At 38.0% G+C, this 72,089-nt stretch overlaps 1 protein-coding gene across 1 annotated transcript; it reads left to right on the top strand.

Annotated features, from left to right (window-relative positions):
- The first annotated feature begins 18,863 nt into the window (after positions 1-18,863).
- cdh12a (cadherin 12a) lies at positions 18,864-66,557 on the top strand. Its single transcript, XM_026205969.1, has 12 exons — positions 18,864-19,358; positions 30,712-31,102; positions 41,189-41,483; positions 47,456-47,575; positions 47,888-48,055; positions 48,564-48,751; positions 54,261-54,514; positions 57,643-57,779; positions 58,360-58,481; positions 59,730-59,844; positions 63,366-63,617; positions 65,607-66,557. Exons 2-12 carry the CDS (start codon positions 30,752-30,754, stop codon positions 66,134-66,136), a joined length of 2,532 nt encoding a protein of 843 aa, XP_026061754.1. The 5' UTR covers positions 18,864-19,358; positions 30,712-30,751; the 3' UTR covers positions 66,137-66,557.
- The last annotated feature ends 5,532 nt before the right edge of the window (positions 66,558-72,089 follow it).

The following is a 72,089-nucleotide window of genomic DNA, read 5'->3' as shown; positions in this document are numbered from 1 at the left end:
TCTAATGGCCAATCAGATGCTTTCTAAAACAAGAGTGTCCTGCCCCTAATACTACCCGCTATCAAATAGATATAAAATAATTGTTTTTATTTTGAATTTGTATTATTGTTAATGAGCAGCAAAACAACTTACAAGAGTTATTTTATGAGGCTTTAATTAGTCAATTACGATGAAGGCAACATATTTTTTTGAGTAAACCACAGCAATTTTTGATTTGTGGTGTAGTAACCTCAGCATAATGATAGTGACACTAACTCCCATCAAGCTATGTTTTTCTCTCTAATATTACCCAGGCTTCAAAGAGAACTACCCGATAAATGGCACTGGCTCCCATAATCAAAACAATTTACTTCTAAAATTGCTTGCGGATTGACACGCAGAAGCAACCCGCCTGTGATGTGAGCGAAATATATCCAGTATTAGCATCTGAAAAGCGCTGTAGTTGCCAGCCACCAGCAACTGGGCATTTGAGAGAGATGAGAGCTAGATTCAGTTCCTCAGCAGCAAGCTGATGAGATGTCACATCTCCACATGAATATTTATGAGGCTCGTGGTCGTGGGCGGCCTGGGAATATCATAGGGTTTTTACACAAGAGTTGTGAGGCGCGTGACTTAGAAGAGCGCTTATTTGATGACATCACGTCTAATTCATTTTTCTAACAGCTGGAAGTGGTTTGTGGTGGGATGTCGAGATTGTCCAGTGGGAATAACAGTATACGAAATCCTGAAAGCCCTGCTTTTGCCATTAACTGGGAGTCCCTGGAGACTCAGTATAGAGTTAAAGTGAGACACTATTCTGCCTCATTAACACTTGATACTGAACTCTTACTCTTATGAATATTTACTACGAAGGAGAAAATGGCTCAGAATCAATTTTTATTCATTATAGTAGTAAATGTGCACATGAGTGAGAGTTTAGCTGTTAATTAGGAAGAATATATAAGAAAAGAGCTCAACTACTGCGGATAACTGTTCCAACCTACACCAAGACTCTGGCAGATTATTTTATACTTTTGTGCTAACATTATTCCAAATGAAAAGTATGCATTTTGCAACTGCCATTCCCACATCGAAATACCCTTACTAGATTATTATGTATAAGATAATTATTATATTTAATAAGATATTAAAAATTCCCTTTTTAGTGTGCACTTCTTGATATGCTGACTATGCAGTATAATGGTCTCACCGTGGGTAGAACAGCATTATGCTTAATAACTAAATAGATTTTGCCATTATATATATATATATATATATATATATATATATATATATATATATATATATATATATATATATATATATATATATATATATATATATATATATATACTGTATACACACACACACACAGTATATATTTATAATCATCTCCAAATACTTCTACTTTTACTACTGATAGTCATAATAACAGTAATATTAACCATGTCAATATTATAATCAATTAAATTTCTATAATATTTGTTTTAAATAAAAATTATATTGAGAAAGGTACAACAACATTTATAGTATTTTAATACCTAGTTTTTGTTGTTGTTGTTATTTAAGTGATACTATTACTACTAACATCATTATCATAATCATCATATTTTCTAGCATATTTTGCACAAATTACTAGAATAAAATAAAATAAAACTGTATAGCACTGATATTGAAAGGGATACTATTACTAATACTAATATTATAATCGTTATTAGTTTTATAGCATATTTTGCATAAAAAATAACATGGTCTCTATCATTAAAATACTACTACAGCTAATCTAAATTGTACTACAATTGAACTAAAATAAACTAACAATAATTATAATTTTTTAAGCATTTTCTAGAATATTTTACCCAAATACATAGGTCTACGGTCGCATTTCAATTTGAGTTTGCAGTGGCTTGAAATGAGACCACAGACAATCTCAGACTGAGACGAATTAAACACAGAATGTGATTTGTCTCAAGAAGCAAGGAGAATGTTTAAAGACAAGCATTAAATCTAAACCTCATGCTTGGCACTATTCTGCAATGCCCAGCCCGCAAATATATCCTTCTAGCCAGTAGAGAGATAAGCAGAAGCATTTGCTCATATGACGCAAATAGGTTTGTTGAGAAAATCAATACTGGATGCATTTGAATCTATCTATTCTGTGGCGGTGTTCTCATCAAGCCACTTCGATGAAAGCAAAAGAACCAAATAAGAAAGTGGCCCTTGATATATATTTTCCCCTCCTAAGAGGCAAATTCTAGTTCTACTAATTTCAACAAAATGTTTGCTGCTTCTTTTTTTTTTTTTTTTTCTAGTTGTGGCCATGCAAATATTAACTGTAATTATCATTAAAATAATAATAATAATAATAATAATAATAATAATAATAATAATAATAATAATAATAATAATAATAATTATTATTATTATTATTATTATTATTATTATTATTATTATTATTATTATTATTATTATTATTATTATTATTATAACAAAAAGCAAAAACAAAAGCAAACTACATCTAAAATTTATTTAATTGTCAAAATTAAAGTAATTAAATATTACATGATTAAGCAAGCACATATTCTGTGTCATATATAAGACAGATCAATGAATCACTCTTTATTACAATGGCCTGGGTAATAACAAGTAAAATAAATAAATAAATAAAACCATTACAACATTACATATGCATGACTGTGTTTGCAAATGAAGCATTCCTGATATAATGTTAGACCTCATGGGTGTATGAAAGACTGGCAAAGAAAATAAACACCCCAATATTATAATCCCATTTTAAATGCTAAGTAGATCCATTTAAACCATTTGCCCGCACTGACGAATCATATCCTTAACAAATTTCTATGTATAAATATTTTAAACACAGCAGCAGGAGATGATTACGGGTACAGATTTAATGCAGCGCAATTGCATTTGGTTGGAAAGCGGTCGCTCGTTGAAAATGTGGGGGTAGAATGAGAGGAGTTCCTGACCTTGAATGTGCTTTGTGTCCATCAGTATTCCATTATATTTGTGCTCCTATTTTTATGGTGATTGGAGCACATCAATCACATTTAAAATTCTAACAGTCTTGCCCACCACTGTGAGAACAAATGGAATGTCACAGGAATCTCGTAGCGATCTTCTCGGGGAACGTTGAGGCCAATAGATTCAGGGTAATGTGATGTACTATATGTATATGGCCTGATACTCTAATGGTTCAGGAGCCTTTATGAGGTATTTCCACCTTTACTGGTCAAATGTGAATGTGAAAAGCCCATCAAAAATCCTGCTTCTGTTGTACAGCAAATGTTATCAGTCTTTTGAATATATAAATGTATAATACGCCAACGTATTACACAGAGATCATTGCATATGCTTTAAAGTTCGAGTGCATATGCATGTACATACACGTATGATGCTGATGGATGAGATTACCCTATAAGCTGACATTTCATCATTTAGATGCCATCAGTTATTCAAAAAAAAAAGCCTTTTCCCAATGCATACAGAATATCAAAGGAGTAACAGTACGCAATGAGGTCACCTTGTGATTTGCCATTGATCAGTGCAAGTTCTGGTCTCTATTCCGGGTGAGACGCTGGTCTAAAGGGCACTTATCATTCCTGACGTGTGCAGTTAGGCTTTGAGAGATCCCTTGCTCATTCTGATTTTAGCTCCTTTGTTTAGCATGTACGAGGAAACATCTGCAATGCTGCTGTGACAGCTGGCGTGTTTGTCTTTCTGGGGGTTTTCATCAGCTCCTTATTTCTCCACATCGACTGGTGATGGCCAGCCGTAAGTGAATTGAATGTGCAGACGGCCCAGTTCCTGGGCAGCAGGGTGAAAGACAGTTGGATATGTTTTTAGAAGATGGACTACGACTCGTACATGGCAGGTGAGCTCATGCTTAGCAGCAGACATTTCCCAGTGCTGAATGGCTCACAGATCTGCCTCAGGCTACTTGAATACAAATGGCATCTGCATCCTCTCCTTTCCACAGTCCCATAGTGCACAATATAGGTTTTATCAAAATTTATACAGAATTAGCTGTCAACGAAAAGTGTTGGAGGAGCCTACTGAACTGTATCTTGACAAGCTTCAAACCACTTATAATTTCAAGTAGTCAAAATACTGTTTTGAAATGTGTAGTTAGCTTTAGTTCAGTGTAGCTGACAATGAGATATTTCAGGTAAACTTATTGTTTAAATATATAAAATAAAATTATACAATTGTTAAAAAAGAAACCGTGCAAGTACAGACAGATAGGGCAGTCGGCAATCCACCCTCAATACCATGTCAGAGGTGAAACCCTTGAGCAAGGCACCGAACCCCCAAACGCTCCCCGGGCACCGCAGCAACATGGCTGCCAACTGCTCCAGGTGTGTGTTCACCGTGTGTGTGTGTGCACTTGGATGGGTTACACTCGGATGCACTTGGATGGCACTTAATTATACTTTAGAGCTGGGCCGATAGACAACGCATCGTCCATCGCCGATGGCTGATAGACATTACAATGTTGAGCCAGAATGTGAAAAAAAAAAATAATAAAAACAATGTCCTTAAATGTTGTAAAACATATATATATAATCTATTTTGGCCTCATCTGGTACTTCAAATTTCCAGGAGTGGTTCCTCACCATCTTGCTGTGCATGGTGAATGAATCAGACTGTGTTGCTGGTCTTTGACTAAGGGAGACCTTTGAATCAGAATGTTTCTCTGGGCTGCGTCTCTAAGGTCTTATTAGATGGGCTTGTGAGAGATTTTGCTGTGCTGCAATACCCTGAATCCAATAGCATCAACTGTCCTACACATGTTTATGCGGATACAGTAACATTGCTTTAGGACAAGAGCCCATAAATTGGCCACAGTCAACCATTGTTGATACCGCTGAGAATCTAAAAAATCTGAATCTAAAGAAAAAAGAATAATAATACTTTTTCCATTAAATGTTGTATTATCAGTATAACAGTTAAGAGTGGAAAGTTTAAATGAAATGTGCATTTCAGAACTAATGATCATGTTCTTTGGCATGATTTGAGATCATCTAAAAACTTCTTGTCAGAAGCTAGAAATTCAGATTTCTTAACAGCGGAGTCACTAAATTTAGAAAGAACATATTTAACATAGAAATACTGCAGGATTTCTATTTCTTTCCAGGTTAAATTGTGATTAAAAATAAATAAATAAGTAAATACAATTACAGGATTCACAGTGTGTTGTCAAACACAGAGAAAATATTATAGATAGACAAAACACTACTATTTAAAATAAAATATACATTTTCTATGAATAGTTTATACAAAAATTACAATCAACACAACTGTTTCCAGCATTGATAATAATAAGGAATGTTTACTGAGCATTAAATCAGAATTTTAAAATGATTTCTGATGGATCATTTAAAGACTGGAGTAATGGCTGCTGAAAATTAAACATTGATACTGAAACTTATTTGTTGATTTTAAAAACTATTTCACAATATAACACAATATACAGTACTACAGGTATACATTAAAACCATAGCTTCTGTGAGCGCAAGTGATTTCTTTCAAACATGTGAAAACAGTCTCCAAACTTTTAAACATTAGTGTATGTGTATATATATATATATATATATATATATATATATATATATATATATATATATATATATATATATATATATATATATATACACATACATACATACATATATACATATATATATATATATATATATATATATATATATATATATATTATATATATATATACATATACATATACATATATAATGTGTGTGTGTGTGTATGCATACTTTATTAAATTTGCAAGTTTTGGAGACCTATAATCTCCTCAGCTGACATTCTGTTTGATCTTCCCTGCTTCATTACTAGTGCAATTTCTAACAGCATAGAATCAGGCCGGTCCAAATCTGAAGCTTATAATTGGGCCTCAACTACAGTTAACCAGATGCAATATTACCCCACTGAATGAACTGCTCCTAATACCTCGCTGCTCTCTGAGACACGCTCTTTGATGACACCATTAGAACAACCATCGTGCACAGATGCTTACAAAAAACGGGTTTCAGAGTAGTTTGATTTTCCACAACAATAAGTTTAATTTTTCTGTGGAGCGATAATGTAAAGATAGCACTAAACAAAAGTGGCACACTGCCCTGTATTTGTCCATCTATTGGCTGTTTATCAAAGTCAGCAGCCAGGACTGTGTTCCACAAAACCAAATCCCATTCCTATATACAGTGTGAGCTACACAATGTAAGTCCAGTAAACAGTGTAAGGTGATCTAACATGTGAAGCACTGAAGCAAAGGGGTGACAAGATGGCTGATTTAATTGTGTAGTCACTGTGATGTCCCCCGCGGTATCTGATGTGTCCTTATTTTGTAGCCAACAAGAGGCAATTATCTAAGCTTAGCATCACAATTTGCCCTCTTGGCAGGTGCTGTTGTTCCACTGTTTGCTTTCAATGTTCTCTAACTGTTGCAGAGAACGTGTCGTAAAAATATATTGACACAACATGCCGAGGATATTGTAAGTTGTTATATGCCATCTCATCTCTGGTGTGGCTGATTGTGATGCATGATGCATCAGCTAAATGCATCAACTGAAAGAGACGGTTTGTCTTTACTGTTTTCCTGGTCAGCCCTGATTGCTGTGCTCTGAGTAAGAAGCATTGTACCATCACCAACCTGCCACCTCATATACCTACCCCACTGCTACCAAATATTAATACACATGTAGCCATTTCTGCAGTTTCTTAAGTCTCTATTATAATTATGCCTAAATTATAGGGTTGAGTAAAATTATAAAAATCAGAACATTCCGAAAGAATCAGAAAAATAGGTTTGTCCTCGCAGGCTGCAGTGGAGTGAAGTCTGGTCTACAACCAGTGAAGTCCAATTTATAAACACATCAATATTTAAAACAGACAGCACAACCAGAGTAGCCCGATTCATGAACAAATTACTAGTATAATCTGTTTAATTTGAGTGAATTAAAAACATAATGTGTAACCAGTGTCTGGTTTAATATAAATTTTCCTTTAGATTATACTGTTCTGTAAAGATGCAGTTCAATCATTTATGGGAGAGATAATTCTACAACTGAATTACCAGAATTACGAAATCTGGTAGTGGCAACATGGAAACAAACTGAACAGCTTACTGTTAATGACATATTTCAATGTGAACCAGAGTTGTGTCACTTTCCTGTATACGCGGGTGCAAGAAATGACAGGGAACAAAGACGTCTGGACTCATTAGTTATGCCAAATCTTGCTAGAAAAAAGAAAATAAAAAAGATCCACAAGCACATAATAAACTTATAAACAAATGTTTTGTCTTGAAATTAAGCCACACAAATGTTGTGCCCAGGACCTGCATACTTAACTCCATAAACTAGATGAGCCAAGCCAAAACAACAGCCCAAAGATGTTTAATAAGCATCACTCATAATGAGTGGATATGGCAACCATTTAAGAGTATGTTCTGCAAAGCTCATGTCAATGGTAGTTTAGTTAAAACTACCAAACGTAAGTCTTTGGTTGCTGTAATGCCCATGGTTTTTATCAGCTCAATTTCAAGTGAATTCTGCTCTGTACAGACACACAAACAATAATTTAGAGGATTCTCTCCTGTATTTAAATACAGTTGTCACTACTCATATTTTACAGTGTTTAAATGGGCAAATACACACAGCTCAGCCAATCCAATTTGTGATCTAAGGCTCTTTTAATCTGGTTCTTTGTAGTGAATCAAAAACATAAAGTGCAACTAGTGTACTCTGTAATCACTCTTATATATATATATATATATATATATATATATATATATATATATATAAATATTTATATATATATATATATATATATATATATATATATATATATATATATATATATATATATATATATATATATATATATATATATATATATATATATATATATATATATATATATATATATATATATATATATATCAAGTGACAGCTCTTGTACCTGTTTTATATATCACAACTTTGTTACTCTTTTAAACTGGTCCTTCTTAAAGAAACAAAAACATCACATAAAAACCAGTGCATCCTGATTTACAATCAAATGCCTCTTATGATTGAGACTTTATTTAATATTATACTAAATTTTACCTTGAATTTGTCCAAATGTATCTGAATCTAATCAAATCAAAATATAATCAAATCTACAACTTGTGAATCAGAATATTGATTTATTTTCAATTTGATACAATACACTGTAACAGCCCTATTACTGTAGAATTCATAATAATTTGTTTATGCTACTCACTTCATAATGTCACGTATTGTGGATAGTTTTTTTTAAAGAAAAGAAAAGACATGCATGGTTACCCAACAATTCAGCCCTGCTGCGATTCTCCTGGAGGCAACATGTTTGCTGAAGTTTGTTTTTGTATTCACTCAACTGCATCCACCTGGGGGTCTGTCACAATCCTGAGTGGAAAGCAACAAATAAGAAGAAAATGTTGGAAATATTTTAATGTACATCTACATAGTAAAGTTCACAGACGAACTTTAAGTTGGCTTGAAAAAGCCTAGCCAGAACGAACCACTCGATGTAACCGGATCTTCTTGAACCAGTTCACCAGATCGAACTGAAACATTTGAAACGGTTCACGTCTCCAATAAGCATTAATCCACAAATGACTTAAGATATTAACTTTTTTAATGTGGCTGACACTCCCTCTGAGGTAAAACAAACCAATATCCTGGAGTATGGATATTGGAAGAGCTGATGATGCTGCGCATGTGTGATTCAGCAAGAACCTAACTGATTCTGTTGGTGATTGATTCTGAACTGATTCTGTGCTAATGTTATGAGCGCGGGTAAACCCCGCAAGGCTTGAATCAAGGACAATCATTGCCAATGATGTCATTACGTTGAGCGCAAAAGAACCAGTGAACTGTTTTCTTCAACCAGTTTATTGAATCGAATTGTCCGAAAGAACCGGTTCGCGGAAAAGAACAAAACTTCCCATCACTACTGGTGATCCGAAAACCGATTCAACCGAGAATGAGTCAATCGTTTGTTCATTATCCCTTACTGTTTCCATGGCAACGCGTCAAGCTTGTCACATGACACACCGCGTCTACAATTACACAGAATGAAAGATGGATTGTTTTTATTTTGTTTTTCCTTTTTTATTTAAAATATTCACAAACTTGCATACCATGTCGTGAAAAATCTGATATCCCGATTCATAAATATGTGTAAATTAGTGTGTTTTGTCATTTAAAATCCTTTCTAAATGATTTTGATCATGATCTGTAATGTGAGATGGAAGCCGCCATGTTTGCTCTCACTTCAGTGCAGAGATTATGTCAGTCGGATTTACAGCACGTGAATTCATCAATTTATCCTGAAATACAAGCAAAAAGTGGCGGGTGAACTGGGTCATGAATAGAGTGAACTTTATAGTTACTTACACTGTGTATATGATATGAATAAAGCAAATCTTCAAATTAAATTTGACTGGATTGCAATTGTTGCTTCCATAGATATATGTGTGTATTTTTCTATAACTATAAATGTATTGTTTTACTAGTATGTGTATTTAAATGTCTGAAACCTAAAATATGCACTATGTGGTTAATAACACTGCATAGTTTTAATAATATGAGAAGAGCAGCGCACGTCTGTCTCTGGCTCAGCACCAGCCACCGTGCGGAAACACAGTTTGAATTTGACAGTTACGTGACGTTACCGAACGTTCTAAATCCCATATGTGGGACCATACTCCCAGGGGCACGCAAATAAGAATCCCAAATGTGAGACCGTACCGCTCAAAAGGTTAATGCTTATTGGAGACGTGAACCGTTTCATTCAATTCAGTTCAATTTGGTGAACATGTTCAAGAAGATCCGGTTACATCGAGTGATTAGTTTGCATACCGGATATCACTACACTGCAGTGAATGCGCTCACAATAGACTCGGAAGAGAAGACAATGCTGAATAAAGTCGTATTTTTTGTTATTTTTGGACCAAAATGTATTTTCGATGCTTCAACAAATTCTAACGGACCCTCTGATGTCACATGGCCTACTTTGTTTTACTTATTTATTTTATCCAGTAGGGAGTTGTTAAGTTTTGCTACAGCAATAGACAGCTTAAATAAACAATAACTCTCATTGTATAAAAGTGTGCAACCCCTCAATTAAAGTCTAGGAGGTTTTAGGTGGTTTTGATAGTCTGGTTTACAAAAACCATAAGTTTTGTCATAATGTCACATTTTGTGCATTGTTTTTTTTTTTTTTTTTTTTTTTTTTTTTTTTTTTTTTTTTTTTTAGAAAAGAAAAGAAATGCATGGTCACCCAACAATTCAGCCCTGCTGTGATTCTTCTGGAAGCAACATGTTTGCTGAAGTTTGTTTTTTATTCACTCAACTGCATCCACCTGGGGGTCTGTCACAATCCTCAGTGGAAAGCAACAAATAAGAACATGTACAACTAGATAGTAAAGTTCACAGATGAACTTTAAGTTGGCTTGAAAAAGCCTAGCCAGAATGTTTGTAAAAGTTTTAAAAGCTTGAAGTTGGAATGTTTTCAATTTGGAGTAGTTTGAAATACTTAAAACTGTTTTAAAGATTAAAGTTTGAATGTTTTGAAGGCAATACAGTGTATCAGAAGAAAACATAAAAACAATTTGCTAGGGAACCTGGGGTGGCTTCGAGGGTAGTTTCTAGGGTACTCAAGGGGGTTGGTAGGATGTTTCTAGGGTACCTGGGGTAGTTGCTAAGGTATTGTTACGTGGTGGCATGTTGCTAGCATGATTCTACCATGATGATAATGTTACCATCATGTTTCTACCATGATTAGTATGTTACTAGCAGGGTGTTAACATTTTGATAGCATGATCAGTAAGTTACTAGCATGTTACTAGCATTATTAGCATGTTGCAAGCATGCTGTTAGCATTATTAGCAAGTTACTAGCATTTTGTTAACAGTTTTTTGTGCTAATTCAGCTACAATCAGTTGATTCAGTAAAAAAAAAAAAAAAACTTGTGGTCTATGGTCTGTGGAGGAAACATTTGCTCTTATTGATACCTGTCGTCACCTTCTGTTTATTTTATTTTTCACGTAAAGAGTTATGTCCTTTTTTTCTGTTATTGATCGAAGTAAATATCAGATAAAAAAGGAGTTCAAAAAACAAAAATATCTGATCTTCATCCATATCACTGTTTATTTTACACTTGGGTTACCAACGACTGACACATTTGTATAGCATTCCAAAGAGCTCCATTATCAGCATCACAGTGGACAATGAAACCACATCCATGCTTACCAGCCCGCATCCGCCAGAATGGAATGGTTAAGCAAAGAGAAGCATTCAGTTCTATTGTGGAAAAGTGGCGATAGCAACCCGGCCAGTCTGAAGGTCTGAAGGTCTGACCCGAGTTTGGGGGTTGTATATTCAAAAGTCTAGGAGGTGATACACTTTAAAGGTTCTGTATGTACTTTTTTGACTCCACTAAAGCATAAAAATACCATAATATGTTTGCAGATATTTAAGAAACATGCTAATTGAACATCCTCGTTTATCTGAAAAACAATGCTACAGTCAGTTATTCTCCTTTGAAAATGTGTGTTCTGGGCCAGAATTTCTGTCTTTGATTTGGTCTGTGTAACTCGCCCACTGCCAGTTTATCCAATTGTTTTTCAGCACCCTGATTCCCAGTTTGTGCAAAACCTACATGCACAGCCTACATGGCAGCCATATTGCGCCACAACGCCCTCCACACACCAGCTTACTGGTGGAGAGGAGACAGAGTGATGAAGCCAATCAGTTGATATGGGGATTGTTATGAGGCCATGATGGTCAGAGGGCAATCGGCAAATTTAGCCAGGAGGCCCAGGTCACACCTCTCCTCTTTTCGAAATATATCCTGGGATTTTTAATGACCACACAGAGTCAGGACCTCGGTTTAACGTCTCATCTGAAGGACGGTGCTTGTTGACAGTATAGTGCCCCCATCACTACACCGGGGCGCCAGGACTCACACAGACCACAGGGTGAGCACCCCCTGCTGGCCTCACTAGCACCTCTTCCAGCAGCAACCTAGTTTTCCCAGGAGGGAAACTTGAGTGGGAAACCAGTCTTGGGCTCCAGGGTGATATGGCTGCCGGCTAAGTACATATAACATCTGTAACAAGGACACCTTAAAATAAAGTGTTACCATGAATTGCAGTGTATGTAACAATTTGACTTCAGCTGTAGTTTAAAATTCTATATTTATTTAGTTTTATATCACAAAACAGCCGAGCTTCACTGTCCTACCCACAAACACAGGTTAACCCTCAGTAATTCTCTGCTTTATTGTCTTGCCGACTGCTGCAGGCGTTTCATATGTTTCAAAGAAAGATTATGTCATAAAGCTTTGCCTATGAGTGGCTGGCTTTCTATTCTTGGTGTAAATCAAGTCACATCCCAACAGTCGTAACCACCAGGGCTTGTCACTCTAACACCGACTATACTACAATATTGTGCAATCCATAAGTGAACACTACAAAGTTGCCTTTGGTGCACTATTTACATCTTTCAGAAGTGTTCTGTTAGTTCTGACTCAAAAAGGAAAGTGAGGCCGTATCCCATATGCTTGTCACAGTGAGTGGCACACATCAACACATTAACATTCTCATATGCTGACCGAATCTGTAAAAATAGTTCATTCTGACAACCGATGCCTGCGCTTCCACCTGCACTTGCCGCCATAAACACATATGAGTACATTTAATACATTTTCTTTCAAGTATCACAGAGTTTCCTCTCAGGTGAGTGTCATGTAAAATAAAAGTGAATGGAGCTCAGGGGATTTCAGCCCCCTGATCTAATCCCATAAGCCAGGTGTATGGCCAGAAATGAGGTCAGGTGGAATCTCTTCGTCTACAAAAACCAATTTACCGAGTGCGAGTGGAGAGAACGCACCAAGACTCATTGAGTTCCAGGAAATCAAGTTTGTGAGACTTAGCAGGTCCCTCACCTTACTCAAAAAGATGGTCAAGCAGCCACGGTCAAGTGCTGTGGTCGTGTATCTAATGAGAGTGAATGGATGTAGGCTGACTGTGTCTGAAGTGATGAGGCCGAAACAAATTAAAGGGCTCTCCATGTAAAGAGAGTGAAGGCAAATAGACTGGCAGAGAAAATAGACTTCTCTCATGCATTCCAATGATGGCACCTCAGCAGTCAAATTATCACACTAGAGGCAGGCCCTCTCCGCAAGCACGGCAGGGTTGATGGGGTCTGAAGGTGGTCTCCTTCACTCCTCCTGTGCCTCTCAGATACTGTGCTTGGACTCTGAGCCCTTTCTTCTCTCAAAGGAACTGAATCGCAGCAAGCTTCATATGGATCTACATTCAGCAGAGAAGTGAACCATCGCTGTCACATGCCATCTGATGGAAGGAGCACAGGGGAAATCATAAAATTACTGTGTTTTCCTTTCCTGCCTGATAAATTACATGTGGTTTTTCATCAGCAATGCAACGGATTGTCTTTCAAATACCCTTATTGAGATGATATCCCTACCCATCTGTCACAACTTTATGCTGAATCTCCCACGGCGGGTATGGTGAAACAATTTTGACATTGAAATCTTTGCTGCACAATAAAGCGTTTAATAGTGTTCATTAATACGTGAATGGACGAGGATAACTGCCAAACAACCTGTTATTGTGGTAGAGCTCAGGGCCCACACTGCTCCCTAAGCAAAACAATCACACATTTGTTTTCCTATCATGGTGGACAGTTTCAATGACTTCCTTTTATTCTCTCTATATATATAATGAAGTCTATAAAGGTCTCTTTTGCTCACCAAGTCTGCATTTATTTATTAAAATACATTAAAAAGCTGGAATTTTATTATATTTCAAAACTACCATTTTATATCATTCTAATATGCCTGATTTGGTGCTTAATTATTATTATTATTATTATTATTATCAGTGTTAAAGATTATTGATTTGCATAATATTTTTGATGGATAGAACATTCAAAAGAACAGCATTAATTTGAAATATAGATCATTTTTAACATTAAAAATGTCCACCACTTTTGATCAAATTAATGTGTCCTTACTGAAAAAAGTATCATCTTTAGTGAGTCTAAACCTTTGAATTGTAATGTATAAATTAAGTACAGAGTAGTTGTCATTTAAAACAGTCTGAATATTTGTCTGTACATAATAAATAAATAAATAAATAAAACAATGTTCTCTGCCTCATTTAAAAGTTGAAAATCATTTCTGAAATTTCATTAAAAAATAATTATAATCTTCTAACCCATTTTTTTTTTTTTTCTAACTTTACCTAATTATTTTTATCCCCATTTTACTAATATGAATGTCTCCAAAAGAAGGGTTTATAAGATTTAGCTCACTTCTGGGTAAAAATTTGTTCCCAAAATATGGTTATGTAGGCGCACACACACAAACACACACATTTCTCTGCTAATCTATATCACTCAAAATGACATGCAGCGCAGATGTTATTTGAGGTGAAAGCCCTGAGTTGTAGGAAACATCATGGCACAATATGACCACATCTAAACCTGGTCTTGATTTTATTACAGACAAAGCAACAAAAATAGTTTCTTTAAAAAACAAGCATACCTATACCTGTTCAAATTGTATCTCAACAGTAATCTTTTTGTTTCAGTTCAGCCACCTGTATTAACTTGTGGGTCTGACTTTCTCCAAATGTGGTTTCAGTGATCAGATCATACAACATTTTCGAACTCATTTTCTAACCTGCTGTAATTGGATCACTGAAAGTTAATACCAGGTGCAAACAGGGCAAATATGTTCACATCTGCCTCTTTCTATGCACTATGTGTGTGAGTAGTTAAGAGATCACAGACCGTATCCAGTAGAAGCTCGACTCACACCTGGAGGCCTGGATGATCTCAACGCCTTGATGGTTTGGCCTCCACTGAAGCTTGCAGGACTTTAGAGACTTTCCACCCCCACACTTGGAACCCCCCACCCCCCCCCACTCCAGAAAAAAAAAGAGTCTCTGTGTTATAGCCCACCATGTGCTGTGAGGATTATCTCTTAGTCTAACTCAGGATGGAAGCTTGCCATGCCATCTGCTCCAAGGATGATCAGACTCGGGGATTCACGCCAATGCCTGACCGGCAGTAAATTAAGGTAAAGTGTTTGTGATGAGGAAACCCAGAAACACAAATAACCGCACTCTGTATCACCCAGCATGTTTTTAGCCACACCATTACTGTGCTCAACGTCTTTGCATACGTTGGTTGTAAGTAAATGGAAGACCAGACCGGGATTAGAGTCACAGTTAATGGACCAATTACAGAAGATAATGGTGCCTTGTTTAACTGCTTACTAGGTTGTAGGTAGAGATATTTAGTGGTTGTACGTGCCGTTTGATTGGGTTGCATCTTGATTTAAACTGCCTACACTTTTAAACTGCCCACAGTCAGCACACTTTTACTCCATTAAGCATAGATGGCTTTAAAGCTCATTTTGTTGTTTACACACTGAATATTAAAGTTGCAGTAGGTAACTTTTTGTAAAAAATATTTTTTACATATTTGTTAAACCTGTCATTATGTCCTGACAGTAGAATATGAGACAGATAATCTGTGAAAAAATCAAGCTCCTCTGGCTCCTCCCAGTATTGCCATTTGCAGAAATACACTGCTCCAGGTAAGAAACAACCAATCAGAGCTGCAGTCTGTAACTTTTTTTGTGTTCAAAATTTACTAAATGTATATAATAAGCGAGAACACCATGAATCCATTTTCCAAACCGTGTTTTTAGCTTGTCCTGAATCACTAGGGTGCACCTATAATAAGTGTTTATATTCGGACTATTTTAGATTGCTTCGGGGGTACAGCGGCGGAGTAACCCGGTACCTTTGTGATTCTTATAAACAGAGAGAAGTAGTTATATATTACATTGAGGCAGAACTAAAACTGTGTAAAGCAAAAAATTATTTTCGAGTTGTTTAATATTTTTTTATATGAATTTATTTTATATTTAATTCATTTTGAAGAATACTGAATCTTAGAAGAACAAATGCATGTTCATGTTTAGTCTAGAACTACAGAAACATCATGTTCACTTGGCGCACACGATGTCTCTGCACTTACTTCTGATTTCTCTCAACATGGCAACATGAGAGCTGTCAGCCAAGTCATGGGAAACAAAGTAACTGGCATTAATTATTTGAAAAAGTAACTCATATATTTCAGTCAAATCATGGGAAACAAAGTAACTGGCATCAATTATTCAAAAAGTAACTCATATATTTCCTCCTAAATTAAAAAAAGTAATGTGTTACTTTACTAGTTACTTATTATGTAACTCATGTAACTTGTAATGCGTTTACCCCAACACTGAATATAAGTACTGTAATATGCCTCTTTATTCAATAAACGCTCGACAGGCAAGAGATCTCAACAACATGTTTATTAGATCCTGTACCCACTAAATTACTGAAAGAGCTGTTACCTGTAGCCGAAGAACCGCTTCTCAATATCATAAACTCGTCGTTATCTTTAGGACATATCCCAAAACCATTCAAGCTGGCGATTATCAAGCCTCTTATTAAGAAACCAAAACTAGATCCTAGTGTACTGGCAAATTATAGGCCTATTTCAAATCTTCCATTTATGTCTAAAATTTTAGAGAAAGTTGTGTCTGCTCAATTGAGCACCTTCCTGCATAAAAATGATATGTATGAAGAATTTCAGTCAGGTTTTAGGCCCCACCATAGCACAGAAACTGCACTTGTTAAAATTACAAATGACCTGCTCCTTGCGTCAGACCAAGGCTGCATCTCATTTCTAGTCTTACTTGATCTTAGTGCTGCGTTCGACACCATAGATCATGACATACTCATAGATCGATTACAAAACTATACAGGTATTCAAGGGCAGGCTCTAAGATGGTTTAGATCCTACCTGTCCGATCGCTACCATTTTGTTTACTTAAATGGGGAGTCATCTCATTTATCAACAGTAAAATATGGAGTGCCACAAGGATCCGTCCTAGGTCCCCTTCTATTTTCAATATATATGTTGCCCCTTGGTAATATTATTAGAAAATACGGAATTAGCTTCCACTGTTATGCTGATGATACTCAGCTATATATCTCAACGAGACCAGATGAAACTTCCCAATTATCTAAGCTAACAGAGTGTGTTAAAAATGTAAAAGATTGGATGACACACAATTTTCTCCAATTAAATTCGGATAAGACAGAGATATTAATTATTGGACCAAAAAACACTACACAGAATCTTGTAGATTACAATCTGCAACTAGACGGATGTACTGTTACTTCCTCTACAGTCAGAAATCTGGGTGTTATATTAGACAGCAATTTGTCTTTTGAAAATCATATTTCCAATGTTACAAAAACTGCATTCTTCCATCTTAGAAACATTGCCAAGCTACGAAACATGTTATCTGTTTCTGATGCAGAAAAGCTAGTTCATGCATTCATGACCTCTAGACTGGACTATTGTAATGCACTTCTAGGTGGTTGTCCTGCTTCTTCAATAAACAAGCTACAGGTCGTCCAAAATGTAGCAGCTAGAGTCCTTACCAGGTCAAGAAAATATGATCATATTACCCCAATTTTACAGTCTCTGCACTGGCTACCTATTAAGTTCCGTATCAGTTACAAATTATCATTACTTACCTATAAGGCCCTAAATGGTTTAGCTCCAGCGTACCTAACTAGCCTTCTACCACGCTACAACCCATCACGCACCCTAAGGTCACAAAACGCTGGACTTTTGGTCGTTCCTAGGATAGCAAAGTCCACTAAAGGAGGTAGAGCTTTCTCACATTTGGCTCCCAAACTCTGGAATAGCCTTCCTGATAATGTTCGGGGTTCAGACACACTCTCTCTGTTTAAATCTAGATTAAAAACACATCTCTTTCACCAAGCATTCGAATAATGTATCTTTTTAATTGTGAGTGTAGTTGCATCTGTTCAAAGTTGCATTTTTATTCATTAGCTTGGGTTAAACTAATTTTACTTTGTTGGATCAGCAGCTATGCTAATGATGTCTGTATTTTGTTTCTATGTTTCGCCACGGGATTTACATCCCGTGGTAACTAGGATTTAAACAAGCTCCAGTCTGGATCCAGAACACCTGAGAAGAGATGATGCTGACCCTCAGAGGACCCCAGATGATGCTACCTTGAATCAACAAACAGAACTAACAATTATTGCTAAATGTGTGACTGAATCATATAATAACTTAATAATATTGATAGTTCATAGTCTAGCTGACTACGTCTTGTATTATTATTATTATTTTTTCTAAAATCCTGTCAAATGTGCACAAACTACTAGCTACTACTAAATATTGTAGAAACATAATTTTCTGTAAAGTTGCTTTGTAACGATTTATTTTGTAAAAAGCGCTATACAAATAAACTTGAATTGAATTGAATTGAGATCTGTAAATCATTGTGAATGACAGATATAGCCTCGCGGATAAGTATAACACATGTACTCTATCGGAAATCTATCAAATCCAAAATACATGTATGCACCACAAAAAAATAAAATAAATAAATGAAATAAAATCTCTTTAACTGGATCAAACCATATTCAGGGATTCACAGACCAAAAGTTGTTAGCTGATTAACACACAGTATGTTTTTGTCGGAAAAAAAAAGAAAGAAAAGATCCATAGACTGTTGGAAAATTTAATTGCCAAGAAGATTTTGAGAATACACTGATGCTCTATGTTCACTCAATGTGAAAAAAAAAATAATAATAATAATAATAAATAAATACATTCTTCAGTTTGTTCAATGAAAATCTCTATATCCCTTGAGGGGAACACAGCAAAGCTGACTATGCTGACTATGTTTAGCACTGGTAGGACCCGCATTAATCCAGCAATTTAAAAGGGGAGGAGAGCCGATCTCTGGGAGGGAAGTAACAGCAGACTAGCAGCCTCTGACACCCACAGGCACCCAGTACCAAGAGCATCAGTCCTGAGCGCATATGAGCATTACAGCAGCCAGCCTCACTCTCTCTCTCTCACTTCTCTGTCCCCTTGACACTGCAGGGGTGAATACTGAATTCAGCAAGCGCTTTACTCTCCCCCTCATTCTGTTTTCACAGAGCTCTGCACAATGCTGAGATGAGAGAGGGAGAGACAGAGCGTTAGAGAGAAAGAGGGCAAGTTAAAGAGAGCCAAAGAAAGAGCAAGAGGGCGAGCGCATTACAGAGAGTGATTGAGGAGAAGACCAGAAAGAGAGCGTGTGCGCGAGATCGAAGAGTTTATTGCAATAGGGACTGGAGGTCTGGATTACACCGCTTTAATCCCCAAGAGACTTTGTGAGACGTTTTGAAGGTATGAGAAAGATCATTTCTTACATATTAAATGTGAAAAACTAAACTGCTGATGGGGAGCTTCTGCAGTTGTTGTGTGATCGTTATACAGAGGTTGTTTCTTACATGAGTGATATGAGTCAACCACTCTGGAATCAGACACATCCTAGCACTCATGTAGACATTCGTAATGTGTGAGCGTGGTTTTGAGATCTAACTGAAGCATGAGATGGGCAGTTTGTGGCTGTTAAGCAGATGCTGGGGTCAGTTCTTGGTGATGCACTGGTTAAGAGTAAAACATTTATTCTAAGTGAGTGCTGTAATGAATAAGAAATGAATTATTTAAGCATTCAAGTCAATATAAGGCTTACTTACTGTAAATATGTAGAGGGAAAGTTTACCAAAAAAAAAAAAAAAAAAATTACTCACTTCTTGTCATTCCAAACCTGTATTGCTTTATTTCTTCTGCAGAAAGAAAAAGAAGATATTCTGAAAAATGTTTCAGTGCTTTTTTTGTTCATACAATCAAAGCCAAAATACCTTTGTGTTTAACATAAGAAAGGAAGAGACACAGGTTTGGAGTGACACGAGAAAGAGTGAATGAACTATCCCTTTAAGATTTCGCACAGATTGCGTATGGTTCAAAGATGTTCTTCATGAATTTTAACATCAGGCATTTTTTCAGAGCGACGGGGATGGAAAGTGAATTAGAAATAAAAATGACAGACAAAGGCACATTTTACTGTCATACTGTCAGTACAGAACCTTGTTTTAGGTATTAAAAGCAAGAAGTTCACTAAACAAATAATGACATTGCACATGCCAGAGGGGAAAAAGACTCTGCGGACAGAACCCCTGAATAAAGTCTAGCTGAAATCTTCAGTCATTTCTTGTAAACAACAATTAGAATGACAATGCCCTACCTGAGCATCGGTGTGTATCTGAGTTGCCTCATGCCACTGTATATAACAATGATGGATGAATCTGTGTTAGAACCGGTTCTCTATGACAGACTAGACTAGTTTTATTTCAGTGTTTTTTTTTTTTTATTCTTGCATGTTTGTGTAATTATCCCATTGTTTGCGTATTAATCACAGTGTAATGTACACATTTGCATTTGACAAAGGAATCAATTCGATATTCATTCGCCACCAAATTAACACACAATAACAATTGTTCTCTATTTCCCAACGGCACAGCTTTCAACATCTCACCTCTACTGATAATAGTCCGCATGGAGAGCCATTGTTCGAGGTCTTAACATCAGCCATGTGTGTTCAGACCTTCAAACGCTAATACATCAGAGTCTAGGTTGTTCTCTTGGGCTTCATCTGGAAGGGCCAATAACTCTGAGAATATGAGATTAGACAGAGTATTTTATTGGATCTGAGACACAGAGGACAACAGCATGATTAAAAACATCTATTTATTAAACACAGCCTACATTAATGTGGTGGCCAAATACAGACCGAGACAAAAGCTTTGAGAATGCTGAAAAAAAAAAAAAAAGATATTTGAAAATATGCTTATATTTTTAAATTAATATTTTGACTTTATTAAACATTATTCTATAATTTACAATATAATTATTTTATTACTTAAATTGTATTTTTGATAGACACTATAATAACTTTGTAGATGCAATACATGAACACTAATAAAAAACTCGATATTTTCTTTATTCTGTGTAATTCTTCAAGAGGTAGTTTACCCAAAAATTAATCTTTTCCAATTAGTTTTTCCAAACCTGTATGACTTGGAACAGAAAAGAAGATATTTAAGAATGCTGGTAACCAAACAGTTCTGGTAACCACTGACTTCCAAATAAATAAATAAATAAATAAACCCCCTTTGAGACATTTTTTGTTGTTGTTGTTCCATAGAACACAGAAGGTCATACAGGTTTGGAATGACATGATTTTGAGAAAAATATGACTGCTTATGTATGTATGCATTTTTGTTTGTTTGTTTGTTTATTTAATTAAATAAGTACCAGCTATACCACTTCTGTATTTCTGGATGTTGGTCAAAATTCGATATTGGCCATGAAACTCAAAGTATGATAAATCACTCTACCGTTCCAAACACAACAGAATAAGAAATCATCATGACATGGTACAAGGAGTATATGGAACAAATAGCCTTAGAAGGGCCATGAACGTCTGCTCTTCCAGCACCATGAGGGATTTAATGCTCAAATCAACCTGAATCAGAACCAGGTTATCAGAACAGGCACTTTATTTAAAAATAGACAAATAATGGCCTGTATGTGCAAGATATTGATCTGGTGAAACAACCAGCAAACATCAAATTTGGCCAATTTGACAAATTTCATTACAATTTACTTGATGACCACATCACAAATCAAGGATTAAAAATCTAATTTGAGAAAGATGTGAAAATGAAAAGTTTATGATGCAAAAAGAATAATAAATATTTAAGATCCTGCAATATTTTAAATTTGTGATAGTGATCTGATGAACTTTTGACAGACATTGCAGATCTTAAAGGGGGGGGTGAAATGCTCGTTTTCACTCAATATCCTGTTAATCTTGAGTACCTATAGAGTAGTACTGCATCCTTCATAAATCCAAAAAGTCTTTAGTTTTATTATATTTATAAGAGAAAGATAGTCTGTACCAATTTTTCCCGGAAAAACACGAGCGGCTGGAGGTGTAACGTGTGGGCGGAGCTAAAGAATCACGAGTACGAGTAAGCTTTTGCATTGAGAGCGTTTGGAAGCTGTGACATTACCGTGAGAAAAAAAAAAAAAAAAACATCATCCAAAACAAACCATGGCTAACAGTCAGATTCAGCGTATATTTATGATCCAGAATCAGATCCCGAGGCTGAAACTGAACGAGAGCAGCAGCAGCAACGACTACAGCAGGACGTCTCTAAGTAGTATGTATTGAAACTGTATATATTTGCTTAGCGGTTTGTGGAGCGGTTTTGGAAGTTCCACTTTATGTCGTCTTTTTTTATGTTATTTTTTTTAAAAGGTGTACATGTGGAAAGTGCAGTTTGATGACAACATCGCATGTTGTTTGCTTGATGTGCTTAAGCACCGATAGCTAAGTTAACAACACAGAGATATTTGAAGCAGTTTTACTCACCGCATGCGGTTCCAACACACAATCGTGACCCTTTTTCGTTGGGACTGCATTATCCTTAAGAAATAAACGATATGCAAATCCGGCATCTTCGAAATGCAGGGAACAAACAAAAACACTCGCACAACTCCGTTGATGCTCTGTAACTCTGTAAAAATAAACTCCATCTACTGGTCCCTTTATGCTGTTTTTTTTTTTTTTTTTTTTTTTTTGTGGTAATCTGTGCAGGGTTGTCTTGCCCTTGCCCTTTTCCGGGAGAAGTGCCCTTAGGACCCATATAAGGAAATTCCGCTCCATCTAACGTCACACAGAGCCATACTCGAAAAAAACTTTCCGAAACTTGTGACAAACCGGAAGGAGTATTTTGGAACAAAAATACTCCTTCAAACGTACAACTTAATTTTTGAAACTTTGTCGATGTTTAGCATGGGAATCCAACTCTTTAACAGTGTAAAAAACTCAGTATGCATGAAATAGCATACCACCCCCCCCCCCCCTTTAAAGCTCCGTTGAAGCTCTTTGATGCTATTTGGATCATCATAAATCATGCTTGAGAACAAACAATCATGAAGCTCAAATGATGCTGTCATTAAAGCCCCCCAAAAAAGGAGTAACTTAAATATTTAGATTAATTAATTAATTAATTAATTCATTCATTCATTCATTAAGGTATTGTTGATGAATTCCAAGAGCTCTCTGACCATCCCATAAACAAAGAAAACAAAGATAATGACTTTATTCAACAATTTGTCTTCTCCATGTCAACCCATAATGCAATTTTGTAGAGCATAACATATGTAAACAACATATGCAATGTATGTACGTGGATGCATTGTTTACCGTATTTTCCGCACTATAAGGCGCACCTTCAGTTAATGGCCTATTTTAGAACTGTTTTCATATATAGGGTGCACCAGATTATAAGGCGCATAGAATTGAAGATACTGCTGTCAAACGTTTGACTGGGTTTAATAATAATAATTTTTCTAGGCACTCAAAGTGCTTTACATAGACAGGGGGTATCTCCTCATCCACCACCAGTGTGCAGCATCCACCTGGATGATGCGACGGCAGCCATATTGCGCCATAACGCCCCCCACACACCAGCTTACTGATGGAGAGGAGACGGATTGATGAAGCCAATCAGTGTATGGGGATGGTTAGGAGGCCATGATGGTCAGAGGCTAATGGGCGAATTTTAGCCAGGATGCCCAGGTCACACCTCTACTCTTTTCGAAGGACATCCTGGGATTTTTAATGACCACAGAGAGTCAGGACCTCGGTTTAACGTCTCATCCGAAGGACGGTGCTTGTTGACAGTATAGTGTCCACATCACTACACTGGGGCGCTAGGACCCACACAGACCACAGGGTGAGCACCCCCTGTTGGCCTCACTAGCACCTCTTCCAGCAGCAACCTAGTTTTCTCAGGAGGTCTCCCATCCAGGTACTGACCAGGCTCAGCCCTGTTTAGCTTCAGTGGGAAACCGGTCTAGGGCTCCAGGGTTTGTGTTATGCATCCACTAGATGGAGCTGTGCTAAAGGGAATGTCAACATTTTGACAGAGCGCCTTTATCCATATATAAGGCGCTTCAGATTATAAGGCGCACTGTCGTTTTTTTGAGAAAATTAAAGGCTTTTAAGTGCGCCTTATAGTGCGGAAAATACGGAAAGTTGTTTATGCTTTAATCTGAACTTAAAAAATCTATTCGTGCATATGTTGCATATGTTGTTTACGTATGTGATACTCTCCAAAAAGGTGCTATAGATTGACCCTGAGGAAACTAATTGTTGAATAAAGTCATTATTTTTGTTTTCTTTGTGCACAAAATGTATTTTCATAGCTTTGTAAAATTACGGTTGAACCACTGATGTCACATGAATTATTTTATGATGCCCTTGTTACGTTTCTTAGCCTTTATTATTCTGCAAGCTCTCAGAATTCATAAAAAAATATCTTATTTTGTGTTCCAAAGATAAACAAAGGTCTCACAGGTTTAGAACGACATGAGGTTGATTAATTGATGATATAATTTTATTTTTGTGGGTGAACTAGCGCTTTAATTTTTAGTCTTAAAAAAATAATTATAAAATAAAATAGTTTGTATGTAGCTATACACCACATGCATTGTAGCTGTATAAAAGCAATATTATGTGCAAATTGCTTGTAATTGTAATTCACTTTATGTAAATTCCTTTTAAAGATTAATATTCATAAGAACAACATATAGGCCTACACATCTTTGTAGTGACACAGAGAAGAAGAAGAAGAAAAAAAAAAGCTTGCAACAACAACGAACATACTGTATAGAATCACAATAATAATAATAATAATAATAGGATCCAAACACTGCAGCAACTAGAATCTCAGTTAAATAAAAAGATTTGCAAGTGTGGGTGCTGAAAATCATTCAGCCTTAGGGAGGAAAGCATACACTCTTTTGGGCAGCACATGAATCACAGAGAAAAAAAATTAATAAATAAAGAGCAGTAAGAAGCATTTTTATGGGCCACGGTAAGTTTTCTCAAATGTAACGTTTTCATAATTTATACTGTGATGTTCACCATATATATATATATATATATATATATATATATATATATATATATATATATATATATATATATATATATAATATATATATATATATATATATATATATATATATATATATATATATATATATATAATATATATATATATATATATATATATATATATATATATATATATATATATATATATATATATATATATATACATATATGATGAAGAAGAAGATGACAGTATACTCAAAAGGTGGCAGAAAGTTAAAGAAGCACTACGGTATACATGCCAAGAAGTATTTGGGTCAAAGAAGAAACAACAGAAACACTGACCAAGATCGAAGAAAGGAAAAAGAAGAAGTCAGCAGTCAACAACAGCAAAATTTGAGAAGCAAATGCAAAGGCACAAGAAGAATACACAGAAGAGTGAAGAAGAGCATCAAGAAAGATAAGAAAACTGTATAAATGCTCTGGCAGCTGAAGCAGAACAGGCAGCCTACAATAGCAATTTGAAAAAGCTGTATGACACCATCAAACAACTCTCCGGAAATTTCAATAAACCAGAAAGAACTGTTAAAGACCAGCAGGGGAACACCATCAACAGTTTAGCACAGCAGATGAACAGATGGGCTCAGCATTTTGAAGAACTTCTAAACAGACCAGCACCCCCCATTCCCCTGACATTGAACCAGCCAATGTGGATCTTCCAATTGATAGTGAGAAACCAACCAGAGTAATTCCTACAATGAGATGTCTTTGCTTACAAAAGCTTTCCAGGTGCGAACCAGAGTTCGTCAAGGATGCCTGTTGTCGCTGTTCCTATTCCTCCTCGCCATAGACTGGATAATGAAGACATCCATTCGGGAGTGCAGAAACGGAATCCAGTGGACCTTGTTGGACCAGCTCGATGACCTGGACTTTGCAGACGATATCGCACTCCTCTCGTACAGTCAACAGCAAATGCAAGAGAAAACAAACATGGTGGCAGCCATATCAGCACAGGTTGGACTCAACATCAACGAAGACAAGAGAAAAATTTTGAAGATCAACCTCACCAGTACCGAATTAATCACACTGCATGGAGGTCCCCTGGAGGAATTTCAGTCCTTTACCTACCTGGGTAGCATCATCGACCAGAATGGTGGAACAGTTGTGGATGTCAAGGCAAGGAGTAGTTCTCTAGTCTTTACTGTCACATGATCATTCAGAAATCATTCATAATTTTTAATGAGGTGTATTATAATATTATATATATTTCCACAAATATGTGAAGCAAAAAAATAAAAATAAATAAAAATTGTCAGCATTGAAAACAATAAGAAATGTTTATTGAGCATCAAATCAGTGTATTAGAATTACACTGAAGGCTGGAGTAATAGCTGCTGAAAATTCAGATTTGCCATCACAGGAATCACTTTTCTCATCCCTAAGATGGGTAAATGTTAATGGGTCCTCTAAACATTACAATCATTCATGCAAGAAAGAGAGCAGTAGAGCATAAGAGGGCAGACATACATTACACAGTAATATTAGCAAAAGAACACAGAGTTCAGAAACCCATGTGCTCAAAAGTCACGCGATGCACAAGTTACATGCACACCCACGCATCTATTTCCAAAATGCCCTGAGAATTCAAAGACTTGGCCCTGTGAAGTGCAATTCTAGTTCTTGCTGGGTTAACTGTGTTGTTTTTGCCATGCCCTCTTGTTGAGCACAAATTTAAAAGGGATTTTATTGTTTTTGTTTTTTTTTTTCCTGAGGGGGCTGCAGTTGGCCAAGGGCATACATGAGGCAACTTATCCAATTTCAGCGATGGTGTTTGGGCAGAAGGATTGAATAAATCCACAATATGATAAACAAACGTAAAAAACCGCAGCCATCAGTTTCGTTCTTGAAATGAAAACAAAACATATCTTTATATTTTGTCAGGTCTTTATATACTTTGATAAGTATGGGTAAAGGTGTGCGCGTACATTTACATGACGACAAAACTTGCAGCAACAGACCAGGGTACGTTAGATGCTATATTTCATTTGATTGATTTGATGTATTGTGCAGTCAACCTCTTATCTAATATTTACAGCCCATGCTTTCTGTTTCTGTTTCTACATAATGTACGTGTTTCTCCGGCTGAATGGCAGATAATATATTGACTCTTATCTATCCCTCAAAACCTTATTTCCGCTTGTGTCAAATGCAATATGCTGTCTACCCTGCCTAATGTCTATTATTCTTGAGTAACATAGTGCTTTGAAGGGGGAAAAAATACCAATATCCTCTCTGACATACACAAGTTAGTTCACCATTTACAGAGAAAGTATCTTCATGTCTTGTAACTAAATAAGACGTTGCAAAACGAGGCTGTGTTCAAATTCTATAATTTACTACATAATTTACAATAGTTAAATAAGAAATGATGTCACTTATGCCACTAATTTGTGTTTGTTTCTTGCTTAGGATATACGTTCAGTCTTTTTTTCTATTCTGAACACTGCTAAATGTACAGGGGATTTTTGTGGAGTGTGGGGAATGTATCTAATGTTTGTAAATGTTTCATTTGTTTTCCATTATTTCTGAATGAAATTATAAAATGTGTCATATACATCAATTGACATGTACACCAAAGCAACTTATCTGTATGTCTTAAAGTGCTCATAAAGAAAAGGTAGAGATGGTACAAGAATAAAACTGCCACATAGGCCTATATACAGATGTGCATTCAGTACAGTAGTAAGTGAGTGTCAATTTAGAATAAAAAGCTTAATTTAATTTATCATATTTAGCTTAATTTATCATAAACATATTATGCAGCCCCTCACCCTCACCGTGAGTCAAAAAGTTTACCCAAACCTGTGCCAGACACTTCCATTCTGTTTGCTTAAAAATAGTTCCAAACGAAGGCCAAGTTCAGTGAATAATTCAGTATATATACAGATAAATTCCTGAATGGATTGGTGTATTAAAGAAAACAGTTGGGGGATGATTCAAGAGTGTCACTTCGCTTAAGTCCAAATGTTACAGTAGCACAGGCCATCCTCTCTCCATATTGCTGCCTATGTGTCTAAACCTAATAGGCTTTAAATTGGATGAGCTTTACGAAGCTAACATAGTAAGTGGAATCACTTTTAATCACAGGGGAACTCTCAACTTTACATTGTTGAATGAAGTTTTAAGATTTAATTATGTGATTTCCTTCATTTGCATATCACTCTCTGCTCTGAACAACCCAGGCTCACTGCCGTCAGGCTTGTAAAACAGTAATGAGAGCATATTTAAGGCTATCATTTCATATCAATTACCACTTTCAATGGTGATATATAAGTGTGTGTTTTCTTCCTCTTGGTTGTACGTCTCTAGTGTGTTTGTGAGTCCTCAGCCTCTGCTTAACAGCCCTCTCTTTCTAACATGATATGACAGCGTAACTTCAGTGAATCTGCTGGGTGATGCATGCTAGAAAGTCACATGTTTATTCAGCAACAGACCCAGAGAGTAAAGTTCACTCACTTCACCTTACATCACGTCAGCCTGAATACAACCGTAAATTCATTTACCACAGACTGGCAGTAAACTTAAATAGTCAAAAGCAAAAATACAAAGACAATCCAAAATAATGAGGGTATAGTTTTAATGTTTGATGACCTTTGGACAGACAAGGAAAGTGCTCTTCCTGGGTGCACCGCATTTGAGGTCTTTGAGCTTGTTAAGTTTTGAGACAATTGCTGAGTTTTCTCCATGTGGAATAATAATATTGCTGCAGAGACACAATGTCCTGCCAGCCATAAGACATCTCGCTACTACGGCACACAAGAGGTCTCCAGAGATTCGTATTGCAATCATTTGCTCTGCTTGGTGGTCTGTCTGGCACAATCTCATATACTGTATGTTGTCCTGCCCTCTTTATCTGCATGGATTTTTTTTGCATGTTGCAGCATGAAATCACTTCTAACTAAAACATAGTTAATCTCCCATTATGTCAGATTTGTGCATGTTGTAGAATATTAAACCAGTATATTAAGTTGAGGCACTGTATGTACTGTAACAGGTGTAACATAAAGGCTGGGGGGTAAGTCCTGTGAGAATATGGGAAAATATTGTTTTATCTCATCCCTCCATTGCCAGTGCTGTGAAATCACTGCAGTGTGCTTCTTTTAAAAGGCATGATTTTTTTGTTTTTTTGTTTTACTGTGTATTGCTGATCTGGATTTGGCAAACAAATCATTATTCATAGTTTAAATATTGCCTTCTTAATATAAAGGAGAGTCTAATAAATTTATTTATTTTAATGAACATATAACTTATATTATACATATGATGCAACTATCATTTTAACATACACTCATGATAATACCAGAGGACTATTCCCCATCTGGGTAATATTGCTTTTATACAACAGTTGAAAGTTAATTTTGAGAAAATTAGATTTAAACAATATTGCCACAGCAGGACTAACCATTGCTCTGAGCAACACAGCACTGGCATTTTAAATGAATCAGTGTTTTGAATGAATCAGATGAGCAAATGATTCAGTGACTCACTCATACAGTACTAATATAAAGACTTTTGTCCAATCACTTTTTTAAGAAAGAAAAAAAGGGTGGGGGGGGGGGGGTTAATAGTTTAATGATTGCATTAAGACAGTTGCTTTGTTCACAATAGTATACTAGCATATTATATAAAAATATTAAATTAATATAGGAAGTAATAAGGTTGTATGCTATTCCAAGTCACTTGTTTAATCCCTAAATGAACCAGCATTTTTTAATTATTGATTTGAGGGAATGACTGAATGACTATATTATTATTATTATTATTATTATTATTATTATTATTATTATTATTATTATTATTATGTCTCACATGATTCTAATTTAGATTCTAATTTATTTCTGATTTGAGAATGTGTTTAGTGTATTTATGTTAGAATAATAAATAAGCTCCTTTACTTATACTCCAACCTGTTACTGATTCACAGATTTGAACACATTCACCCAGTAATTTTAGAACCAGCTGTGAATCTCCAATAGTTTTTAAAGATTTTTTTTTCTGACATGGCCTCATTAGTTACCCCGATTCATACTGTTATATTAATTAACATCCAAAATTTCCATCTGCTACACAATCAAAATCGTAAAGCCATTGGTTGTATTACCACCTTCAGTTTCATAATACTTGGTACAACTATGATGGATAGTCCCCTTGTATGTACAGGTTCTCTCTATTCAGAGGGTGATTAAGAGGAAAGTTGTCAGATTTTTGACCCTAAGCATCTGGACCGACGTTTGCTTCCTGTGAAATACCATCTGTGTTGCAAATGCCAGGTCAAAAACAACCCTCCTATTCAAATGGGCCACCTCATTTTCAAGACTAATGCATTGGAAATTAGCACAGAATTGCACATCCACCACTTTCCTGGAGGTCTGCCAACAGTTGTTCAAGTCTTGCCAAACTCCCTCGTTCTTGCAGTCTTTTTTATATGCTTGTTTCTCAAACCTCCCAGTACTCAATGTACTAAATGAACTTGAGTGAGCCAATTTGCTCAGCATTTGCAAAGCCCTTCAAGTGAGATACGTTATAGCTGAAAAGACAAAGATTTACATGAAAACATAACAGACAGTGTCTTCTGCTTTCATTGCATGCCAACATGATACCCAGACACATCTGCAAATCCTCATAATCTCATTGATTTAAAGTGCTGTAACTTCTTTTCTCCTGCAGGCGGTTCACTAAAATTTCAAGCGCCCCAGGAATTCCATGGATGTTAGTTGTTCTGTTCCGCCGAGGCTTTGTGGACTTCTTTATACTGGATTCATCGCTCTTTTGCCGTTACCATAAAAGTCACCAGTATCAATCTTTGCACCTAAAGGTTGTTCCAATGCTCATGGGGAACTGTCTGCTGCTGTTCCTCTGGTGCCTCTTAGACAAAAGCTTCGTCTCTCCCCTCCACTCTTCATCCCAGAGCAGGATGGGGAAGGAGCAGCACAGAAACATGATGGCACATAGGAAACACGGCATGATGGGAGTTCACAGAGTCAAGAGAGGATGGGTGTGGAACCAGTTCTTTGTTCTGGAGGAATACATGGGTTCTGATCCACAGTATGTTGGAAAGGTAAGATGATATTGATTCTCAGAGTCAATGTTTAGGGTCAAAGGTATTGAGTATAGATTGGGAATAAAACTGTGGGCTGTTCAAAGGCTTGAACTAGAGCTTGTAGTTATTCTTTCATCTTCCCTTCCCTTTGTTCATGACAAGCTTTGAGTTGCTTGAAACTAAATATTCTATGTACCACATAACATGGGTTGAGCAACCAGATGTTGCAATGGAGACTGCAAGATGTGATTACATGTACAGTAACAAGATAAAAACTTTTTTTTTTGCATTGCATGGCATTGGAATAGGCTAAACAAAATTGGCATATTCATACATACATATCATTTGCGCATTCATATGCATGCTAAATGTATAGACCTTGAAGATGCTCTGCAAGATGCTCTCCGAAGGTAATTTATTCAAAGCAGCAGAGAAATTGATTAAAGTGTAGCGACTGAGAGCATGCAAATAAAGCATTTTCAGCATCTGCAAAGTAGCACGTATATGCATTTTTATTAACTGTTCATGTGATTTTAATGTGGTTCAATACACTTCATTAGTTTGACTTCAGAATTATTATTGTTTTATGTTTTTATCTATTTATTTATTGTCATTTCATTTGACCAACGAAACAAAATGACAAGCTGATATCGTCTTTAAATCTATGGGACATATTCTGATCCACCAAAACTGTTACATCATGTCAAACATAAAAATGGGAATGTCATATTCTAAAAAACATTTAATTAGTATTCACAGAAGTGGGAAAAGGTTAAAAGGGCTCCATATTGTATCCCAGGCTGAAAATTCAATACCAAGGTTCTGCACAAAGGAGGTTGGGATTGAGCACCTTCAGTTTAAATGGGATCAGGGCTAAATTGAATAGTCTGCAGTCAATGCCATTGCAATCAGTGTGGCCTAACTGTGTGTGAGTGCTGTCTGTGTGAATGCACATTCGAAGACAAGGGCTTGTCACAGGTGTGTTCTCAACCACATGCCTCTTCTACTTCTGTTGCTGTAACACACTGAATAAAAACTCACTCTTTTTCACTCAAGATCAGTCAAATTGCACTGTTGTCTGTAAACTCTGATTTATATAACCCCCAAAACAGCAGTAGCAAGAGCAAATAAAGCTTTAATAGCAAACAAGCATGGTAGCCTGTCACTATAAATAGTGTTTGTTGGCTATAAGCTCCTTTAACTCAGGTCACTGGAAGAATATTGCCTACAGGCTATTTATGAATTGCGTGGATGAGCAAGCTGCTATTTAAATAGTAACTGTTAACAGTTGTTGACATTTTATCATCTTAACCATTACTAATAACATAGGTCTATATAACAGGGTGGGATGAATTAGCATTTTCATGAAAAATAAACTACCATGGCAGTGCGGTATTGGAGAAGCTACTTTTTTCTTCTTCTTCTTTTTAAGCTTGTAGCCATCTTGGACAAACTAATATTGAACAGAATAATATAAATATCTATGAACATTTCCAGATTCTAAAACATGACCTAAAATATATGTATTCCCTAGCACCACTGCAGAAAAGCAATGCATAATATCTTGATTTTAAGAATCAAGGTTTTTACAATGAATATTGCAGTTAATTTGGAATTCAATATGTTCAGCTGTAAGTAAAATATAGTTTATTTTACATTTACAGCCCCATTTATCCAAGTGTAGGCAGGAAAGTAATGGGAGTTAACAGATCAGGGTGTTTTTACAACATGATACCTGATTGGTTGACGTCATAGTGACATCAGGTTTAGGGGTGGGGTGGGGTTGGGTAAGGAGGATCATTTAGATTGCATGATTTAGAAACACCCAGCAGTTTGAAAACACCTACAAGGTGATAAACACCCAGTTTTGCTCTGCAGAGACCTAAGTCTCCATTTATCTGGCACAACAATTAGAATGCCAATTAGAGTGAACATATGTACGTACTTCAGGAGATGCATAAATGTTCTAATCAACATGTTTGACTTCTTTAAAAAAGGGCATACAATTCTGCCTTACATACATCTGTGAATATTCATTTAAATAATTCATTAAGTGTAATAAATTGCATGGATTTGTTTGCATGAACTTTCTGAATGAAATTATAACATATTCCATCAAGCGATGTTTGAGCTGCCACCGCAATTATAGTGGCGTCACACATGAAATGTTACATAAAAGTTGCATGACAGGAAAACTCTAATTAGAGCAAGCAAGAAAAACCTTCTAATGGGGAAAGAAGTAGTTCTGTCATTGTGTTCCCTTTCAGTCGGTCACTCTCGACGCCACGTCGGATGACCGACGAATATGGGATATCGCTTCGATAGACCAATCTACTTCGAGTGTAAACTAAACGAGCCAATGCACATTGGCATGCAATTATTGCATCCAGCTGCCGCTGATCACTGCGTGAGTATAAGAGGGCAGCAGGTGCAATGCATACCAGCTTTTCGCTTCGGAGCCGAGCGTTAGTATCGCTCTGCTCAACTGTGTCTGCTGTGAACTACGAGTTCAGCACGCTCTCGGAAGCTTCGTGTGTTGGCGAGACGGCGCTTCAGCGGCGGTCGTTCCTGTGTCGAGTGGATTTGCACACTTCAGGTTGCACTACCCCTGTCGTGTTGCAAGCGGCCATCCCCCCTGTGCGCCTCAGCACTGAAAGAGCATTTCCTAAAAGAGCAAATTCTCTCTAAAAGAGCTTCACGGGTGCGTCTTTGTAAAGACGACGGATCGTCCTTATAAGGATGCCGTTTCACCCGTGCGTTTCTGGGTGCGGTCGTTACCTGGCACCGGGTGATGGTCACGATCGCTGCCTCACGTGTCTGGGCGTCGAGCACGCTGAGGTGGCTTTCGTGGATGAGTCATGTTCTCACTGCGGGAATATGACCATCTCGGAGCTGCAAACCAGGCTCCGCTACCTTCAGGGGGGCGGAGTCCCGTTGCCGCGGCCGCGATCTGGGGCTCGTTCTGGCGGCCGACAGACGAGAACCACTTCCGGCAGTAGCGCGAGTGGTTTGAGGATCACAGTGGTGGCAAACCCCGCAGGGAACCAACCCTCTGGGGACCATCACTCCTCTAGCACCTCCGATCCAGTGGAGCAACCCACGGAACGCGCTGGGCCCTCTTCAAGGAGCGTACCAGCGGTATCCAGTGGGACTCCCCCGACCAGATGTCGATCTCAGCATCGGAGGGAGAGCTGTCGGATCACGGTTCGGTTGCGCTACCGTTCTCTGGGATGGTGACAAAGCCTGATTCGGATCCCGAAGTGGCAGCTATGCTTTCCCGGGCCGCCGAGAGGGTAGGGCTCGAGTGGAATCCCCCACCGCGTCCCGAGCCCTCACGGCTGGATGATTGGTTTCTCGGGGTGGTGCGCGCTGGTTCTCAGCGCCCCACCCCAGTGCCTTTCTTTCCGGAAGTGCATGACGAGCTCACCAAGTCGTGGATGGCACCTTTTACTGCCAGAAACCAGCCGCTGGGCTCCTCCTCCCTCACCACCCTCGAGGGCGGTGCAGCGAAGGGGTATTCAGGAATCCCGTCGGTGGAGCGGGCGGTAGCGATGCAATTGTGTCCTAAGTCCGCCGCCTCCTGGCGTGGAGACCCGGTGCTCCCTTCCCGGGCCTGTAGGCACTCGTCTGGTCTGACCGGCAGTGCCTATGTGGCTTGCGGGGAAGCTGCTTCCGCCTTACACGCTATGGCGTTACTGCAGGTGCACAAGGCTAAGGCACTGAAAGACCTGCACGAGGGTGGTCACGATCCAGCGCTTCTGGAAGAGCTCCGAACCGCCACTGACCTTGCGCTTCGAGCGACGAAGGTCACCGCGAGTTCGCTGGGTCGTGCGATGTCCACATTAGTGGTCCAGGAGCGCCATCTGTGGCTGGGTCTGGCAGACATGAGGGACACCGACAAGGTCCGGTTTCTCAATGCCCCTGTGTCCCAGACCGGCCTCTTCGGCGACGCAGTCGAGATTTTGGCCCAGCAATTCTCGGCTGCCCAGAAGCAGACTGAGGCGATCCGACACATCCTGCCCCGGCGGGCAGCTGCTGCTATCTCCACCCACCCGCCGGCTGCAGTGCCCCAGCCTGCTCGTCGCCGAGGGCAGCCCCCTGCATCCGCCCCTGCTCACGCGTCGCATCTGCAGCAGCCTCCAAGTGGTGCCGTTGAGCTGGGCACAGGCAGGCTGCCCCTCCCGTCCTGGCCCCCGTCAAACCTGACGGTAAGCAGAAGAGCAAGAGGCCCTGGGACGGGTGACCCAGAGAGAGGTAGCTGCTTTCTGGGGGATGGTGTAGGCACCTCTCCCTCCCCTGGAGGAGGGCCAGGCGGAGAATTTGGAAATCTCGACAGGAGAGTAGTTTCCTCCCTCTCTGGGTCCCAGGAGGGCACGGAGAGTTGCGGACGGCCAAGCACCGGACCTCACTCATCCTCCTCCTTCGCCAGATGGCAGCTGCGGGCGGTTCGAGAGCGTCAACAAAGGCCCTACTCACGCACCCTCTGCCAACCCGTGGAACCAGGTGAGCCCTGCACCCCACACTCGCACCACACTCCGGCCTACTCACAAGCCGCCCGAGTTGGGCCCCTGTGTTCCACCTTGCTGCCCCACTGCGGGTACGGCTGTGGTTCTGCTGGTCCCGCTTGTACGGTTCTTAGGCGCCTGGTCAGCGCTACCCAGCCCGTCTCGCTGGCTTCTGCGAACCATCAGCCTCGGCTATGCGATTCAGATCGCCCGGCTTCCCCCCAAGCTCTGCGGTGTCCGCTTCACTACAGTGGAAGCGTCCGATGCCCCTGTCTTGCGGAAAGAGATCGCAGTCCTACTGGAGAAGGCCGCGATAGAGCCGGTCCCTCCAGCCGATATGAGGAAGGGGCTTTACAGCCCGTACCTCATTGTACCCAAGAAAAGCGGTGGGTTACGACCGGTCTTGGATCTGCGAGTTTTGAATCGGGCCCTCTATCGGCTACAGTTCAAAATGTTGACACAGAAACGCATTTTCAGGTGCGTCCGTCCCCAAGATTGGTTTGCAGCGATCGACCTGAAGGACGTGTACTTTCATGTGTCCATACTTCCGCGCCACAGACCTTTTCTGCGGCTTGCGTTCGAAGGACTAGCATATCAGTACAAGGTCCTGCCCTTCCGGCTGTCCCAGTCTCCCTGTGTCTTCACGGAAGTCACGGAGGCAGCTCTCGTTCCTCTCAGAGAGCAGAGTGTTCGCATTCTCAATTGGCTGATACTAGCACAGTCTCGAGATCAGTTGTGCGAGCACAGGGATGTGGTGCTCCGGCACCTGAGCCTGTTGGGCCTTCAGGTCAGCTGGGAAAAGAGCAAACTCTCACCATTGCAGAGGATCTCTTTTCTCGGTATGGAGTTGGATTCGGTCGAACAGACAGCACGCCTCACAGAGGAACGTGCGCGGTCGGTGCTAGCCTGCTTGAATACGTCCAAGAGCAGGACGGCGGTCCCACTGAAACTCTTTCAGAGGCTCCTGGGGCATATGGTGGCCACAGCGGCACTTACACCGCTCGGCCTATCACATATGAGACCGCTCCGGCACTGGCTTTATGGCCGAGTCCCGAGGTGGGCGTGGAAGCGCGGCACTCACCGGGTCCAAGTTACACCGGCCTGTCGCCAAACCCTCACTCCGTGGTCAGATCTGGCATTCCTATGGGCAGGGGTGCCCCTAGAGCAGATCTCCAGGCATGCTGTGGTTTACACGCATGCCTCCACCACCGCCGGGGGGGCCACGTACAACGGGCATGCAGTCTCAGGGGTTTGGACGGGCCCGCAGCTGCAGTGGCACATCAATTGCCTAGAGTTGTTAGCAACGCACCTTGCCTTGAACCGTCTCAAAGGTCTCTTACGAGGCAAGCCTGTGCTGGTCCGATTGGACAACACTGCGACTGTTGCGTACATCAACCACCAAGGTGGTCTGCGCTCTCGTCGCATCTTGCAACTCGCCCGCCACCTCCTCCTTTGGAGTCAGAAGGTTCTGAGGTCACTTCGTGCTGTTCACATTCCAGGCCTGCTCAGTCGTACAGCCGACGAGCTGTCTTGAGCAATGCTCCCGGGAGAATGGCGACTCCATCCCCTGACGGTCCAGCTGATTTGGAGGCGGTTCAGAGCCGCTCAGGTAGACCTGTTTGCTGCTCCAGAGACCTCTCACTGCCAGGCTTTCTACTCCCTGACCGAGGGAACTCTCGGCACGGACGCACTGGCACACAGCTGGCCGCGGGACCTACGCAAGTATGCGTTTCCCCCAGTGAGCCTTCTCGCACAGACGTTGTGCAAAGTCCAGGAGGACGAGGAGCAAGTCTTACTAGTAGCGCCATATTGGCCTACTCGGACCTGGTTCCCCGAACTAGTGCTCCTCTCGACAGCCCCTCCTTGGCTGGTTCCTCTGAGGAGGGATTTACTGACTCAGAGACGGGGCACCATTTGGCACCCGCGTCCAGACCTTTGGAAACTCCATGTTTGGTCCCTGGACGGGACGCGGAGGTTCTAGGTGACCTACCCCAAGAGGTAGTTAACACAATCACTTCGGCAAGAGCACCGTCTACGAGACACGCCTATGCCTTGAAGTGGAACCTGTTCGTTGAGGTTCTTCTCGCCGAGAAGACCCCCGAAGATGCCCGATTGCGGCCGTGCTATCCTTTTTGCAGCAAGGGTTGGAGCGAAGGCTGTCTCCCTCCACCCTCAAAGTCCAGGTTGCCGCTATTGCTGCGTACCATGACCCTGTGAATGGGAAGTCTTTGGGTAAGCATGACCTCATCATCAGGTTCCTTAGAGGGGCCAGGAGGTTAAATCCATCCCGGCCCCCCTGTATACCCTCTTGGGACCTGTCTCTAGTGCTTAAATCACTACAGCAGGGCCCATTCGAGCCTTTGCATTCAGTTGAGCTAAAGTTTCTTTCATTGAAAACTGTGCTCCTGCTTGCACTGGCCTCCATCAAGAGGGTAGGGGACCTGCATGCATTTTCGGTCAACGATTCGTGCCTAGAGTTCGGGCCGGCTGACTCCCAGGTAATCCTGAGGCCCCGGCCTGGCTACGTGCCCAAGGTTCCCACTACACCCTTCAAAGACCAAGTGGTGAACCTGCAAGCGCTGCCCCTGGAGGAGGCAGACCCAGCCCTGGCTTTGCTTTGTCCTGTTCGAGCATTAAGGTGCTACGTGGACCGGACGCAAAGCTTCAGGACCTCAGACCAGCTCTTTGTCTGTTACGGAGGCCGGCAGAAGGGGAATGCCGTCTCTAAGCAGAGGATGGCCCACTGGATTGTGGATGCCATAACCCTGGCTTATCAGGCTCAGGATGTGCCCTGCCCGTTCAGGCTTCGAGCTCACTCAACTAGAAGTGTTGCATCCTCCTGGGCGCTGGCTCGTGGCGCCTCGCTGACAGATATTTGTAGAGCTGCGGGCTGGGCGACCCCTAACACGTTCGCTAGGTTCTATAGCCTTCGTGTAGAGCCGGTATCCTCCTGTGTTCTCACCTCAAACGGGTAGTGGCACTGAGAGGCCCCGGTTAGTGTCGGCTTGCTAAAACTGCTCCAGAGTGTCCGAACTGTAGACCCTGTTGAGTTCCTCCATCACCCTAGGCAGCTGGACGCGGCGGAACGTCCGGCGCCAGGCCTTCATGATGAATCCGTGAGAACCATGGAAGGCTGGGCTCCATATTGAGACCTAAGCGGTACTCGTATGTGTATAGTCCACGGTATAGCCTTAGAGCCCGTGTTTCCCCGGCAGACTTCTGCCTTCCCAAGAGGGTTTTAATCACCTCAAATTTCTCCGTATACTCCTAAACGGATGCTATATGTGTATTTGCCTCCGAGACCTCCTTCGGGAAGGATGGGGCTTCCGCAGCGTCCCGGCTCCAAGCGGACCGGGTACGTTTTCCCAGTGTTATCCAATCTCACCCAGTGAGGTAGTGCTTTGACAATGGTGAGTGGAGCTACTTGTTCTGAGCCCCGGCCTACACCTAATAGGGGCGCAGGCGGCTCGCACAGGGCACTGGAAGGGGCAGCACCCATGGCGCTTTGATAGGGATCCCATATTCGTCGGTCATCCGACGTGGCGTCGAGAGTGACCGACTGAAAGGGAACGTCTCGGTTACGTATGGTAACCCTCGTTCCCTGAAGGAGGGAACGGAGACGCCACGTCCCGTCGCCATGGTTGCTGTACCGCCGCTGAGCTGCCGGGTTCCCGGCTCGGCTCCTCAGCGAAAAACTGGTATGCATTGCACCTGCTGCCCTCTTATACTCACGCAGTGATCAGCGGCAGCTGGATGCAATAATTGCATGCCAATGTGCATTGGCTCGTTTAGTTTACACTCGAAGTAGATTGGTCTATCGAAGCGATATCCCATATTCGTCGGTCATCCGACGTGGCGTCTCCGTTCCCTCCTTCAGGGAACGAGGGTTACCATACGTAACCGAGACGTTTTTTTTGTGCTTGAATTGTGAATTGCACATGATAGGCTACTCTCAATTCAGTTATATCTTGTTTAAAAATGAATGGGTCAGTTTTAATAAATGCCAGTCTTACTATCCATCAACTGCAACAATATTTGAAGTTTGAGAATGTTGGGTGCTCGGTAAAACAGTCAGTGCTTTCTCAGTAGAAGTAAACTGTAGAAAAATACTGGATCGCATAACTTTGAGCTACATATGGAGATGCCGTGTGAACAACCTACTGTATTTGCAGATTGTGGTGAAATATATAATGTTCCAGAGGTTGTCACAAGGAAGCCTTTAATTGGATTCTAATTTGAATGTTTTGCAGAGTTATTGCCATTATTTTGCTAATAAATTATAATTACTATTGGAGATACATCAGTAATTAGACCCGAGTAGAATAAGAATTGTCCTCTGAAATACAAATTGTGATTTCAAACAAACTATTTTCATTTCTAACAGTCAGAGAACTTCTTACCTTTTCATTAATGCTGACAAAGTTACCAATGTTTCTGCAAGTTTTCTTTTTTGTCTTGATTTTACAATGTGAAGCAAGTTACACTTCTTGTTTGCCCTTTGCAGTAAGGATATATTACCCCACTGTCGCATTTTCTTTCGAAGTATGACCTTTTCAGTAGAAAATAACTCTTTTTGAGAGCCTTGCCTTTTTTCTTGGTATTTTACTGTCAACACTAAGCATCCTCCTTACCTTTAAACACATTCACTGAGACCATGTACTGCAATATGTCCACTGGAGGTCACCAATTTAGGATAGTGTATTTTTAATTTACTGGCCTCATTGGCGCTCATAACATTTTTGGTGATATAAATAACTAACTCAACACAGATTAGCTCTATCAAAGATGAGTTGTAGCTCATGGATTATCTGCTATCTGCTAAATGAATCATTTGATAGCCTGATGTTGTACCCTATCTATTGCATTATTCTTTATTAGTAACTTGGCAGGACGACAGGATTTAATGGGACAGAGTTCCCCCTCCTTTGAACATTGTCCATTCTTCACATTACATCAGTGATTTATTATTTATTTATTTTTTCCTTTCAGAGTATTAATTCCAGAACTTCAAACTTAATCCTTTACAGTCAAACTCAGCATCGCCCCAGCTGAAGAATTTGCTGTTAAAAAGATAACAGTTTCCTGCGACACTCTAGATTCATTATGTTTTGTAATCTTTTATGTAGTAGTTCTTTTTATCTTTTCTGAAAATAAATAAATTCCAGTACAGCCATTCTATTTTCAGCAGACGAATATCTGTGCTGTAAATAAATCAATGTTGTTGAGCAGCTAACAGAAAATAAATAACTGCGAGTTAGCCACATCAATCTTCTTTGGACACCCTCAAACTGTATGGGTAATAATAAGCCACCCACTCCATTAGCCAGCGTGTTGTCGCATGATCAGAGACTGAAATACTGTAGGATTGGTTTGGATAGGCCAAATTTGATTTAGTAAACAGATTAGATGAAATTGTCATAGTCCCATCGGATATGCTAGATTTGTGTTTTATAAATTATTATGTCTTACAACACAGAAGTGTCTGGTTTTTGTCTGTTGATTTGCATGTATTTGCATATGTTTACAGGTAAATTATAGTGATGAGTATTTACTCACCAGCTCCCAGTGAGATTTCTTATTTTCGCTTTTCACATTTCAGCTTCACTCTGACCTGGATAAGGGAGACAGTATGGTGAAGTACACACTCTCAGGTGAAGGAGTTGGCTCTATTTTCACGATTGAGCCAAGCACTGGAGACATCCATGCCTTAAGGAGCCTGGACCGAGAAGAGAAGTCTTATTACACACTGAGAGCGCAGGCTGTGGACGTGCTCACAGGCAGACCCCTAGAGCCCGAGTCTGAGTTTATTATCAAAGTCCAGGACATCAATGACAATGAGCCAAGGTTCCTAGAGGGCCCATACTCGGCTAGCGTCCCAGAGATGTCACCCGTCGGTGAGTTCACTTCTCAGTATGTCCCAGATGGTTGGGTGTTTGATAGTGTGAGAAAATCTTGGCCTCAAAGCATGTTGCTTTAAAGTAAGATGAGAGCCGTTCATTCTTGATGTGACGATCTGAACTCTTCTTCTTTATTGTCCACACACATATTCAAGGTCAGTAAAAGACGTTATACATTAGTCTGTTGCTCCTAGTTATTAATTGCACTTATTTAGCCCTGCTGAAAAATGGCTTAAACCAGCCTAAGGTGGTTATTTGGTCTCCCAGCCTGGCCAAGCTAGCTAAGCTGGTCTGTTTCGATTGTTTTAGAAGGATTTTGGGCACGTTTCAGCTGGTCAGGCTGGGGACCAGCTGGCCAGCAAGTCTGATAACTAATCCCAAATGCTTAATCTTACAGCAAATGCTGTGGAACATTCCCCTTAGGGAAAATGTTTTCCCCTTAGGAAAGCATTCACAACTGTTCTTATATTTCTGAACAACATTTTTGAATTGATTACTTTGGAGCCAATTTTTAGATTTGCATCCTAGTGCAATGAGACAGTATGCAGCCTACCCACATTTACTCACATTATTTGTATATACATTTGTGAGAAAATATATGAATATTAGATGTTTGACAAATAAAACTAAGAGAGCAGGAGAACTGAGCAAGTGTAGTCACAATTGAATATATATATATATATATATATATATATATATATATATATATATATATATATATATATATATATATATATATATATATATATATATATATATTAGGGGTGTAACGGTTCACAAAATTCACGGTTCGGTTCGATACGATACACTGATGTCACGGTTCGGTTCGGTTCGGTTCGATACGTTTTAGATACAGCAAAATGTAAAAACATCTCAACTTTTCAGAATGCCGCAAGCGCACCGCGGGTCATGTGACAAGAACCAACCAATCAGCTTCATCCTTTCCCGTAACAACGTTGAGAGCTCAGCCAAGATGAAGGATCAGCTGATCATAGTTGTATATGGATTGCAATTTTGAAATAAATTTAGTAGCAGAGCTACTGCAAGCGATTTTTAGAGCTGCAAATCCATTTATCCTTCGCTGAAATTTCCGCGTCTCATGGAGAGAGCACGTCATTGTTGCTTAGCAAAGACAGACGCCTCATGAGCGCTTCTGCCCAAGCGCTTTGGAAAGGAGGAGAAAGACGCGCTTAGCGTTTTCCATGCGTTTTTAGGCACGATATGTGAACGGCCCCTAAGGCGCTCGCTCACTCAGCACGCGCTGAAGGCTCGTTGCAAAATGTCTAATGCATTTAACAGACCAGAAATATAAGATCCTAAAATAACCAACAGGTCTGGTGTTTGGGTTGGATTCCCTGTAAGCTATAGTTTCTAAATGCTGCAGGGATAGTTTGCTGCGTGCATGTTTCTCCTTTTTTTCGTCTTTTCCCAGATAGTACTGACGCATATATCCCAGATATTCCCGCTGGTGTTTTTTTTTTTTTTTTTTTTTTATTCCCGCTGGTGTACCCTGTCATGTTGCAGATGCGACATACCGTTGTTTTTTTATCCACCACTCTCTTGCCGTCACCATTATAGCTTAAAGGGAATCCAAAGTGCACCCAAACACCAGACCTGTTGGTTATTGGAGGATCTTCTCATTTCTAGTCTGTTAAACGCATTGGCTATTTTGCAACGAGCCTTCAGCGCGTACTGAGTGAGCGAGCGCCTGCTGAGTAGCCTAACATAAACATATAAGATGGTGTTTTTTTCTTCTTCGGGAGTGTCAGGGGCGTTGCCTGTTACGTTGTTTGGGTTATTGGGCTACCTTGTTGAACGCATATCATTATATTTCTCTCTCTCTCTTTTTTTTTTTTTTTCAAATATAATTAATTACTCCAACGAACCGTTCGGTATACATAATGCGTACCGCGTACCGAACCGAAAGCGTCGTACCGAACGGTTCAATACGAATACGCGTATCGTTACACCCCTAATATATATATATATATATATATATATATATATATATATATATATATATATATATATATATATTAGCAAACATCTTCTTTCAAATAGACCTAGTCTCAGACGTTTTTATTGAATTAATTGCAAGTGAAAACAAGTCTCTGGGGGGTAGACTTAGTCTTTACAATGGCACACAATATATAAAGGTTGTAGATCATTCATAAAACTATTTTATGTTTTTGTCATTTTTGTTACATACGTTACAATACATCCCTAAAAAGCCCAGTGCCAGAAAAAGCAATGCCATTACCCCTCCCCCACCAAACATTACAGTTAGCACAGTGCAGTCAGACAGGTGTCTGTCTCCTTGCATCCTCCAAATCCAGAATCCCCAATCAGATGGCCAAACAGAGAAGTGTGATTCATCACTCCATGGAAGTGTATCCACCGTTCCAGAGTCCAGTGGCAGCATGCTTTACACCAGGGGTTCTCAACTCTGGCTACTTTCCTGGAGAGTTTAGTTCCTGATCCTGAAGACATTAGTTAGCTTGTTTTGATTACGGTTGGAGTAGGGGTGGGCGATATGACCAAAATCATACATTACGATATGAGTCATTTTATTTCATGGTAATGATGTACTGTATATAACAATGCAAAAATGATTAGGTCAATAATAGGCATGTGCTGGTATTAGGTAATGCGATATATCATGGTAATGAATATACATGATATTGTTATAGTGGGCACTTCTAAATACCGTGAATAATTGTACATTACATATTTAGAATTTGGGATGCATTTTAAGAATACTTTTCCCATCCACTGGTCAAAATGCACAAAACAGCTGTATGCTGCTTGAAAGTGCATTTTGATGTAAACAAGCATGCATGAGAAGCACATTGTGTACACGTAAGAGATGTGCTGAATGAAAGCACATTCACTCCCTGACAGCAGATGGCACTGAACTGCAGAAACAGCAGCCTTTACCCTGGCATCCCCATGTAAAACATATTTAAATAGATTTAAATAGCCATTCAGATTTGTGGATTTGCTATGGTGTCCATCACAGCACCAAATACTTAAATATTTAGACTTAATAGGCTATTCATTTTCAATCTTTATATATATATATATATTTTAATCAGGACTTCAACATGCCCTAGACATTGTTTGAAAGTGTTTTGATTTTTTATTGTTTGTTCACCCTTTACATTAGGGCTTCATTAATTAACATTAGATAATTCATTAGTTAACATAACCTGCCAATGAAAAATTCTTCTGAACATTCATCAATCTTAGGTATTCCAATATTTAATAACACGTTGTTAAAATCGAAAGTTCCAGCTGTATTATTAAATGAGCTAACATGAACTAAGACATGCATTTTTTTTTACAAATATTAAAGGAGGGGTGAAATGCTCGTTTTCACTCAATATCCTGTTAATCTTGAGTACCTATAGAGTAGTACTGCATCCTTCATAACTCCAAAAAGTCTTTAGTTTTATTATATTCATAAGAGAAAGATACGAAAGATACGGAAAACACGACCGGCTGGAGGCGTGACGTGTGGGCGGAGCTAAAGAATCACGAGCGCCAGTAGGCTTTTGCATTGAGAGCGTTTGGAAGCTGTGACATTACCTTGAGGCAAAAAAACATCCAAAACAAACCATGGCTAACAGTCAGATTAAGCCGTTTATTTATGATCCAGAATCAGATCCCGAGGCTGAAACTGAACGAGAGCAGCAGCAGCAACGACTTGCTCCGAGCGGGGCTCGAACCCGGGTCTTCGGCATGGGAGGCTGACGCACTAACAAGGAGGCAGAGATATTTTAAGCAGCTTTACTCACCGCATGCGGTTCCAACACACGATCGTGACCCTTTTTCGTTGGGACTGCATCATCCTTAAAAAAATAAACTATACGCAAATCCGGCGTCAAACTGGGCCTTGTTTGTAAAACAAGCATCTTTGAAATGCAGGGAACAAACACAAACACTTGCACAACTCCGTTGATGCTCTGTAAAAATAAACTCCATCCACTGGTCCCTTAATGCTGTTTTTTTTTTTTTTTTTTTTTTTTTTGGTAATCTGTGCAGGGTTGTCTTGCCCTGGCAACCAAAAATACACTTCTTTTGTGACATTTCGCGATGCTCTCGCTCTGATCAGTGAATGTCTGTGCTCTCAGTGCTCTGTTATACGGGAGCGCGCGCTCTTCCGGCAGACGTGCCCTTAGGACCCATATAAGGAAATTCCGCTCCATCTAACGTCACATAGAGCCATACTCGAAAAAAACTTTCCGAAACTTGTGACAAACCGGAAGGAGTATTTTTTGAAACGGAAATACTCCTTCAAACGTACAACTTAATTTTTGAAACTTTGTCCATGTTTAGCATGGGAATCCAACTCTTTAACAGTGTAAAAAACTCAGTATGCATGAAATAGCATTTCACCCCCCCCCTTTAATAACTTCTGTAGCAAATGTAGCTATTGCTCATTATGAATGTTAATGCATTAACTAAGGTTAACTAATGAGGTCTTATTGTAAAGTAATACCTAATGGTCTTTATAGTTCATTTGCACTTCAACATGACAATTTGATACCAGCTTATCCCTAGTCAAGAACAGTGAGAGATTTTCTCTCTTTTGTTGTTACACATGTTTTCCTTCTCAGCTGTTTGCTTTTACTTAAGACCTAAATAACTGTTTACAAGAATACTGGCGCACACACTATTTAACCATTCAAGGCCTATAAAGTGGCAAAATAACTCAAAACTCGATACGTTCAATATTCAACACACTCTATAAGCAGTGTTTTCACCAGCTTACCTCTCTGACAGTGCTCAGAAACCGTCTCTAAGACAGCTCAAAATCACTTGTTTTTAAATCACAATGCTTTAAAACGTGCGAACGATACGCTTTCCTGACCACGTAGCGCAGCAACATCACAGAAGTGTGTGATTGTGATAGAGACAATAATCCAAAATCTCTTCTGGTTGACAAATTTCTACCAGTTAATCATGTCTACCAGTATATTGCTCACCCCGAGGTTAAAGCTAAACTCTGCAGGAAAGCGGTCCTCGAAGGCCAGAGTTGATTCAAGATTCAATATTTTATTTGTCACTTGCAAGTTATATGACATAAAACAAACAGTGAAATGTAGGAGAACCCAGCTTGGAAGCACTCCATTCAGTGCTTGGCATTGTATAGGGTGATGTGAGACTCCCACCATACAGTTTTAGTGATGCTATTAATGCAGTGGAAGTTAGGAATTCTTCAGCTGTTGAATCAGCTGAGCGCTGGTGACTTTTACGCACTCTGCACCTCAGCTCTCGGTCACCGTGCTCATTGCCTTTATCTCCTGTTTCATGGCTGAGGTGCTGCTGTCCCTAAATGCTTTCAATTTCCAGTAATACCTCTTACGGTTGACAGTGGAATATCTAGCAGTGATGAAATAACTAAATAAGCAAATGCGAGATCCTATCAGAGCACCACACTTGAATTCACTGAGCTCTTTAGAACAATCAATTTCTTCACAAATTTTTGTAAATGCAGACTGTATGTCTAGATGCTTGATTTTATTCTGTGGAAATGGGTCTGATTAAAACAGCTGGATTCAATCATTAAGAGGACCATATACTGTACATTCGTATGCTTGTTATTTATATACATACTGTTCCCAAGCAGCTTACAAAGAATAGTGCTTTACAAACTCTAGTGAGCAAGCTAGAGGCGACACAGACAAGCAAAAACTCTGAGATGTTTAAGCTGATGAGGAAGAAACCCTTGGAGGAAGCAAGACTTAGCAAGGAGCCCTTTCTCCTCTGGCTGACAAATGATTAAAAAAATTGAGACATGTTACACAATGTATGCTTGTTTACAGTTGCAGTATGATCATAAATACAAATGCATTTATTGAGAAATGTCTTAAGAATATAGGGTCAGTATTCATCATTATTGTCTTCATGTGGCAATTCTAGTGTCATCTTATTGCCTCTTATCATCCCTTCATGTTTGTAATCAGGCACATATGTGACGCAAATAACCGCCACTGACGCTGATGACCCTACTTATGGAAACAGCGCACGGATCGTGTACAGCATCCTTCATGGCCAGCCCTACTTCTCTGTTGACCCCAAGACAGGTGACATATTTATTTATGGGGAGTTGCTGTATTTAACACATTATATTTTGCATTCTGCAGAATTCGGCACACTCTTCTGCCCAAAGCCTTTTTGTTGCTTTGCCTTTGGCATTTTATTCATACCATCATCTCCTGATCAAAAAGTAGCTCCTCTTAGGGGAACTATTAGAATTGATTAGGCTTTAGAAGAATATCAGAAGTTAGCTTTTTCATGATATGGTTCACAAAGGCATTGCAACACAGATTAATGATACATTTATGGTGAAATATATATGTTCTCACATGCTCTTTGTTTCTCTCTCTCTGCATCAGGGATCATAAGAGTTGCCTTACCCAACATGGATAGGGAGGTTAAAGAAATGTACCAGGTGGTCATACAGGCTAAGGATATGGGTGGCCAGCTCGGAGGTTTAGCTGGGACAACGACCATCAATATAACTCTCCGTGATGTCAACGACAACCCACCACGGTTTTCTAAAAGTATGTTAAAAAGCAGATGTGCAAGAATCATTATAGAGTGCACTAAAGTTTACAGTATACTGTCAGCATTTCTATATCAGCAGCAGTTTATCCCTGGGGTTTATCTTAATGTGAATTTAATCTGGTTTTATATTTGCTTTGCTCTTTGGAAACCTTAAACATGAGTCCATTATTTGAATTGTTTAATTCAGTTGATGGCTGGCACTGATAACAATGATGGGCTATCTTCAAAACAGGGACTGAACAGTAATTCATGACCTGAGAAGAACCTCAGATTTACAATTGGCCATGATTAAATCCTAAGGGCTCTTGCCAAACACAAACAACTAAATAGAGTTGAATTTGCAAATGTGATTAGCATTCTAGCACTTTTCTCCAGAGTTGCTGTTGTGATTAGTGGATGATTGTTGTTAACTACCTCTCAGAGCAATTTCTAAATGTAAAGTCTTACATCTTTTCCTGAGGGGAGAGTTTGATTACTAAGAAAGATGTTTGTGAATCTCGACAGGTATCTTTCACCTGCGCGTCCCCGAATCTTCACCTGTGGGATCATCGGTGGGGAGGGTCAAAGCTCATGATCTGGACTCTGGGAAGAATGCTGAAGTGGAATATAGCATTGTTCCTGGTGACGGAGGATCCATGTTTGATATTTACAGCAATAAGAACACTCAAGAGGGAACAGTCATTCTAAAAAAGGTAGCGTATAACATCTAGTAGTCATTGTTAGGCATGTGACTGTTTTTATATTGACACTACTTTTTTGATATGTTTCAAAGTCATCAAGTCAAGTCAAGTCAAGTCACCTTTAGCGCTTTGTGCAATACAAATTGTGGTAAAGCAGCTTTACCCAAGGAAGTAGTGTATCGATAATATAAAAAATAAAATAAAATAAAAAATATTCAAATTGGTTCAATAAATTAGCTGAAATAAAGTAATAGCAAAACATGTCGCCATGACTTATTAATTGTAGCATTTTCATTTACAATTATTTCTTAAACAAAAGCGATCCCTATGTAGCTTATGCATTATTGTACATGAAACAGGAGCTCCTTTACTGCACACTAAGTAAATTCTTTGACAGTATTTAGATGTTTATTTAGGCAATATTTATACACTGGCTAAGGCTGGACGACATCAGATGCAAATCACAATGCTATTTGCATCCCTTTTTCAAACACATGTGAATTCAAGGATGATAGCAATAAGCCCTCGTGCTCCTTCATTCAGGGGCTTGTGTGTGTCTACCCCGAGGTGAGTCATATCTTATTACTGGATGGCCGTCCATAGCATCTCCAATGAATAATGCATAAAGCCATAAAAGCGCAAATGCTTAACCCACACTACGCAATGCCTGCTCTTGGACTTATCAATTCATTATATGCGTTGCAGTTGTCCTCAGAACATTGTTTCCCCATTCCTGTTTTGCCAACATGTGAAATACAGTAATGCATCAGGGGTGATGACCTCTCAGGGGATTGAAAAACACATTGTTTTAGTTTCCCCATGAAAGAGCCCAATATTTTTTATATTTAGTGGACATTTATAAATGAGTGCACCCATTGCCATCAGAGCATCTACTGTAGATGTGATGTGACAAGTAGAAATCCCCTCAGACGCCCCGTTACATGGTCAATCACAGACTTGCTGGCTGTGCTGTAAGTGCTTAGCTGAAACAAATGCCTTGGTAAAGGCGTGCGGACGAGGCTGGAGTGTTCTTGTCCTCTGGGGAGTAGAGGGGTTACTCCTTCATTACTCAAAGCTAGTGTAGTCTGTAGACACATAATGACAGTCCACTGCTGCTATTCATCTCTCTAGAGCAGATGGAGAGATGCATATGAAGAATATGGAGGCATTGCGGGCTATGCTTTGTTTAATGAAACGTTCCACAAATATGGTGCACTTTTTCTTTTATGGTACACAAAAGCACTAGCACTAGAAAAACTAGCACTGTTTTATGTTAGATAATGATGTTAGACGTTGAATGAAAAATAACTAAATACAAATATATTAGCTATAGCTATATGCTTTATTATAATTATTTTATTAGTAGTAGTAGTAGTAGTAGAAGTAACTTCAAACCATGTCCTTAATGAGTTAAATTTGGATTAATGTGCATCTTTTAACTAGAAAGGTTTTAAGTAATGTTAATGTTAGACATTTATACGTCTGAATGTGTGTGTAGTTGTTTATGCTACATTGTGGTGACCAAATGTCCCCACAAGGATAACAAAACCTGAAATTGTGTAACAATACAAACTTGTTTTCTCTTAAGGGGTAAGTTTAGGCTTAGGGTTGGGTTAGGGGATAAAGAAATATCAGTATAAAAGTAATAGAAGTCTATGGAAAGTCCCCACAATTCACAGAAACAAACGTGTGTGTGTGTGCGCGCGTGTATTAGATGTTTTTAAGTCAGTTATTTCTATCTTTTGCTATAATGTATCAGTAGGAAATATCAGTTTACATTTGCAAACATTCATTTTGCCATTAATTTTAACAATCCCGTGAGATCTGAGCAAGGAGTCTGACAAAGGCTAGTGCTAAAAACAGAGATCTGATCTGAATGACATGAAGAAACAGAACTAACTGAGACAGACTCAATCCAGAAGAAACTGCAAAGTCTCCAAGTTGCTTCAAGAGACCTACCTGCAAAGCTACCTAAAAAACTGTACGCAAGTGCACCAAGGGCAAAAACAGTTTTAAACGCAAAAGACGCTCACACCAAATGTTGATTTCATTTAGTTTATAGAAGTTAACTGATAAATAAAATCTATTTATGACATTATATTCGAGAGCATCCTCCTTTTACAGCATTTTTACACAAGTGCCTAAAACTTTTAACAGAACTACAGTTTTGCAGGTAGGTTTCTTATTCAGTGTAAAAATATATTATTTATGATTACAAGTTCTAAATTCTAATGTTCGACTAATCATAGTTGTTTTTTAATGAAATATATCAAATATATTTATATATTTAATTATTATTTTTTTTTATTATGGAATCTCCTCGCAATTCATAATTAAAAAAAAAAAATAACAGTACGTAGATCATGAAAGGCTCAGCAAAAACATTTTGCTCTCCTTTATTCCCCATTTTATTTTCCACTTATTTTTTTATTCCCCAAGCTGAGGCTGCACAGGACAAAGTGACATAGTCCTTACATTGCGAAATGGGTGTGCCATATCTGGTGACCCAAAAAAAGTCTGGAAATGAATATGTGGGATCCTCACCGTGGGGCATGGAGGAGGGTCAATGACAATGCCCCGTCTTCCCTCTGTCCTCAATAACAGACTTCCCTCTCCCTTTATTTCTGTTTGACGAGCTGTTCCATCACGCCCCTGCTCTGCTACACAGGGACTTTTCTGAAACGCTGAGGCTGAACATTCGAGGTCTCATGGCTTTATAGGCTCAGTGCTGCTTTCAGCATAAAGAGGATCTACTAAGGTAATGGGTTGAAGGGATAATTGTCTCTATATTAACAAAAGGATTGAAAGGTGGACTTTGCTCTTGCAACATATGGGATTATCTTAATCCTTCTCTTCATTGAAAAAAAAAATGCACGTACGGTAGAAAGAACATTAGTTTTGAAGAACTGTGTACATGCATGTGAGATGAAGAATCCGGTCATGTACGGTCATATCAGTAGCTTAATAAAAGCTGTTTTATTGCAAATAAAGCAGGTTGCCTTTGCCTTAACATACTTTACAACTATATAAAATGCCTTTATATTTCTGAGGAAGCAAGAATTCAAAGTTGGAACGGATTTCGAGTACTTCATAATTTACAGTGTAGAAGTGCAATTAGGAATTCATGAATAAATGTCAATTAGTAGGGGAATTAATTAAAGTTTTGGTATGTGCACTCTACTGAATAACAAAACAACTCTATGGACTAGCATCTGATTAGCATTCTCTTTTGAGTGGAGTGTGGAGAGAAATGGGCCTTTGTGTAAATTCTCAGAGGAACAGTCTCAGAAGACTCTGAAACGACTAGATAAACAGTGCCATCTAAAGGTGTCCAACGTGACTGTTTCAGAAGCACAAAAGAACAGAAACGGGACAAGTTTGGTCTAAAACCAATGGGTTTGTAATGGAAACCAGACTGACGGTATTCTCCCTCTAAGGTCGCTTCTGAGCTAAGCTTTACAGGCTTTACACCAAAGTCCAAAGGTTGGAATACACGGGACACTGTGTACTATATTGGCTAGATGGCTCTCTGTCCTGTCATGTCTGAGGTTGTTATTCTTTCAGCATGGTCAGCGTTATAGAAGACAGCAACGCAGGCGCGTATCTCTGCACTAGCTTGAAATAACAATGAAAGACATAATTGTTGCTTGCTGTCACCAGTGATAAGACCTCCTGCAGAACAGCAGTGTGGTGTAGACATAAAACTGCTGCCTTTTAAGTACAGTAGTTCTAAGGTCTTTAAAAAATACATTGGCTGACAATGACAAGAGTAAGTTGTCTTTGTAATTGGTCTTTTTTGATGAAAGTGTCTCTCTCACTGTTGTTGAGGACTTATATTCCCTGTGCTGTTCTGGAAGACTTATGTCTTTTGTTTTTGGCTTGCAACGGACTGGGACAAATTGTTCTTTTTCACTCGGTTGAAGTCATTAACCAACCCCAATGCAGTAAAGTTTTTTTTCTTTTCAGATCAGCACACTGCATTCTGGTGTGGAATTATTTGTGCGAGGCATGCTGAAAATGAATAATTCATTTTTTTTTTTAGGACTAATCTAAAATCTGTTGATAAAGATGCTGAAGATTTAAAAATAAATGTGCATTAAGAATTGCTTCTGTTCCAAATACGAATAGTTTCATGAGTAAAACATTTTTTTTTTTTTTTTGTATTTTAACAATGTGAACTTAAGGTTTTGTTTTGTTTTTTGACATATCATAGCTATTTCTGCCCTTTTAACCTCTGTTTGTGTTGAAGTTGATTAAGCAGTGGTAAATAATAGTTGAGACTTAAATAGACTTGATTGAAATCAATGAATGTAGATGTTAGCACATGAAGCACATTTCTAGGTTAACATTTTTAGTTCATTTTACAAGCCACAATCATTTACAGATAATCAGGCATCTTTTAGTGGAAAAACTAATCAGCAGGACATGATTTATTGTTTGTGTTCTGCAATCGCTCTTATTATCTGAAAAAGAACTAAGCTAACTGAACAAATTTTCTTGCTCTATACTGTCATGCTTTGTTTGACATTTCATTTCTAAGATATTAATTATAAATTATTTTAAGTCTCTCTCTCTCTCTCTCTCTCTCTCTCTCTCTCACTCTCTCTCTCTCTCTGTCTCTCTGTCTCTGCCTCTCGCTCATACACACACAGAAAATAAATAAACATTTCAAATATATCAGTCTGTGTGTAATGAATGAATATAATATACAAGTTCCACTTTTTTGAATGGAATTAGTGAAATAAATCAACTTTTTGATGACATTCTAATTATGTGACCAGCACCTGTATGTGTCTGTATGTATATATATATATATATATATATATATATATATATATATATATATATATATATATATATATATATATATATATTATATATATATATTATATATATTCTGTATATATATATAAATTTAATTATATGAATTTATAGTAATTCAATAGGACATCTTTTATGTATTATTATTATTATTATTATTATTATTATTATTATTATTATTATTAATATTTTATCATTATGTTATCATTTGTTATTAGCATTTTCAATATAAGCATGGATTAAAGTGACTTTAATGCTGTTGCTGAAGTTCTGAAATCTGCAGTCTGTTTGGTTGTGCTTAGCTGCCACCTGCTTTTCAGGTGTGACTGTGCCAAATTCTGCCTTTATAAGGCTGAATGAGCACAGTGATGCAAGAGCCACTGGCCAAAGCCTTTTCTCCCTGCTTTCTTCTTCTCTTCCTTTATTCTCCCTCCTGTGATTCCAGCGTTGAATGAGCGGCAGCCTTTCCTTTCCGTTCCCCTCCCTTCTCATCTCTGCATGAGCCCTCTGTTGTGGAAAGCATTTTTAATAAGATCATGAGCTTTACGACCCGAATAAACCTGGTGGTGTTTTGTGATTCTTTGAGAGTATACAGTACAGCCACAAACATTTTGACATCACTTCCTCTCTGCTGCAACAAATAACAATAAAACCTAATTCAGTCTTAAGACTGATGATGTCTCCCTTATTCCTTTTACAGCGTCTGGACTATGAGACCAGAAAGGCCTACACCTTTAAAGTAGAAGCTTCAAACGCAGCTCTTGATCAACGATTCCTACACTTGGGACCTTTTAAGGACACTGCCACAGTGAAAGTGAATGTTCTGGATGTGGAGGAACCCCCTGTCTTCAGCCGGATGTCTTACAGAATGGAAACATATGAGGACACACCAGTGGGCATCATCGTCGGAGCCGTCACAGCTGAGGACCTAGATGTAGGCAACAGTCCTGTTAGGTATGTGAGAAGCACACAAACACACACACAGAGATGTGGGTCAAATCGAATCACACACACATTTCCTCACCTTTAAATACATGTGTATATACACAACGTCTTGTGGGAATTCCTTTCAGAACCACTCTTCGTGAACAAGTCCAAGTGTACTAGACAACATGAAACAATAACAGGCCTGTGGTCCCATGGGTTTAGTCCATTTGGCAATCTTGTTTTGAGCAGAGTGAGCACTGCTTTGATTCAATCCACTCTGACAAACTTCTGGTTTAGTTTGCAAGCGTGGACCTTATTTAATGTGGCACATTTCTTTTTTTTTTTTAGTTCTTCCTTTAAGTGCCTGAAAGTGTTAGCTACAATGTTGATGTTAAAAGCATTTGAGAGCTTGACACAAGTGCATTGTCTTTTTGAAAGCATTTGTTTTAATATGAGTATGTCATGGATGTATATAAATGGAGGTGGTAGTAATTTAGAAATGCATAAAACAAAAAACAAAAAAAACAACAACAACAAAAAAACCTCCCAAGCAAATCATGCCAAAATAATGTTTTAGATTCAGCAGTTCTTTCTCTTATTAACTGTTAAGTAAGTATTCTTTTACTTTTGCCTTTTTGTGTGGTTTTCAAAAACTTTTTCACAAACAAAAAACTTTTTTTTTCTTTTTTTAAATCAAAGTTTGGAATGTTGTGATTCAGCTTGTAGCTAGTTGTTGGTTTGTTTGTTTTGATATTCTTATGGGGAACATGAAGTGGATAGGCACTGTTGCACTGTGTTGTGTTTGATGTACTTGCATGTCTCATGATATACAGTAACCCTGCAATGTACATGTGTTGCAAAAAATAATATGAATCATGGGTATAATACATTTCCAAACATCCATTAAATCTGATTTATATATTCAGACTGCCCCCAGTCAGGTTTTCTTTATTTAAAATTTATAACTTACTAAACTTACCCAGAGGAAAGAATATATAATGAGGGGTGATCTGACAGCAGAACTGCAGCTTTTGAAGTTCAGTGTTCAGTAGCACTTACTTGAAGAATCCAGATGAGACTCTGGATGAGGTTTTGCTTGCATTGCAAGAAACCTCAGGCGAGCAGATAGAGAGACACCTGAGACAGAAAGGAAGGGGCAGATTGTAACCCTGACAAATGTCTGGTGCTACAGGGAAAAAGCCGGCTTCCTCTTTCTTTACTGATCCACTATAGGCTGCTTATATTAAAGAAACGGGGGTCTCTGCAGGTCACAGCAGTGGGCAGAAAAGTAGCAGACTAGTTCAAAGAGAGCAAGAGTGCTCATACACATGCAGGCAGAAAGCAGAAAGTGTACAAATATTATTCTACAACAGCATCTACTGACCGATTTATACATAATATAAATTATAATTAGAGTTATTTTTAATAAAAATAACTTAGATATATAATAACATACATAAGTAGTATTAAAACATACACACACACACAAATGGAAATATGCTTTAATTTTATTTTTGGACAAAGTCTCCTCTTCTGACATCATAAATTCCCATTGTGCCAGTGGATATGGAGTAATTTTCCAAAATGTATTGATGGAAATCTATTTACTGTAATATACATTTATTTCAGGGCTCTATACTGTAGATGGCAGTTAAAATTGGCAGTAAATTGTACTTTTTGTTTTTTTGTTGTGTTTTGATTTTTTTCTGCCAAGCAATAAAGTGCAATGGTGCCCATCCACTTTTTCACTGACCTTGGTTCTGGAAATATGTTTTCTATTATTATTATTATTATTATTATTATTATTATTATTATTATTATTAATTTTTGTTTTATATAATTATTTATTTATTTACTCCCAAAGGAAGTGTTCGTTAAGAGTTGTAAGCCATGAAATAAACTAACTTAGATAATTGCTGAATCGCGACATTTAAATGATGATTTAAAGCATGGCAGTATTTGAAAAATCTGACAAAAAAAACTAAAGCTTTAATGAGGGAAGGTGAGGCTTAAAGGGTTACTCCACCCCAAAATGATCTTTTTGTCATTAATCACTTACCCCCATGTCATTCCAAACCCGTAAAACACTGTTCGTCTTCAGAACACTATTTAAGATATTTTTGATAAAAACCTGGAGGCTTGAGACTGTCCCATAGACAGCCAAGTAAATAACAGTGTCAAGGTCCATAAAATGTATGAAAAGTCATCGCCACCATACTCCATCTACCATTAGACGTGCAATGCTCTTCTGTGTCCTCCGCGCCACAAGGATGCGCTGTGGACACAGAAGTGAAAACGCAGCATACGTGATATAGAGTGACTCAGAGGAGAACACTGACAAAGGAATCATAGAATAAAGTTGTTATTTTTGTTTTCTTTCCTTACAAAAAGTGTTCCCGTCTATGTGACAGTCTCAAGCTTCCAGGTTTTCATCCAAAATATCTTAAATAGTGTTACGAAGATGAACAGAGCTTTTACGGGTTTGGAACAACATGGGGGTAAGTGATTAATGACAACAATTTCATTTTGGGGTGGAGTAATCCTTTAATGTGGGACTTCAGAAAAAGCATATACCACTGACTAACAATTTTGTAGTTATAATGGAAAGTTATTCTTCGGGGAAGCTGTTGCTCTACATGGCCTTATAGGGTGGCCAATAATGTAGCCTTATTCACAATTAAAGTGAAAATTTAAAAAAAAAAAAAATTGTTCTGATATTTTCCAGTCATAAATTCAGTCAGAAGTAGAACAAGACCGAATGGAGCTGAACTATTCAAGACTCAGACATGGAATCCTTTGGGCTAGATCAGTCATGAATTTGACTCAAAACTGACTCACTCACTGGTGGCCATCTGCTAGCGTAGCCTACAGGAAGGGCCATTAAACAAATCAGAGAAGGAGCCTGCATGAGTCATTTGTTTTAAAAAAATCACTAGAAAGGAAGAATCAAAGACTCTTCATTTCACCTTTCAGCTTTCACTTATTGAATGTCCCACAAAAGATACTGTACTTAGATAGTTCACATAAAATGTATTTACTCACATGTCATTCTAAACCAGTATGACTTTCTTTCTTCTGTGAAACACAAAAGAAGACATTTTGATATGTCTCAGTGTATTTATTTCTATACATTGGAAGTCTTTTTTGGTTTGTAGATATTCTGTTGAGCAGAAAAAGGACTCTGAAAACCACTTTGACATTGACCCTGTTGAAGGAACTCTGTCTGTCAGCGAAGCCCTGGACAGAGAGAGAAATACAGAACACAACGTCACTGTTGTAGCAACAAAAGTTAGTAAGTATGGTGGATTGTGTTTTATCCAGATGCACAGCCTAGATAACCAATCAGGTTTACATTCATAATACAACTGCAGATTGAGATGAGGACAAACATTTATACCAGTCCACATTTCTAAAGACCACATCTCCATCTAGTGGACAAGAATGAAAATACAGCATTGCTTCACTCATGCAGGCTAAAATACAATTTTAAAATCATAAAAGCCCAATCCAGTTATAATAAGAGATTTGTCAAAAGACTATATAAATAAGTAAATGATTTTGCATCAAGCTGACTTGCAAATGAAAAGCCACAACTATAAAGTTTTATTCAGATATGAATGATCCGGCAAAGAACGTTTTGTTTTTGTAGCTACAGTACAATGGATGCATTATAAAGATTTGTTGTAACATGAAAGCAACTTCAAAATCATCAGATCCTCAGGAGTGTTACTCTGCGTCCGTATAACATCTCAAAGACTTTCTGAATTCTTCATTTGTCCTATTTCTTTCCTTTTTCAAATATGAAATGTGTCTGACATTTTTGCAGTTTTCACTGATCTGATTCATGGACAACACTTTGTTTGATCTTTCAGACAACCCCCTGCTGTCCAGCAAAGTTACTGTCACAATCAAAGTGCTGGATGTCAATGAATTTCCTCCAGAACTTGCCTTTGTGTATGAGACATTTGTTTGTGAAAATGCGAAAGTAGGACAGGTAAGTGTGTGTGTGTGTGTGTGTGTGAATAACCTGTGCTTCAATTTACGTTTCTGGGCCTGTTGTTGGTGCTTTCAGTGAATTAATGTGAGCGAACCGTGCCTTGATCTTCTCCTTTCATGCTGAAAGAGAGCGACTCCCAGTACAGTGCTGCCTATCAGTGTCTCCCTAGTCTTTCATACCAGAGAGCGAAGTTCCCTTGCTTATATGTAGAAATTTGTGGAATAAATGACACAACAATGCCATTTCAGAATTCACTACAGATACAGATGTAGTTTACCAAACTGTATTGTTTAAAACTTTTGATTGCATTTTGACTAGAAGTTCATATTTCTTTGCAGATCTATATCTGTAGAGCATTAATAGATTATTCATTTCAGTTTAATTGGCATTTCTTAAGACACTGAAAATGATCAATGAATTGCTGTTTACTTAATTTTGGACAACAATAAAAATAAAAGATCATGATAAATATAAATACCCATGTATAAACAAAAGTGAATATTACACACTTAAATAAGTAAATAAATAAAACTGAAATATTTTTGTCATTGTGGCTGACTTTTTTAAACTTTTTTACGAATGATCTTTTATGCCTTACAATAATAAATATATATGATTATTATTAATAATATCAAATGGTTAAAAAAAAATGCTTGGGTACGTTTTCAAGTTTTAAACTTTTCCCAGTTAAATATGCAGAAACAGCTGTATTTGAAAAACATTAACATTAACAGGCAAGAAACAACAACAATGGCTCAGCCAATAGCTTGAGTTAGGGGCGGGACTATCTGTATGTCCAGTGACAGATTGATTGATGATTAGTTCAGTACTGAACCTGTTTAAAACCAATCATTACTTACACATCTGCTGAATATTTTTTCTAGTGCTGGAGAATAACATTTATTTTCAAACATTGATAGTAAAAAAGCATATTCATAATATAATAAGGGAATGGAGTACTTGATATTTTTCTCTGCCACATAAAATCCTGTCAATCTCTCAGAATGCATGACTTTGTCATCAGAGGTCTGTGGAGTTGGCAGCGCACCTGTCATAAGTTCTGCCCCATGTGGATGAGTCATAAAGGCAGTAAGCAGCCTCAAATGATCCCTTTGAGATCTGATGAGACAAGCACATCAGCTCTGTCAATCAAACAGACTATTGCTGTCCTTTCAACACTATAAGTGCTTTTACGAAATATGCAAGCTCTTTCTGTGGTGATTGATTCAGCTGACTGTTCTCTAGGTGATTCAGATCATCAGCGCCACAGACAGGGACATGCCCGCTGTCGAGCACCGATTCTACTTCAAATCCCCTTCACAGACCAGGAACAGAAACTTCACAATCAGGGACTATGGAAGTAAGTTGGAAAGCTGAAGAATTTATTATTTTTTAAGCACACAGTTCATCGCTTAAAGCTATACTTCACCCAAACATGAAATTGTCAAATGGTCTTTTTCCAAAAGTATTTTCCAATCTGTTTGATCCATAGGGATATCAAAATATTATTCTGTAAAGAATTCTAAGCTAGAAAACAAACCCATCAGCTCCCAAATGTATCATACAGTTTCACATAATTTGTGTTTAATTAAAAAAGTCTATGAAAATATGCATTACTACACACTGTACTGTTCAAATTCATATTCAGCCAAAGATGCATTAAAGTGACAGTAAAGACATTTATAATATTATAAAAGACTGATATTTTGCATAAATGCTGTTTTTTAAAATGTCTGTTCTTCAAAGAATCCTAAAAATGTATCATGGCTTCCACAAAAATGATAAGCAGCACAACTGATTACAGCATCGATAAGACATTTAATGTATTATTCATTTGATGTATTTATTGCAATGAAATGCTGCCACAAAGTTTTGCGGTAGATCTAAATGTATTCATCATTTACTCGCACAAAGCTGTTTCAATCCTGTGAGGTTTTTTTTTTTTTTTTTTTTTTTTTTTTTTTTTTGCTAAACACAAAAGAAGATAATTTGAAGAGGGTTTCAAATCTTTTAGTTAATGTAATGAAATAAACTGTTTCCCAAAACAACATTTTATTTTATTCATTCAAAATGTATTTTACGTTTACATTTTTGGGCAATTTATCTTTTGAAGAAATATATTGAGATTATTTTTGTGTCTATAGACTTGTATTTAAGTCTATATACCTATAGTCTGATATTCAAAAACATGTTTACAGTAAATACACTATATATATATATGAAATCACCTGGAGTATTCTTTTAAAGCTGCAGTATATGTATTCATCAGCTGTTGCTGTGTTGTTGGTTCAAAGACATTTTAGGCCATATTATTCAGAAAAACAGCATATATATTATATATACAAGTATCTACCGGGAGAACAAACTCTAAAATACCCAGACTAGTGCTGTGACATGAATAGTGGTCGCATCCCAGAGCAGCACATCACCACATGATCCATTTGTTCAGACGCCTACAGCCTCGCTGCCTGCTCCTGAGTCTGTCCCCTGTGTTCTCTGCACATGAATATCATCAGCTGTGATTCACAGAGACAGGGTCACTCAGGGCTACACAGCCAAACAGGCACAAGGTGTGCTTTAATGGCTCCTACCTTGTCAAGAGAAATCCCCCAGTTGTCCAGGCGTAACAAACTCCTCATGACGGGGTCAGTCGACCTTCCAGGCGAGGACAAGCACATCTCGGCACGTTGACTCAGTGCTATGAGTGCCAAGCAAAGCCCTCACCATCAGACCAGCAGGCGCCTGCCCTCCTATGCTTTCAAGCTTGATTTAAAAGTATTTTCAATTTCCTCCGGGTCATAAGAAACACTTGACTAGACACTTAAATCAAAGAGGATGGGCTATACTGACTTAAATTTTATTTATTTTTATTTTTTTTCTAATGTATAATCTGAATTATTGTGGTATTAAATGTGCACTCAGTAATTGTTTTCTCATTTAAGAATATCAGTAGCCTAATAAAAGTTTTTTTTTTATTTTTTTTATTATTATTATTTATTTTACATGGAGCAGGATGTCACATGGGTGGCACACTGTTTTTGAACAGTAATATATATATATGTATATATATATATATATATATATATATATATATATATATATATATATATATATATATATATATATATATATATATATATATATATATATATATTACAAGTAACCTGATCAAAATAACAGGTTTAATAACAAATTTATTTACAAACAATAACTAGGACAGCACAATATGGCGAGAATGATTCTGATTTTATTACTTTCAGTGTAAACGGTGACTAATAACGGATAAAGTATTGACAGTATCAAGGTTGCAGCCGTCTGACTCACAGAGAAATCCATACTATAAGTGCAATAGCATGAACAATACTACAATAGAAAAAAATCTAAATATTCTGTATAATATGTGTAACATCTGCAGTACATATATACATACAAGGAATACATTCATGAAATATATTTATTTAGTTTATAGATAAACAAGGGGGAAAACGATAATGTTGCCTATATATATGGTGAATATGTGTAATATGAGTATTTGTGATGCTTAATTTGTTCACAGAAAGGAAACTCAAATGGCAGAAGACATCTTATTTGTTTTCTTTATTTTACAAAAGCACAATGTTTTGTTTTCATTGTGTGTGTACACAAATACAAGCAGAACTTTATACAGTGATGCATTATTAATAAGACAATAAGTGTTAAAAGTTGATTCTGCTGGTATTAAGAAATAGCTAAAGTGAGTGTTGGCGCATGCACATACACACACACACACACACACACACACACACACACACACACAAAACACATTAGTTGCAGTTTTGTTAACATAACAGCACAGTTGATACTTTATCAAAATAAAACACAGTGAACCAGACATCAGCACAATCCTTTAATATTTTGCTTTGTCAGTTTGTGAGAGATGCATTCAGAATCAGCACATGGTCACTGTCTAGTGGGCTTTGTTTTCAAGTGGCTTGTTATCAAACAGTGTTGCACTGCTGCGGGCGCCCCCTTCTGAATTCTGGGTGAATTGACTAAATTCGTTGTAAGGACTCCGAGATGTCCATACTGTGATAGTTCAATACGAATACATGTATCATTCCACCCCTAATATATATATATATATATATATATATATATATATATATATATATATATATATATATATATATATATATATATATATATATATATATATATATACACATACTTCAAGACCTGAAAAGAGGGTATCTAATGAGACATTAGCAATGTACACTTAGTGCTGGGACAATCCTCCTGGAACGATCTGGGGTTAAGTACCTTACTAAAAAAAGAAACTTGCAGAACACAGTGGGATTTGTTTTAGCCTAACGCTTTATCTACAAGGCCACACTATCATCTAACCAATACAGTTCCTCAGTAAGTTTGATATTAAATCTGTAGTTAACACTGCAAATGATGGGTGGAAGAAACATACCTATTGAGATTTACACACTCCCCAACAGCCTGAAGTGTTGTGCATCCTTGTTTTGTTTGGACTCCAGCTGTGTAAAAGGCTGTTCTCAGAAAGGTATATCATGCTTTTCCCAGGAGTACCTCATGTTAGCTTGTTATCCCCTTAACCAGAATCACTTTCTTCTGTACTTATTTCCACTTCAAAGGGATCCATTTTTCTTCTTAATTCTGGAATCAGGCCAGTCCCTGTACTGCATAAGTGGCTCATGAATTCGTTTTATTCTGTCATGGAGAAATATTGGAATGGCAGATTATGATTCCTGAGACCATGACTGTGTTTATCACTGATTATCTCTAGATACAAATGCATCAAGTACAATAAATTATGGCCTACACTAAATCTTCATTATAGACAGTCGCATGATGGTCTCATGGGCTCGATTTCAGACAACACAGCTGGAGTGGTGACCAGACGAGGGGGGTTCCGGAGACTGGAGCAGAGCATGTACCTGGTGCCAGTCATTGTGGAGGACGGCGGGTATCCGATCCGAAGCAGCACGGGGACGGTGTCGGTGCGGGTGTGCACCTGTGACACAGACGGTTCCCTCCTTTCCTGCAATGCGGAAGCCGTCTTCTTTCCCATGGGACTCAGCACTGGAGCGCTAATGGCCATTCTGTTGTGCGTTGTCATTCTGCTGGGTGAGTTAGACACATCTGTGTCCAACAGCATACTGGAAAGACAAAGAAATATGCATTTTATTAATGTAATGTGATAAATAGAGAAGATACAAGAAAAACGCTGGTGTTGTGTTTGCATAGTCAAGTCATTTTTATTTGTCATTTGATTTGGCCCAAGGTTCTGATAGCAGGACACTTACAGTACCGACAATAGTGAAAACCAAATAAAGAAGTATATGGGTATTTGTTTAACTTCTGGGAGTTTTATGTCCCAGAGGATTATTTTTATTAAAACTAACAGATTATTTCATAAAGAACTTACATGAATTTACAAAGGCCTTTATGCAGTATTTATATCACTGTTCAAAACTTTGAAAGAGTTTTTGAAAGAGTCTCAAGCTCAAACAAACTGAATTTATTCAATTTGATCAAAAATACAATAAAAACTATCATTTTACTCTACATTATTCTTTAGTGTCACATAATCTTACAGAAATCATGCTAATATGTTGATCTGATTCTCAACATTTTCTTGATCGTTATTTGAAATAGAAGTCCTTTTGTAACAGAATATATGAATTATACTTAATTTCCAGTAAAGCTATAATTTTGTAATCATGCAATTTACAAAAAAATTGTACATTTAAGATACATTAATGCTAGCAATGAAATTAGCCTTAACAAAGCAAAACCATCTTCTGGTCATTTTCATTACAGAACACTTTTACAAAGTACATCATTTGAGACAAAATGTTCATTACTTTCAGAAGAAAATGACTTGCATTTTGTGTGTGTGTGTGTGTGTGTGTGTGATGCATATAATGTCACTCCACAGAACTGTCTTCTTGTGTTTTCATCCCCCATGTTCTCTGTGTGACCTAGTTTCTGTCTCGCATTGATTGTGTCATTATGTTTAAGTGTGTCTTGTCATTACCCTCATTAATGTTCCCCTTATAAGCTGCATTCAGTTCAGTGTTTGGTTGTCCGGTCTCGTCGACGTCTATGTGTGTTTCTGCCTTCTCCTTATGGATTACCCTATGTGGATTATTAAAGACTTTATCCCATCATCTTCCTCGTTTAAGTGCTTCTCTCCCCACACCACACCATGACATATAAACACTGCTGGACAAATTAAATAAAATAGTGAGTCTGAAACGTATGTTTTAGGAGTTTGTAAAGCCCAAGTGACCATAGTTACAGATAACTATCATATAATATAAAGTCTGAAATCATCGTGCTAGTAATTATTTAAAAACAAACTTCTATATGTGAAAAGAAGAGTTGTAATGTGACAAAAGTACTGAGGAACACCTAAGGTAGAATTGCAATTAAAGCTCTGTATTGCAATAAGTCCTAGGTAAATGATTTCTGTAGCAGAGAGTGAGTGAAGTGATGTGCTCTGACTTCATATTTTCATTTGGCAGTGTTACAGAAAAGAGCGATTCCTTTTTATGGCAACCACATGGGGGAGCTGATGCAGAAATAATGATTCGAATGTGATAAATTATTATATTCTAAAAGACTAGAAAACAACAACAAGAGAAAACCTTCCCCTAACAACACATGCAGGTTGTATTCAGCCAGATTTCCCCCTCTGCTTCTTCAGAAAGCGTGAATTTTTAGGTCTAATCTTTAATTCTCGCAGCAGTGCCTGTGCCTCCCTGTCTCTTTCTCTCTCGTGGAGTGGAGTGGGGCGAGCAAGCGCTGTCTGCCTCTGAGGATGGAGATGAAAGCTCAGAAAAACTACCTCCCCTCCTCTCACACAACCGAGGCACAACGAGGGTGACAGACAGCATGTCAAAACTGCATTATGGCTACCCTCAGGCTGCCGTTCTCTTTAGTCCCATTTTGAAAACCCACGTCAGAACAAAAAAAGAAATCAGCTAATGGCTCGGGAACATGTGACCACCCCTTTTTTCACTAGTTGTTGTCACTTAAAGGTCCTGTACTGTATGTATGTCAACGTGTATTAAAGCACAAAACAAGTTATGCACTTCTGGTGTTTTGCAGTGATGGTAGTGCTCTATATGGGCCTCAGAAAACACAAGAAGAAGGACACTCTGATGTCGTCGAAAGAGGACATCCGGGACAATGTGATCCACTACGACGATGAAGGGGGTGGGGAAGAGGACACCCAGGCCTTTGACATAGGTACGTTACGCAATCCCAAAGGCATCAAAGAGACGGTGCAGCTGCAAAAAATAAGATCAGAGGATGAGCCCGATCGGGCTAGTGCATGCATGCCCAATGAGGACAGCGAGGACATCCGAAACTACATCCATCACTGTCTTCTGGAGAACTCAGCACCTCCGTATGACTCTCTGGTCACGTATGCATATGAGGGAGAGGGATCGGTGGCCGAGTCTCTCAGTTCCATTGAGTCCTGGGTGCTTGAACCCAGGGAGGATTGCAGAAATATCTGTGACTGGGGTCCTCGCTTCAAAACACTGGCTGGGATATTTAGAGAGCATGAGTGTAAGGACACGGAAAAGACGGAAAATGAAGTACACGCCGAGGCACTAAATGACAGAATGGACTGAGAGCATTTTTACAATCTCAAAGTTTATTTCAGGCATGGCACTTAAAAGAATAGTTCAATCTAAAACATAAAAATGTGATGTTGTTCCAAACCAGTTTGTCTTACTGTATGTATGAAGAATAGTTCACAAAGAAGTAAAAAATGTCTTGAGAGGTTTTTGTTTTGGTTTTGGAATAAAATAAAAAAAAAAGTTTGTTTTTGTCTATGCAGACTATACACTAAAAGTCAGTGGGGGCAAACTGTTGTTTAGGATCATGTTGACTTTGATTATATAGACAAAACAGTTGAAACTTCACTAAACAACAGTAAATGTCAACACCCCCCAACGCAAAATAAAATATTTAAAAGTTAAAATTACATTTTTTTTTTTGTCTCTATAGTCTATAGAAAGAAAATGGTTGACTCTGAATATATGAACATAAAAACAGAATTGATATTATTTATTTATTTTCTTTCTTTTTGCAGAATAAAGTCGATCAAACTGGTTTGGAACGACATTAGTGTACGCAAATGACAGATTTTTTATTATGGGGTGAATTGTTCCTTTAAATGAAGTTATCGCCTATGGCTAGGGAAAGACACTGACGAGGCTGGCTATGTGCCTTTCCTATACCTCATGAATATTTGCGTAGAGAACTGTATTTTGTCCGACTGCATTTTAACATCTGTTTTATAAACTTCTGCAATTCAAAGAGTCAAAGAACCAAAAAAAAAAAAAAAACTCTTTGATATAAAAAGTGCCTCATGAACTGCTTTATTTGTCCTTCAACTGTTGGTAGTATTTATAATGGTATTTGTAATGATCCAAGCAAGAGAAGACTATAACCTCTGTGTTAATGGACCAAGAGAAGGAAAGAATAGCATAAACATAACATTCAAAAAAGCTTTCCCCTGCGAGCAGTTCTTCCAAACATATTTACCAGCACTTAGCAGGAATTCTGCCAGGCCAGTGCCCGGAACGTCACAGTCGGTGCTTTTCACTGATGCCCCATGAACACATCTCTCTGGATCGCCCTCATAGACTGCCCCAGACTGTGCTGCTTGCTTCCATGGTGCTTGAGCCCCTCCAACCCTCCGTACTGTCCTCCGGGCCTCTGCCACTAGTTTGATAGCCACAGGCTCTTTGCGCTTGCTGTCTTCCTGTCTAACTGTTGTGGTGGCGCTCTGACATCACCCTCCAGCGATTCATCAGAGCCGTGGCTTTACACTAGAGCAGCTCATTCCAATGATTCTGTGTTGGTCATTATAATGTTCATTTTGACCCCCGTTTTCTATCTGTCTCCCTGAGAGTAGAGTTAATGAGACCTCTTTGTCAGTTATCAAAAGAGAATATGAAAGAATCTCTTATCCATTATTGATTAAATTGTATAAACCTGTGTCAATAAGAAACTCAAATGGAGACTTTCGACAATAAAGTTACTATGTTTGAGATAAATGCTTTTTGCTTCTCCCTCCCATTGGGCTGTTACACAATGCAAGTGTAAGCATATACAATTTATAGATTTATATTCATTTGGATTCATTTTTTTTTTTTCATTATAATACAAATTAACTGTATTTTGTAATACTGTTCTAAAAAAGTTGATGGTTGGTAAATTTGATTTTTTATTTTTTAAGTCTTTTATGCTTTATATTTACTTTATACTTTATATTAAAAATTATAGTAAAATACAGTAATATCGTGAAATATAATTCAAATTTTAAATAAATATTTTAATATATTTAAACATTTTATTTATTTCAGCCGTTTTACTCCAGTCTTCAGTGTCACCCCAAACACTGAATGGCATTTTAATTAAATTTTAAGCAAATAAAATTTGTGTTTCATATATTTTGCTACTAATTAAAATGCTTTAAGACAGTTTTTCATGTGAAACCCTACCAGATATTAGAAAACCAAGCAGATCTGTAAAAAGAGGTGTAAAAAGACAATATTCATAATTAATATATCAAAAAAAAGACTTCAGTGTCACATGATGCTACAGAAATAAATCATTCTAATATGCTGATTTGATGGTTAAAAACATTTCTTAATATCAGTGATAAAAACAGTTGTACTGCTAAATATTTTTTTTTATGAAAACTACAAAAAAACAGCAAAAAAAACATCATATATTCTTTGATAAATAGAAAGATCAAGAGAACAGCATTTATTTGAAATGTAATTTTTTTGTAACATTATAAACCTCTTTGCTGTCAGTGTTGGCCTTGTCTACTGTCAACTTAATGTGTTCTTACTGAACACAAATATTAATTGTGTCATTAAAAAAAATCACATTGACCCCAAACCTTGAATGGCAGTGTAATTAATTATAATTCTTGTGTGTGTATATATATATATATATATATATATATATATATATATATATATATATATATATATATATATATATATATATATATATATATACATATATATATATATATATATATAAACGCAACACATTTGTTTTTGCTCAAATGTTTCAAGAACTGAGCTCAAAGATCTAAGACTTTTTCTATGTACACAAAAGGCATATTTCTCTCAAATATTGTTAACAAATCTGTCTAAATCTGTGTTAGTGAGCACTTCTCCTTAAATAAAATAATCCATCCACCTCACATGTGTGGCATATCAAGATGCTGATTAGACAGCATGATTATTGCACAGGTGTACCTTAGGCTGGCCACAATAAAAGACCACTCTAAAATGTTCAGTTTTACTGTATTGGGGGGTCTGTGGGGGTCAGAAAACCAGTCAGTATCTGGTTGCTTATGGTTGCAGTATATGGTTGCTTAGCAAAGGCAGACGCCTCAGGAGCGCTTCTGCCCGAGAGCTTTGGAAAGAAGGAGAAAAGCGGCGCGCCTATCGTTTTCCATGCGTTTTTAGGCGCGATATGTGAACGGCCCCTAAATCATCAGGACTTAGTCAGATTGAAACAACGACTGTTTATGTGCCTTTTAATTAGTGCTTAAATCAGCTTAAATCAAGGCCATCGGATACATTTTACATCTGCAAACATTGGGTAAGTAATGTGCGTTATAATTTCAGGTTTATGTTAATAAAAATGTTTACAATTAATTTTCTCTGTTAAATTAAATTCAAGTTTATTTGTATAGCACTTTTCACGATTCAAATCGTTGCAAAGCAACTTTACAGAAAATTACGTTTCTGCAATATATTTAGTAGTAGCTTATCAGTGGTGACTATGTCAGTTAATGTGCATATGGCAGAAATATACGGAAAAATAATCAATTAAGGGTTTAATCACACAAACCATGAACACTATTAATAGCAATTATTATATGTTGCAATCAAACTTATAGCAAAATTTGGTTCTGTATCTGATTTCAGGGTAAGCATTATTCAAGGTCTACTGAGGGGTTGGCATCATCTCTTCTCAGGTGTTCTGGATCCAGACTGAAGCTTGTGTACATCCTAGATACCATGGAATGTCAATCCCGTGCCAGAAACAAAGAAACAAATAGAGACATAATTAGCGTAGCTGCTTTTCCAGTAAAGCAAAATTGATTTGTTTAACCCAAGCTAAAGAATAGTCATGTGCATGGATCAGATATAACTGCAGTCCAAGATTATGAGATGCATTATTTGAATGCTTGGCCAAAGAGATTTGTCTTTAATCTAGATGTAAAGGAACACTCCAACTGTGTTTTTTTTTTTTTTTTTAATAGGCTTATTTTCCAAGAACCCTGGAGTTAAACAGATGAGTTTTTGAATCCATTCAGCCGATCTTCAGGTCTGGCAGTAGCACTTTTAGCTACTGTTTACTATCTATTGTTTACTATTGTTTACAATATATATATATATATATATATATATATATATATATATATATATATATATATATATATATATATATATATATATATATATATATATATATATAATTTTTTTTTTTCAGAAATTTTCCAGAAGACATCTTACTCTACCAAGTATTGAGAATGACTTACCTTCAGTTTTAAAACCTGTCGATGCACTTAGAAATGTCAAGTAGATTCTAAATGTCAAGTTCTAATTCTTATTGTAATGAGCCGATAACACTGAACTCTAATTGTGCCATATAAAGTCATATCCTTTATACAATAAAACAGGGATGATTTTAGCTTTTGACAGGTCTTGCTCCAGAAAGGTCATACGTAATTGTCTCTTATCGACACATATTTGAATTGACCCTCTGCTAAGGTATTGATTATGGCTGCTGTCTTGATACGTAAATGAATAGTTTTCTAATGAACAAAAGCAATATACCCAATGTATATTAATATGGGCATTGTGATATGTTTCTGTTGTTGTTTGCTTGTTTTAAGCCTTATAACTTAAAGCAATAGTTCACCCCAAAATAAATTTCACTGTGTTTTTTTTTTTTTTTTTTTTTTTTTTTTGTGTGCAGTGAACACAAGCTTGCAAAAGTTCCTTGCTCTGTGAGTCTTTTGAGCAGCAGAACAGTGTAAAAAAAAACAGTGCTGAATTTCCAACCAGACACTTGACAGCGTCCTTGCCTGCCAAATGATTTATCCTTCATAAAACTCATAGATGCAGACTTAGACTTCAAAGGGTTGAAAAAAAGGGTTGAACCAAATTTTTCTTTTTCTTTTTTTACATGAAGTCAAGGGCCATTGTAGAGACTCAAAAAGAAATCCCTTCTGTTCAATTCCAAATCACACCAAAAGCACATCAAACATGTAAACTCCAGCTGAGTCAGGCACTACTTCAAAAAAGAAAGCAAAATCAAGCACAACAGCATGTCTGTTCTGAGATGAAATGTTTTCTGCAGGAGAAGCATAGGCTGTGTGCAGTCTGAAGAGGTCTTTACTGATTGCTGACCTTCACCAGAATACTGAGAAAGACATTTCACGCCCCTCTAATTAGAGGTATCGTTTTACACTGGTAACCCTGCGATGCCAACCTATGAATCACTTTCAAAATTAATACTTGAGCAAATGTTCAAAAGCATCTGTTTTTCTTGAGGTAACTATCGAACTAAAAAATAATGTAATAATAAAAAAGCTATTGTTGTTCCAAACACATATGATTCAGAAATATTGCAATTCTGAACTTGCAATTAAAAAAAAAAAACTAAATGACTAACTGAGTCATTTACAAATTGGACTGATCCAGGTATTCTCGAGTGAATAACTTACTTATTCAGTAATTCAGATCCTAGTTTAGTTCACTGAATTGGTCAAATTTTACTCAAAATGAGCAAAGAACCAGAAGGGATATGGTCCCAAGAGCTTGAGTGTACAGAGAAGTTAAATAATGCCTTGAAAAGTAAGTAAAAAAATGGAAACATAAGAATTTTAAAGTGTTTAGACTTGGTTGCACCCACATTTGAATGATCAGTAACTTCAAATGATATTGAAAGTTTAATCGTTGGTTGATTTAAGTGCATGACAATTTTTAAATAAAATAAAACATTTGGTTATTCACAGATCATGCATATTTAATGTCTGCATCCACTAATGTTCTGTACTGACTATATAGTGCTAAATTACCCTTTTTGTCTTCCATATGAGAAATACCATCATACTGGTTTTGATCATCAGCAGGGTGAGAAAATAATGACAAAATCTTCATTTTTGTGTGAACTATTCCTTTAAGTAATATATAGGCCATTGTTAATAAAAATGAGAGACATTTGTCTTGCATCACGTGGGTGTTTCAGAGGCTATATTTTCTTTCCCTCCTCCATAACAAGGCCCCAATTCCCTTTCCCACACTACAAATACATTGTTTTCTGCAAGCCCTATGAATTCTAAGGAAACAGTTCAGTCTCTGCTGAATCACACTCACATTCATTGCTCTAAATATGTCACTAAAAAGTTTCTTTCCCAACCAACCGGGATTCAGAGGTAAGCCTCTCTTCTTGTCGCACTCTCTCTTCTCTCAGAGAAAAAGGCGGTCTGGAAGTGTTCTCAATATTCCGACACATCTTGAGTCTGCATGAGGAGAG

The sequence above is a fragment of the Carassius auratus genome, chromosome 27 (assembly GCF_003368295.1).
Source record: "Carassius auratus strain Wakin chromosome 27, ASM336829v1, whole genome shotgun sequence".
Classification (NCBI taxonomy): Eukaryota; Metazoa; Chordata; class Actinopteri; order Cypriniformes; family Cyprinidae; genus Carassius; species Carassius auratus.
The sequence above is the reverse complement of the archived record's forward strand: the minus strand, read 5'-3'. Positions and strand labels throughout refer to the sequence as shown.

Coding starts and splice junctions, on each gene's coding strand:
- cdh12a (XM_026205969.1), top strand. CDS start 30,752: ATGTTAGTTGTTCTGTTCCGCCGAGGCTTTGTGGACTTCTTTATACTG. Junction 41,484..47,455: donor CCCAGAGATGTCACCCGTCG/GTGAGTTCACTT, acceptor GTTTGTAATCAG/GCACATATGTGACGCAAATA. Junction 63,618..65,606: donor GTGCGTTGTCATTCTGCTGG/GTGAGTTAGACA, acceptor GGTGTTTTGCAG/TGATGGTAGTGCTCTATATG.